The sequence below is a fragment of the Pipistrellus hanaki genome, assembly GCF_964339955.1.
Source record: "Pipistrellus hanaki genome assembly, chromosome: 17".
Lineage (NCBI taxonomy): Eukaryota > Metazoa > Chordata > Mammalia > Chiroptera > Vespertilionidae > Pipistrellus > Pipistrellus hanaki.
In genome coordinates, this window is record NC_140519.1 from 8,088,369 (window position 1) to 8,160,457 (window position 72,089).

The 72,089-nt window shown below is 42.1% G+C and overlaps 1 long non-coding RNA gene across 1 annotated transcript; it reads left to right on the forward strand.

Moving 5' to 3' along the window:
• The first annotated feature begins 29,483 nt into the window (after positions 1-29,483).
• Positions 29,484-48,485, forward strand: LOC311611846. Its single transcript, XR_014793154.1, has 3 exons — positions 29,484-29,747; positions 47,855-47,919; positions 48,212-48,485. It is a non-coding gene; the product is annotated as an uncharacterized lncRNA (long non-coding RNA).
• The last annotated feature ends 23,604 nt before the right edge of the window (positions 48,486-72,089 follow it).

Sequence of the window (72,089 nt, forward strand, 5' to 3'; positions counted from 1 at the left end):
GCCCCTCCTCACATGCCTGCCTTCATCACAGGTTTCCTTGAGTCGCACTCTCTTCCCTCCCCCCCCCCCCCCCCCCCACACACACCTCATTTATCTGCTTGCTCTCTTTCTGGATGGTCTGTTATCCTTTCTCTCACTTTTTTTTTTCTTTTCATCAGCTACTTCTTTTTCTTCCATAGACACAATACTAGTATATAAAAGTAGCATTTTTATTCTGAATTGAAGCAGATAGAAAAATTGGGGAAGTACATCAAGCCTTTTTCATTTCTATGCTCTTTTAGTACCAGTTACTCTTTATTCTGGACATTTATGCTGGGTATTGTACATAATAGCTCATCTAAGTCTGACAACACAGCTCTACAAAAGGCTATTGAGTGACTTGCCTAAAATCATATCATTTGTCAAGGTGTGGCTTTAAACCTAATGTTTTTACCTTTTTTAATATTCTGCCAAAGCCTATTTCATTGAGAGAAATTTAATATTGCATAGTTTCTCATCACCAGCACCTGTATCCCGCCTAAGAGCTGTTGGTGTTTTCTCACTACTCTCCTGTTAAAGACTTAACGCAGTTTGTCCTGGAACAGTGCACTCTATAGGGTGGAGCAAGTTGATTAATTCCTCATTGGTGCAGATGTGGATACCACTTACACATTTCTACATAATGTGGTTAGAAGTACAGTAGCCTGTGTGTGTGGAGGCTAGCTTCTTCAAGCCTGAGCATCCTGTGCCTGGAGGCCACCATCACAGAGTGACCTCATGGTGCCACGGCCTTTGTGGCAGGTGGGAAGAGACAGATGGCTAGCCTCGAGCAGTTGCTTTACTTTTTCAGGGTTTGTGATTTGTAACCAAGGCTCTTTCACAAGCTGATGTGGCATGTGCTGTGTATGTACCCTGCATAGGCCAAGAGCTTTGCTTTTTAAAAGATATGTCCAGGTATGTAAAGAACCAGCTGCTGTCTCATCACGATGAAGATCCCAGGAAAAGCTTCACTTGCTTCCTGATTTAGGTTATAATTAGCAACATAATTTAATTAACCAAGATACCTTGAGCCCTGCCCTTCCTATTTCCCCTAGATTTTGTGAGCCATATCTTTTTAATAAACTGCTATTTATGTTACTGAACAAGAGCTTGCTGCCCAATGTACACAGAAGCCAATATGATGGTACTGGTTTTTGAGGAGGAAAAGGCTTTTATTGCAAGACTGACTGGCAAGGAGAAAGGAAGCCAGGCTCCAATCTGTCTCCTCAGGGTTTAGGACAAGTTTTTAAGGGGTTTCAGCACCAGGCCTTCTTAGACAACGAAACCTTCATTTCTGAAAGGGTTCTGGTATTTGGGTTCAGTGTGGCCTAAGACAGCATCTCCCGGTCTTTTGATTCCATGGGGGATCCCAAGTGTTACTCATGAGTGCTGTTCCCAAGTGTTCCTTGTAAACTTTGGTTCAGGGTCTTGTTAGAAACAGGATAGGACTAGTTCGAGCTGGTTCTGTGGATACATTTACTTTAGGTTAGCCAAGAAGGTTTCTTTTGATTGCAGTCAAAGAGAACTCACTGAAATCACAGTGACATGACAGGTAGGTGATGGTTTAGAAAGCACCGAAATATGACTCACCACCTGGTTGTCACAAACAAATGATTCCAACCTGGCATCCCAGCTTGTGTCTATGGAAACAGCTTGCAGTACTATATCCGGAAGGATCTATTGGGCCTGTCTTACTTCCTTAACCAGGATCTGTGCCCCACTTTCCACCTGGATCTATGATATTTGCCCCATTGCCTGCTGTGAACTATCTCTGAGCCTTCAATATTGGGGTCAAGCTGTAGTTATAAAGACGAAGGGAAAAACAAAAACAGAGGTAATAGTTTTTGAATGAGGGATGGAATTTAGAGCAAAAATGTATTTGTCTCTCAAGGGTGTCTGTAGCTATTTTAATCCCCTCATTCCTCTATCGAAAGGATTGCTGTACAATAGTACAGCCAGACCTTAATCTCCAGGCTGGCCGAGGGTAGTCTGTGCACCTGTGGTGACTGTTTGTCAAGCAGAACAGCGTTTTCCCAGGCATTGGAGTTTGCAGGACCCTCAGAGATCATGCCAGACCCAATCCTCACCTAGTAAGTGGAGACCCTGACGTCCAGACAGGTGAGCCTGAGGTGAAGCAACCCCTGGAGCAGGGCTCTGACCAGCTCATCTGGTGCATTAGCCCTTATGGTGGTCACGTCCCAGAGCTGTGTCCTTGGTACAGGATTCATTAAGCCAGGTAGACACAGACACCCTGAAATAAACACAGGTGAGGAAAGACAGGATGGCCAAAAAGAAAGGTGAACATACCAATGGGTGTGTCCTCCACTTTTCTGATGACGCAGAGCTGGATTGGTCATGCACTCCTCCCAGAGGCTATGTCATCATATGCTGCCTGGGAACAAATGATTGTCAGAGGCTTTGTTCAGTTGGAACTACATCATTGCACTTATTTGAGCACAAACAGACTGAAGGAGGTTATGGATGAATAAATGCAACTTGAGCTGTATTCACCAGTGTGTGCTCGTAGTAGATCAGTAGAAGTTTCAGGATTACAGCTAGTGGAGTGTTCTGATGAATTGATTTTTCCTCCCGGTAGTTATAGGCTTTGCATTGCTGGGTATCATGTTGTACCTTCTTGTTTTCAATGAAAATTTCTTCCTATTTTATCTAAATTCCAATGCTAGCGTTGAATAATGTTGATTGTCATTAGTTAAGCTGTTGTTAACAAAGGAAAACCAAATCCAGAACCATGCCAAACAGACCTCCTTACCGTGTATGGACAATAGTGCAAAACTATGTGAAAAGAAGAAAACTCATCTGGAAATTGCCACAAAACCAGAAAATGCGTGGTGGAGGTGTCTCTTACTTTCCTAGAGCTTCCTCAGTTTACCACTCCTGACCCTGCTCCTGAGGATGAAACAAACGAGTGCTCTCTATCCTTACTCGTGCCCCCAATAACTTCTTCATGCACTGCAAGTTGTTGCACATCTTATTTCCTAGTCAACTGCTATGTAAAGGAAACTCTCAGATGGATTTTTCATGCTGCTATTTGTGTTTTTACTTGGTTTGTGAAATGATGTTGTTTAAATCATTTCCTATGTTAACTTCAAACACTGTTAGAATCACAACCATGGGAGTTATCTGATCTGGTTGTAATATATAAAGGATTAGTGCTTTCTAGCAAAGAAAAAAATCTGTTCCTAGATCATATGCTGAGTATCCCAGAGAAAGTCTTTCTCACAAAAAATATACATGGGGCTTATGCTTTCACTGGGAATTTTAAGATGCGTTGACTTTTTAAAGGATAATTGGTTTGTTTTTTGTTTTTGTGGGGGAATTTCCTTATCCTCTGCCCCCTGCTTAACTTAAGAACCACTCTGCAGAATTCTGAAGTTTATAAGGTTTTGACTCTTAAAATCTTCTAGCTTTGAACTTAAAAGTGCTAAATGGATGGAATGAAAATACTGACAATGCTGTGTGTCACAGCCAGCCATTTTATTGTTCATTTAAGGAGACAAATGTGCTGCCTATGGTCAGTGGAAGAAGATTCAACCAATCCTGGGAGGGTGCTATGAGCGAGTGGCTCCTGAACTCAGAGCACAGGGCCTTTGACTTGGGGGTCAAGCTCTCCAAGATGGAACAGAGTCTAAGGTCACATTAGAATATTACAATATTGTAAAGTTTTTCCATGAGGCTGTGTAATCTACACGCAGATAAAGCCATGTAGCTTCTTGTTATGATATATCTGTATGAAAGAAATAAAATTGCCCAGAAACCCTCATAAGGGGTGGATGGAGTGGGAGAGCCTGTAATCAGCTGGAAATGTGTACATGGACATGCATCCAGGAAGCTGGCTGTGCACATGAGCTCCTGCTGGGAATCAGAGTGTGCATCTTCTCCTGCAGGCACCACAGGCTCACAGGGGCACGAGGCCCTGGTTCAGGGTGCCCAGGCCCCACTCCTGCAGCGAATACAATAAAAACCACATGCTGAATGTGAAACACCAAACAGTTCTACTTGGATGCCTTGTGTTTCCCTGCTGTGCATGGAGGTCTTCTGTTTCCCCTGGGTGGAGGCACTGTCACTTGTTCTCTGTCATTTCTGCCCACTGCGGTTATGAGGGAATTAGGAGAATGATAGACCTGCGTTAGAGAACACAGGTTCTCAGGGTCAGCTGAAGCCTCTCTAACTTTCCATTTACTGAGCCACCTCCTCTACCCACATGCTCCACTAGTGCATTGCCACGAACCACTGCATCTCATCCTCACTACACTCTTGGAAGGCATAGGGTGCTTTCTCTACCTGATAGACAAGGCAGCTGAGGCCAGAGAGGCCATAGGACCTAACCAGAATTTAAAACTAGGGAGTGGTGAGGAAAGGATTTAAATGAAGGTCTGCTTTGGCTTAACTCTGTGCTTTTTCTCCCAAAGTGCACTATTTGCCACAGGTGGAATCAAGAGGATGTAGAAATGGGACTAAAATGGCAGAGTGTCTGCTCTGTAAGGGCTGTGTTTCCTCAACGCCCACACCATCCCTTTGTATCTGCTGTCATTTACAGTGATGATTATGCTATCACCATTGTTAGTGTGCAAAATCAGAGAAATACGAAATGACTATTGTGAGTAACGCCATTGTGGTGTCTGCATGATTCATTTGTATTCTGCCATGACACCAGGTGGTTTTGTGCAGGAACTGGAACATATTACTCAACTCTCTAAGTTGGCGCATACAGCTGGCCCCTGAAGTCTTCGGTGCAGGTGCTTCTCCATTAGTAGCTATCGAGTGGAAAGCAGCTGCGTGGCCCAGGACCTGCTGTGCACTCTGTCTGTGCTTGTGTGTGGGTGACTCTGGCTTCCCAGCTCGGTTCCAAGGCCTTTCAAGGCCTTTCACTCTCCAGCTGTTGGAGAGCCTGTTGCAGACACAGAAACCTACCTTATTGAGAAGCTCGAACCTGGGTTCCATTTTCCTCACAGATAAATCTTTCCTATGTCCTTTTCATCCAGGCCAGAGAAGCCCTCATGTCTCCTTATCGCAAAAATGATACCTTGCTCTTCTCAGTTAGGGTCCTCGCACTTTGTGCTTCCCAAAGAAATTATGTAGGAAGAAGAAAACAGTTTCTTTGAGGAAAACAGCATATTGTAATGTAGAAAAACTTGAATCCCCTTTCAAAATTGAATTTTCTACAGAAAAAGCAAGGAAAGATGAGAAAGGACAATTTTCCTCTTTCTCCTGACCCCCCTCTCTCCCTTTCACACACATATTATAAAACCTCCCCCACACATACACACAACACACACACACACACACACACACACACACACACACACACACAACTACAAGCACCAGTGGGACTGCTCCCTGTTGCAAGCAAAGCTGCTGAGAAAGCACATGGAAGCCACGGGGGTGAAGTCATGCAAATGCTATGCTCCCAAAGGCCACAGGAATTGTGGAAAGATTTGTCTAAATATCTCATGCATTCTTGTAATCTAAGGTTTATGGAAATAAAAACCACAATTGAAACACCAACACCACATTTATTACCCTTTTCCCCTTTTCTTCTTTAGAATAAATTCATAGAACATTTTATGAAGCAGCCAAGAAAATAAATGATTTCAATTTTATTACCAAAAAGACATCAACCAAATGTACAGCAAGTCCTAACCAGGTTAAACAGGATCTGCCTGAGAAGGAGACACGCACCCTCTGCTGGGTGTCCCCTGCTGTTCTGTGAGCTGGAGCTCTGAGACAGGGGGACAAGGGTCGCTCCCTCACTTCACCCATTTCCAGATGGTGTTTGCAGAGTTATGGATACAAAGTTGGTTCAAGCCTTGTCTTACTCCAGTGAACTTCAAGCTTCCTTTTCTCACCTCCCCTTTTTAGATTTTGTGTTGAGTATTAGAGTTGGCTCATAACACTCAGAGACATTTGCTGAAGCTTCCCTGGCATTACTTTTAAAGAAACCATCAAGGAGCACATGGTTTCCCACACACTTCTTGGGCCAGGGCACACCCTTCCCGGGCTCCCAGCACTACCAGCACCAGTCCTCCAAGGGTCTTCTCTGCCCTGATCATTTCATAGGCCTGAGAGTGAAGAGGGGCTTTCTCTGGAGAGGAGCCTGGGATCGTATGGGCTGGTGTTCGCACTCTTCCCTCACACCTTTCATAACAAGGCAGGGAAGGCAGTGCTAGAGAACACAATTCAACTCTAAGTTTTTTGTTTTTTAATATTTTATTGATTTTTACAGAGAGGAAGGGAGAAGGATAGAGAGTTAGAAACATTGATTAGAGGAAAACATTGATCAGCTGCCTCCTGCACAACCCCTACTGGGGATGGGTTCGAAACCAAAGTACATGCCTTTGACTGGAATCGAACCCAGGACCCTTCAGTCCGCAGGCCGACGCTCAGTTAGGGCTCAACTCTAAATTTTTAATGCATTTGTGTGTGATGCTAAAATTTTAATTTAATTTTTTGCCCCCAATTCTTTTTGTTTTATAAAATAGGGCAACGGGTTTAGTCTGTTTGAATCTGACTTCCTGTTTTCTCCTGCCCTTCTTTTTTCTGTCACTCATCTTCTAATTATGTGTCATCCATATATTGAATTAACTTGGCTTGGAAACACACAAAGCAGGAAATAACACTGTTTTTAATTAATCCAGCTGAAGCTTCCTTCATTGTCCTTGGATGAGATCTTGAGCAGAGTGCATAGCTTTCTTTTTCACTTTCGGATATTAAAAGTTCAGCTTAAGTTAAATAAAAAGTTTAATCTCTCATCAACTTTGAAGTAGGTCCCATTCCCTGCCCTAACACCATCTCGGTCGTGATCCAGGCTTGGGACCAGGTATTGGGGAAGCAGAACATTTATCTGTTCTTTTTTCTCCTCAGGAGTGATGGCCAGAAAAGGGGGAGACTTTGTGTTAGGAAGATCTCATTTGCCTAGTATAACTTTTATTTGACATTGGTTCCCTCTCCAGGTGCCCAGATGGTGGCTTTTTAAAAAAATAAATTCTCCAGTGGATTCTTTAGAAAACATTCATTTAAAAGGGGAACTTAAGACTTAAGATATTTCCTGACACACTTATCTGGTTGAGCTGACCACTTTGATTTCCTCTTGATTTCAGCTCCAACAGTACACTCCACCTAGACTCTTTCTGGAGGTTTGCCTTTCTCTCTAATTCTCTTAGGTTAGGAACTTTTCAAGAGAGCTTAAGCTCAGCTACCTCTGCACTGTAGAATCTGGCTCCTGGTGACATGGGCTGTGACTGGTGGGAATGCAACTCCTGCTGCAACTTGCTCTCCTTGCTCTGCCATTGGGACAGCTTTTGTAGACCTCATGGTTAGACTTTTCCAGTGAAAAGCAGGCACACCCATTCAGTTCCTAACCTATGACAGGCCCCGTAGATATCACTGGGCTTGTGAAACAACTTCATTTGGCTTGATGAACGTGTGTCTTGGGAAGTGGATGGAATATCATAGCACCTCCTCTCTCACTGGTGAAAAGCTCTCTTATAAAATTTTTTTCCTTTAGCAGGGCAAGTCAGCAAAATGGCACAGTAGGAAGCTATTGTCCTTTTATAGAACTGTGAGAAAATGAGCAGAACTGTCAGAACCAACTTTTTCAGAACTCTAAAAAATAGTCAAAAATTCATAGCAACCAAAAAGCTGCTGAGTTAAGGAAGATTTGATTTTGAAATGGTATTTAATCTTTGTGGCATTATTTTGTAGCCTTATCCCACCCCTTTATGGTTGAGAGTGATTTTAAAGAAGGCAGCCTAAACTCCCAGAGTGGAATCCTGGTCCCTGCAGATTATAGTGTTTGTCTCTTCTCACTTTTCTGGGGGTTACCTAGATGACTGACACTAGGTACTTGTTTCTGATTCACCTAACTCAGAAATCATCGAGGTTGGGAAAGTGGTAGGCATTTCTTGAAGACAAGTAACCTACAGCCTCCTGAGTAAAAGATTGTGTTTGAGATGTACAATAACCTACCTAAATGCTTTGAGGGAAAGCCAGAGAGAGTTTCTTTGTGAAATTAGGGCATTTAAAAGTACTGATATGTTCTAGGGAATTTATAAAGCAGCATGAAAGACCAGGGCAAGACATATGTACAGAAAATATATGTGAAAACTTCAGGCTTTCATCTCTGGATGATCTACAGGCTTAATTCAAGTACAAAATAAAGGCTAAAGCAGTATTGCAAAAGTATCTGCTAACTGTTAAAGGAATTCTCAGTAAATTGTCAACCTTAAAATATTAATAGACTTTTTGTTTTGTGTGTGTGTGTGTTTTTTTTTAACTCTTGGCAAGGAAACCTGCAAGCAAGCTATAGAAACAAAGCCTTCAGTGACCACACATGACAAGGAATATAGTCTTTGAAAAATTAGTTTGGTAAAGTCACTACACAAATGGATGACTATACTCTTCAAATCAAAAACAGCGAATCTTGAGGAAGAGAATATGATTTCCAGAGTAGCCACATTATAATATTTAAACATTCAATTTTAAACAAGAAATCACAAACATACAAAAATATAGGAAAGTGTGGCTCATTGAAAGGAACAAAATAAATGGACATTAATCTTCCTGAGAAAGCTTAGACATTCATGTTATTAGACAAAAATTTAAGTCATCTGTTTTAAATATGTTTAAAGAACTAATGGAAACCATGGTCAAATAACTTAAGAAAAACAGATAGGAATTATTAAAAAGAAACTAAGTAGAAGTAATAAAAATTCTGGAATTAAAAATAGTATAATAATTGAAATGAAAAACTCACTGGAGGATTTTAACATAAGATTTGAACAGACAGAAGAAAGATTCAGAAAAATTTAAGAAAGGACAATTAAATTATATATTCTATGAGTTAAAAGAAGAAAAGTAAATAGAGCCTAAGGGACTTTTGAAATAATATTAAACAAGCCAATGTATGCATTATGGAACTCCCAGAAAGAGAAGAGAACTAGAACAAGGGGTCAAATAAATATTTGAAAAATAATGGCTGAAAAATTTCCCAAATAGAAGTAAAGAGATGGATTTAGAAAATCAAAAGGCTCTACATACTTTAAGTAAGAAAAATTCAAAGAGATCTACCTTGAGACATTACATAATTGTTAAAAGCCAAAGACAAGGAAAGAATCTTGAAAGCAGAAGAGAGGTGACTCATCACAAACAAGCAATCCTCAATTATATTTACAACCCATCTATCATCATAAACTATGGAGGACAGAGGCAGTGGGATGGTGCATTTAAAACATGAAAGAAAACATGGTCAACCAGGAATTCCATATCTGGTAAAACTATCCTTCAAAAAATGTGGTTAAAATTAAGACATTCCCAAATAAACAATAGCTGAGGAAATTTGTTACCAGACTTGCCCTACAAAAAATAATTAAGGGAATTAAATAAAGTGAGTCTAGACAATAACTTGAAACCATATGAATAGGTGAAGATTGCCAGGAAAGTTAACTATATAGGTAAGTATAAAAGCCAATATAATTGCATTTTTGGTTTTAAACTCCACTTTTTATTTACTACATGATTTCAAAGACAAATGCACAAAAATAATAAAAAATATGTTATTGGGCACACAATGTGTACAAATGTAATTTGTGACAACAACATCACAAACAGATGGGGATAGGATTATATAGGAGCAGAGTGTTTAAAGATAAGAAGGGACCAAAATGGTTCATTCCAAAAAAAAAAATCAACTAAATATAAAGATACACAGTTGTGGAAGAAATGAGGAATAAAATGTAAAAAAAAGACAAATCTGAAAATGTCATAAAGATGTTCTTTTGTGTTAATTAGTCTTTCCTTCCCTACATTTAATTGCATTAAATGCAAATGGACTTGACTCTTCATTTCAAAAGGCTGATATTAACAAAATGAATAAAGCACACAATTCAACATTCTTTCATGATAAATATCCTTACCAAAATAGGAATGTATGGAAACTTCCTCCACGTTATAAAGAACATTTATGAAAAACCAGGAACTAGCTCCACACTCAATGGTGAAAGACTGGAAGCTTTCCCCTTAAGATTAAGAACACTACAACAATGTACATTTTTGTCACTGCTATTTAACATACTTTTGGAAATTCTAGTCAGAGCAATTAGGCAAAAATTAAAGATGACCACATTAAAGAGGAAGAAGTAAAACTATCCCTATTTGCATGTAACATGATCACACACACACACACACACACACACACACACACACACACACGCCTATGTTCTCCTTCTTTAAGTGTGGGCTGGACCAGGCTTTCATCTCTGGATGATCTGTAGGAGCCTTAAAGAGATAGAGATTTTTGACAGTTTTTCCAGCATGCACCTATCTCTTCCTTTGCAGGTGGAGAAACTGTGGCCCAGGCATATTAGAAATTTGCCTAGAATCTGTAGAGACAGAAAGTAGATTAGTGGCTGCCTAGGGCAGGAGTGGTTGGCTGAAAATGGGAATGGCTGCTAATGGGCACTAGTTTTCTTCTGGAGCCACGAAAGTATTCTAAAATAGATTGCAGTTCTGGTCACAAGACCCTATGAATATACTAAAAATTATTAAACTATGCACTTTAAATGGGTGAATTATATGGTATGTAAATTATATCTCAATATATATATACAGGAACCTCGGTTCTTGAACTTAATTTGTTCCAGAAGGCTCTTCAAAGACAGAATATTTTTTTTCTCATTAGAAATAATGTAAATTGAATTAATCCATTCCAGACCCCCAAATGATTCCCCGTTTTAACCTTTCTTATATACAGTACATGTCTAATGTACTGTTAATTTATAAATAAACACTTTAAAACAAAAAAGACATGAAATGTAAATGAAAATCTAACAAGAAGGAAATAAACTATATAAAATATACAGTAAAACACGAAAATATTCACAGCACAATTTCCTGAGATGTTAATAATGTGAGGTTTAGCAGTAAACTGACTCATACTCTTTCATTCCCTCCTTTGCCATCTGAAAGAATGTGCCTGATCATACAGGTATCAGCACGAAATGGTTGTCAGGTTGAGGAGCAAATTGTTTGAGATGGGAGACATTCCAGAACTGAAGTTTGATTACATATATGTATTTTGCTTGCACTAATATATGACTATATAATGGCATGGAAACCCTCCAACTCTCTTACCATGATAATTAGCTATCACTGTAAATCTCATAACCCTCTATCCCAATTTCTGTGGAACTGCTGTGGAAAACTGCATAAATCATTTTCTTATGTGACAGCTTCATTTATATACTTCTATAAGACAGGTCAGATGGTTCATGCTCTACTGGACTTCATATTGAACATGGCCAATATTATGGCAAGACTTTGGAATAAAGATAGATGTACATTTAAGGAACAAACTCTTCCAAGGAAGCATTGATGAGTTGTTCAGTTTCTAAGGATCTCCTGCTGCAGTGGCCCCTGTTGGGAAATCCCTTCTGGCCATCCTGTAGAAGAGGGTCAAGTAAGATAAAATAGGAGAGAATTCACCCAATGAGGAGGCTTACTCCACTTCTGAAAACACCCAGGAACAAACCACATGAAGTGGCACAAAGCTCTTCTGGCAGTTACAGTTCTAAGCCCTCTTGGTAGTTGGTAAATGCATTCAAGAAACATTCAATGAATTACTGCTAGCAAAAATGCATTTGTATAAATATTGAACTCAAAGCATATAGAAAGTGTGTGTGTGTGTGTGTGTGTGTGTGTGTGTGTGTGTGTGTGTTTTAAATACAACAACCTGGTAGCCATTGAGCTGATCTGAAAGTGAGTGGGAAATGGCTTAGGTCTTCTGAGTGAGGCTGATATATCTGAAGTTGCTCTGACTCGGGGTTTGGCCTACAGATTACAAAGTCAAATGTAAACTTGCAGAATGACTCACTCAGTGAGGCAATCTACTGAGAGAAGATAGCAGTATGCATCATTTAGAAGCACCAGCCTTCTGTCAGAGATCTGCATAAAGAAACCAGAGAGCTCTCTCTTACAGGCTTGGGAATTTTCACCATAAAGGATTTGGTCAGTCTGTTCATGAAGATGCTATCTTGTTCCAAGAAAGAAGCCATATTGGGTTTAAGACAATGTTTTTTCAAAATAGTTATTTTTTAATACATGTCTCTGCCACACTACCTTCTTTATCTGCTCTCAGTTCTGGGGAAAGGCTGTTGTGCAATCCTGACCTGAGTCCAATGGTCTATTGTTTATTTTTTCTCCCCAAACAAAACAAATTTCTCTACATTATGTCCTGTTTCCTACAAATTAGAATCTTTTGTTTTCACTTGCTGCCTTGTCAGCTTCCAGGAATTTTTTTTCTTGGGACTTGTTGAGACACACAGATTTCAGTAGTCTGCAGCCCAGCTCTGGTCCAAGGTTGAGAATTCCCTCCTTTCCTTCCCAGTATTCTCCGGCATTCTCTATGGCCACATTGGTGGGACAGTAGGGCCTGGCGTAGGTATCCTTCTGTAGTCTTTGGGCGAAGCTGAGTTGCTTATTTTCCAACTCTCTACTGAGGAGGAAACAAGAAGCTTTGAAAGAGTGGGTATTTTTTGATTCTTGGTTTCCTGCCTTTTTCAGCAAGAATAGGTTGGGGAGCATCAGAAAAGATAGCTCCCTCATGCAGTCAACTCCAGCACCCTGTAATGCCGCCTATATTGCATGTGTCATCTGCCAGATGGGGAACTTTACCTAAATTTTAAGAGGATGCTAAATAGGACACCCCTCAATATTAGCGCCTCAGAAGGATGCTGCTTAATGGAATCCTATTTATGAACATAGAGTATAGGTGGGGACATAAACTACAGTATTTTGATGTTCAACTTATATGTAAATAGGTAAGCTTCTCTTTAAACTCAAAAGTTACTTAAGAGAATTCTCTCTTTTATTTATTTTGAGTGAATTCCTTTGTTCAGATAATGAAATCGCTCTCCACTTAAGATAGTTTAAATCATTTGCTCTGAGAGAATGGAGCAACGGGGGTGATTTAGGAGCTGGAATCATTTTATGGGAAGGAAGGCCTGACACATCACTCCTCACTGTGATCCCAAATCCTTTCATCTTCAGGGCAGCAAAGTCAGGCACGCATGTATTGTGCAGAGAATTAAATGGATTTAAATATGGAGGTTGAGGGTGAAGGAGGTGTCCAGAAGGACTCCAGAAGGGTGTATCATTTCTGAGGTAGAAAACAGAAAGGGGATGAGTGAACAGTGGAAAGGCCATGAGGTCCATGTGAGGATGTTGAGTTGAGGAGCATTTCATTTATCTAAAGAGACAAAAATGGGTCTGGAACTCAGAAGAGAAACCTAGTAGAAACCACAAATTTCTATAGTAGTTGGCCAAATCTAGCCAGCCACCTGCTTCTGCAAATAAAGATTTATTGGAACACTGTCATGCTTGTGAGCTTAAAAACCTTGTATAGCTGCTTTTGTGCTACATTGGCAGAATTCAGCAGTTGCAACATAACCCTATAGTCTACAACGCTTACAATATTAGCTATCTGGCTTTTAAAGCTTTTTTGACCTCTGGTGCATAAAGTGAGAGAAAAAGTGGGCCTGGGGCCAATCCTTCAAGAAATCCCACATTTTGAAGCGTGAGCTTCAAAGAGTCAAGTGCAGAATTGGCAGAGAGTGATGAGGCACACAAGCCAAGAGAAAATAGCATTTGGAGAGGAAAGTGTGGAAGCTTTGGAAGGTCAAAGGGAGACGAGGGAGAGGACTACCACCCATTGAATTCAGTGCTGGGCAGCACTGGGGAGCTTGATGGGACTTGTTTCACCAGAAGGATGAGAGAAGGTACATGGTGTTGAGGGTTGAAGGAGAACAGAGAATAGAGAATTGGGGGTTCACTGAAGGAGAAACTGAGCCACATGGCCCAGGGTCAGAAGGAACATAACAAACACATACAACTAAAGTAACTTTTAAAGTTTTGCATTGATTCTCCATGAGGCCACATCCATAGCTCTAAATTCCTCAATAAACCCTTATGCCACTGCTGTGATTATGTACATGCGTAAAGCAAGGAAAGACTTTGCTGATGTAACATGTGTAGAAAAAAATTCAGAGAAGGTAGGAAATAGGAGGCAGAGATAAATCTGAGAAGTAAGTTCCTGAAAATTGGTTTGCAAAAAAAAATTGAGCAATCACTGGATTTTCTCCATAGGGCTCAGAAAAGAGGTAGATAATAATATTGTCTAGATCTTAAGGAGTTGGGAATCCTCAGCTAACATCTGGGTTACCATAGCTAGAGTTATTTATTATTATTATTATTATTATTATTATTTAAAAAATATATTTTATTGATTTTTCTTACAGAGAGGAAAGGAGAGAGATAGAGAGCCAGAAACGTCGATGAGAGAGAAACATCAACCAGATGCCTCTTGCACACCCCCTACCGGGGATGTGCCCGCAACCAATGTACATACCCCTGACCGGAATTGTACCTGGGACCCCTCAGTCCGCAGACCGACGCTCTACCGCTGAGCCAAACTGGTTTTGGCTGGAGTTATTTTTTTTAAATATATTTATAAAATTTTTATTGTCACCATCACTTCCCAGTAGGGTATAAGCTTCCTGATAATAGAAATCAGGTCTGACTTGCTCATTGCTGAATCTCCTTATACTTAGAGCAATGCCTGGAACAAAAATAAGTGAGTCCTTTGAACAAAGAGAAGTAGAGTTTGTTATTGTTACCATTTTATGGAAAAATCAAACCAGGGTTTAGAGAGCTAAGTGTGTAAGTAAGAGATCTAGAGTTTTAATTTCTAGTTTATATATAATTTATGTATCCTTAATCCTTATGCTATGTGACTCAGGAGAGTGCCACTGTCTTGGGTGTCTTCTTGTACTGCTATGTTCCTCTGCCTTGCAAAGTTCCCTTCTATGGTCCTAGCTGGTTTGGTTCAGTGGACAGAGCATCAGCCTGCGAGCTAAAGGGTCCAGGGTTTGATTCCAGTCAAGGGCACATGCCTGGATTGTGGGCTCGACCCCCAGTAGGGGGCGTGGAGGAGGCAACCATTAATGATTCTCTTTCATCATTGGTATTTCTATATCTCTCTCCCTCTCCCTTCCTCTCTAAAATCAATAAAAAATATATTTTTTAAAAAGTTCCCTTTTATGATGTTGATAGTAGGTTTAGAGGGAGCCCCAGGAGGGATGCCTTCTGACCTCCTGTTTTATAGTGGCTCCTATTACAGCATCTACTTAGAAGACTTCACCTCTGTCTAGAACTTAACTCCACTCTTCATCTTCGATTAATTTCCCCATTCAATATACAGTTTTAAGTGTATACTCGATTATGAGAGTACAGGTTACAACAACATAAGACTGAATGTCACACCAGTGTGGTGAAATCACCTAATCCTTGCCTCAACTATACTTTCTTATTAGAATTTAAATTTGACATGTATTTTTTTTTCTTTAAATGAATCTTTATTGTTCATGTTATTATAAATGTTCCTCATTCCCCCCCTTCCCACCCTCCATTGCTCTCCTCCACCAGGTTCCCACCCCACCCTCTGCCCTTTCCCCACCCCCATTGTCCTCATCCATAGGTGCACAGTTTATGTTCAGTCTCTTCCCACGCCCCCCTATCCCCCTGTTCCCTGAGAATCGTTAGTCCACTCCCCTACCATACCTCTGATTCTATTATATTCACCAGATTTTTTTTTTAATTCCCTTGGTTTTTAGATTCACTTGTTGATAGTTACGTATTTGTTGTTCATAGTTTTTATCTTTATTTACTTTCTCTTCCGAAAGAACCCCCTTCAGCAATTCATATAATTCTGGTTTGGTGGTGATGAACTCCTTTAGCTTTTTTTTTTTTTTATTAGTGAAGCTCTTTATCTGGCCTTCGATTCTGAGTGATAGCTTTGCTGGGTAGATTATTTTTGGCTGTAGGTTCTTGTTATTCATCACCTTGAATATTTCTTGCCATTCCCGTCTGGCCTGCATGGTTTCTGTTGAGAAATCAGCTGACAATTGTATGGGTGCTCCATTATAGGTAACTACCTGCTTTGCTCTTGCTGCTTTTAATATTCTCTCTTTGTCTTTTGCTCTTGAAATTTTAATTATGATGTGTCTTGGTGTGGTCTTCTTTGGATTCCTTTTTGTTTGGAGTTCTGTGTGCTTCCTGGACTTGTAAGTCTAATTCCTTCACCAGGTGGGGGAAGTTTTCTGTCACTATTTCTTTCAGTATGTTTTCAATATCTTGCTCTCTCTCATCTTCTGGGACCCCCATAATTCTGATGTTGGTTCGCTTGAAGTTGTCCCAGAGGTTTCTTACATTATCTTCAACTTTCTGGATTCTCTTGTCTTCTTGCTTCTGCGGAGGAGTGTCTTCTGGCTCTTTATGTTCCAAATCTTTGACTTGATTCTTGCGATCTTCCATTCTGTTTTTAGGATTCTGTATAATATTTTTTATTTCAGACAATATATTCTTTATTTCTTGTTGATCCCTTATTAGTTCTTGTTGATCCCTTATGAGTTCTTGTTGATCCCTTTTCATCTCCTCATAGGTCTTGTCGACCTTTTCTAGGAAATTCTTGAAAAACCTTATAATCGTGGTTTTGATCTCTATATCCTGTCTCTTCTTCTCCTCCATTTCTTTTGTTTGTGCTCTATTTCCTTGTCTTGGCATTTTCACAGCTTCCCTTAGTTGGTAGGGTGGCTTTGTGTGCTAAGGTGTCCTATATGTTTCAGTGAGTCAGCCTCCCAGTTACCTGAGGTGGACAGTCTTGGTGTAGCCCTTTGTGGGCTGTGTGTGCAGTCTTGTTGTTAAGTCTTGCTTGTTGTTGGTATCACTGGGAAGCGTTGATCTCCAAGCCAATTGGCTATGAGGATCAGAGGTGCCTCAGCTAGGAGGGTTTCTGTATTCCACTTGGATGGGTGGAGTCTCGGGGTGGCACAGACAAGCTTTGTTGAATCCCGCACAATTGGTTGCAGGTGCACACACCTCTTTGGTATAGGCGCAGACAAGCTTTAGATTCCTGTCTGCCCCTCCCTAGGAGAGTCCTATTGGCAGCGAACAAGAAAGCTAGCCACTGGAAGGGCTTCTGTGCTCCGCTTGGATGGGGCGTAGTCTCGGGTGGTGCAGACAAGCTTTATTCAGCCCCTCCCTACGAGGGTCTGGTTTCTGAGTCCCACAGTAATGGCCGCTGGCTTCACACACCTCTGAGAGATCTCTGCCCACTGCCCGACAGTCTGGCCTCTCCCTATCTGGGGCCGTCTATCAGCGCAATAGGGTGGTTTTGGTTTCCTCCTGAACAAGAAAGCAGCCGCGCATTAGCTGTCCACCCTCTCCGCGCACAGGGAGTAAGCCGGTAGCGAACTCGGCCCGCCCTCTCCGCAAGCCAGCCGGCAGCGAACTCTGCGGCCGCCTTTTCGAGCGCACAGTTCTCCGCACCTTCACAGTTCCTGAGGTTCAGCGCGCCTTCTCTCTCCTTCCCAGATGGTAGAGCCTCTCCTCAGCCAGCGGTCCGGCACCTCAGGGTGATGTTTCCCCTGTTTTTCAGTTCTAAATTCAAACTTGTTGTGGTAGGCTGCATTCGGGTGTCTGCCCTATGCCGCCATCTTGTTGAGTCCTTGACATGTATTTTTTAAAGTTTCATAAGCTTCAAAGTGTGAGGCGAGGGTGTGGGGAGTATGGGACAGAGAACTTCATCTCTGAAGTTTGACCTTCTTGGTTAATTCTAATTTTCAATAGATTTTTGGATAAGAAGAAAGGTATCGCCTAAGTATTATTTGGAAAATGAAAGTTAGGATCATTTTCCTTCTTTAAGAATGTTGTTAAAATCCTTCAATGACTCCACTATTCAGAAACTGAAGTCTAAATTTGAATCTGTTTTGCAAGCTCAGATTTTCCTCCAATGTGATTTCTTACCACAGCTCCCTCCTCGTGGGAACCCTCACCCACTGATAGTGGGTGTGCAAGCTGGACAGCCATTCTGGACAGAACCTGGGCCCCTTGAACCAGATCTAGTATGGGATGGTCTGTCACCAGCTATGGGCTCCTTGGAAATCCCCAGGTCATTGAAGGGGCAGTCTGAAGATGTTCATTGCAGCTTGGTATGTGTGGGTAGGGAGCTAGAAAACCTGGGGGTAGATGGGATGTGGTGCAGGTTAGAAGCAATGGACTTGATGTATGTGTAGTGACATGGACTGTCTGAAAAACAGTACTTGGTTAAAAGGACAGGAAATGTAATAAGATAAATTATAACATCCATTTACATAAAGTAGAATACATGTGCATAAGACTACAAAACACCTTGAATAAGAAGAAATACATTTGAAGACATTGCCTTTGAAAGGAAAGCCAATACGGTATTGGAGTCAATAAAATGTAATGATTTTAGGGGCTAATGCTGAGAATGGAGAATATGGTTAACTCAACTCTCTGCATTGGAAATTTAAAAAGTATTTCAAAGACTTTCTCTTGATAAGTCTAATTCTTATAACAGGTGCTGGCAGATGTGAGGCAATTGGAATACTTGTGCACTGTTGGCAAGAATGTAAAATGATGCACCTGCAATGGAAAATAGTATGTCTGTTTCTAAAAAAGTTAAAAACGAATTACCATGTGATCCAGGTATCATACTTCTTCATATACTAGTATAATATATCTCAGAAAATGAAAGCACAGTTTAGAAGAGATATTTGTGCACCCATATTCATATCAGCAGATCCACAATATCTAAAAAGGTGAAGCAACTCATGTCATGAACAGATAAATCAGAGGTTCCCAAACTTGTTTGTGCCGTAGACCCCTTGCCATGTTTTTCGGTTTTGGGTAGACCCCCTACTTACCTGATATTGATTTTTTTGTAAATTTCTAACTGTAGTGAAGGTTAGTGTTAAAATTTAATAAAAAATAATGTACCTACTTTTCTCCGGCATTCTCAAACAAAATAACACTGATTCACTATAATTTGTATGATAAACTACCAGTTTATATATTTTTAAATATTTTCTCAGCACTTTCCTATTCAAGATTCAGGAAATGAATGAACGTATTTTTCTCACATTCATATTTATAGAGTGACGAATTGAACAAGTCGGTGCAAGTTCGCGAAGCTTTGAGACAAAAATTGGCAAGAATGTTTACTGCGCGTATGCTTGTAACAAGATGATACTGGTATATCATTATGTGCAGGTTTTTATCCTACAACTTACACAATTTTATAAACATATATAATAAATTTTTTACTTCATAGGTACTTTTATAAATAATTTATATGTTTTTATATTATAAGATAATATGATGTAAGTAAATAGGTACTATCAGTGTATGTTGAGATTCACTATCGTGGACCCCCATTTTCATTTCATGGACCCCCAAATTTTTTTTTCGCTGACGTAGACCCCTTGCAGGTTGTCATAGACCCCTGGGGGTCGATATAGACCACTTTGGGAATCACTGAGATAAATGAACAAACAAATTGTGATGTACACTGGCACATACAATGACATAATTATTCAGATTTAAAAAGAAAAGGTATCCTGACATATGCCACAATATGGTTGAACCTTGGAGATGTAATGTTAAGTGAAGCAAATACTGTATGTTATGACTCCAATTATACGAAGTACTTAATGTAGTCAAGTCACAAAGACAGAAAGTTGACTAGTGCTTGGCCACGGTTGGGTGGGGTGTGGGGGGGGTATGGGGAGTTGTTGTTTAATGGGCATAGAGGTTCCGTTTTGCAGGATAAAGAGAGTTCTGGAAATAAATGTTGGTAATAGTTGCACAACAATATGAATGTACTTGACACCTAGAAACTGTACACTTAAGTGTTTAAAATAATAAATGTTATATTATGTGTACTGTATCACAATGAAAACATTAAAAAAGAAGTCTCCTTAACATGGCTTACTAGTTTGGTTAGCACCTTGTCACTGCGCGCTTCTGCAAACTAAACTCCCTCCACAGCATTCTCCTCTCGCACCTCCCACCCTCTCTCGGTACCAGGCCCTGGGGAATGACTGGCAGATCCCTTTGCCTAAATACTGTCCAGCCCTGGCCAGGTAGCTCAGTTGTTTAGAGCTTCCCCAGACATACTAAGATTGTGGGTTTGATCCCTGCTCAGGGCACAAACAAGAATCAACCAATGAATGCATAGATAAGTGGAACACCAAATTGACGGTTCTCTCTCTTCCTCTCTGTCTCTCTAAAATCAATATATTAAAAATAATTGTAATTTAAAAAGTAATTGTAACCATTGGGGTCTGTCCACAGTGGAGGGGGCGGAGGTAATTCATTGGGTAATTCATTTCAGATCTCAGTCTAGAGTCTGCTTCCACTGTGAGCCTACCTCATTCTCTAAACTTAAGCAAATTTCTCTCCTCAGCTCTTCGAACCCCCTGACCCAGGAGAGTGTGCACGCAGACCTCCGCCCCCTCCACTGTGGACAGACCCCAAAGCAGGACTCAGCAGGAGCCGGTCGGTGTCCTTTATCAAAAGAACATTTTGTTTCCTGAGTCAACCCAAACTTCCAGCCTGCTAAGGATAATAATCATCTTGTTTTCTGATAAATTATCTGGGGGGAGAAATAATGTGGTCTATTTCTTTCTAACTTGGAACTTGAAAACTCGCCTCTTCAGCTGGCCTTGCTGCTCTGTTTGCTCACACACCTCTCTGTGGATGAGAACCATGTTCTATCTGTCACGCTCTGGGCTGTTTTCTCCTGGGACGGCTGATTTATGGGCAGCCCCCAGCCCTCTGGAGCTCTCCTCCTCGGGAGTCTCCGTGGGAGCAAGGCCTGGTCTCCCAGCAAACCACAAGCACAGCAACCGTCAGCTGGTTCCCGTCACCCCAGCCCCTCACTTCAGATCTGGAGCGAGCCCTAAATAAGGACTGTCTTTGAAAGAAAAACAAAGAGAGTTAAAAGGAAACCAAGATCTGAATTAAGCAAATGCCCCATCTGGCATCCCTTATCTCTGGTCGCTGCCTTGGGCCCTGCATGTATGACGGACTGAGGGGTGGGACTGAGTGGGGAGAAAGGAGGACAGAAACTAGGGACCAGAGGCCCGGGCCTCGCCTGTGCTTGGAAGGGCTCCTGGCTTTGGTGACTCTGCTCTGACGTTCATGTGTTCAGGCTGGGCATTAACCAAGCTTCTCTGGGTGCCTTTGCTCCCAAGTCCTTATCTCTGGGTGAATTTCCAGACATGACTGCTTTTCTGCAGTCGGACTGGTGGGGGCGCCACTGGGTAAACTTTGATGTCACTGTCCCTTGCTTTCTGGTGACATGTCGGGCTGCATCCAGCTGTTGCCTGTGCTCTCCTTCCCTGCCACCTTGTGCCATGTCTGAGAAGTGAGAACTTTGGAGGCCACCTGGTGGCCCCGGGAATCCGTAATCCAGACCTCAGGCTCTGGACTAGAACTTGGATTTGCCTCCCGGGTGAGGGCAGGCAGGGTCTGGACAGGTACCCTCCTCTCCTCCACGGCATTTCTGTAGCCAAACGGAGCTGTGGAAGGCCCTGTCCACCCTGGGAAGGTCTTCAGCCTCAACTTGGGCTCATTTGTGTCCTTCTCTGAGCACACATCACCAGGTCTGGCAGCTTTTGAAAGGGGACTTTCTTTCCATCTTGGCAATTTGTCTCTTGAAAGGACACTGCATTCTTTTTATTGGATGGGAAATCATTTCGCAAACAACACATTTACTTTAGTAATCAGACCCCACCTCGCTGTCCTACCATCTCCCTCTCAATGGACTTCTTCTCTTATCTGTTTTTTTCTCCTTGGCCTCATGTGTTAATTGTCACAAGGTCAAAGTATAAGCTCTCCGGGGGACCCCAGCGTTGTACGGATTTGAGGGAAGATCAGAAACAAATTGCAGCGAAGCAAAAACATCGGGGCCACAGCGCCAAGAGCTGAGAACTCCCCTAACGGCTGCCATCTGGGCCGGGCTGGGCCTCTGTTGGCGCCTGAGTCAGCTTGGCTTGGTAGTCTGTGCTTCAAGGTCTGTTTTCCTTGGGGGCGGGGGAGGGTGGGAGGAAGGTAGAGGGTGAATCAGGGGAGGCGGGAGGAGAGCGCGGAGGGAGTTAAGCTGCCCTTTTGCCTCATGATTTATATTTGGTGAGAGTGGCCCTGCTCCGTGTTCTTCTGGCTGGAATGTGTCTTGGACATGTTGTTTCAATATGAGGCCGTCAGCTGGGCCCTTTGTGGAATGTCCCTGGAGACTGGAAACGACTTCCCAGTAGGGTCATTTGTTCAGCAGAATTCTAAGTCCACTTCTCCAACATCTGCATTTTATTAATACCTTCAGAGTAGCTCCTTCAGATCTGTGAAATCAGAAGATGCGCTGCGAGATGGTCGGCACCAAATTCTGAGGCGTTTTTAATTCTCCGTCCCTGTGATCGTTTTGTGTTTTCTGGGAACGGCCTTTACCCGCCCCTTTCCATTTACCGCCACGCAGGTGGATGCTCACATTGAGCCAGTAAAACCCCAGGGTGGGTTGGAGTTCGTTGGGCAGACTGCCTCGGTCCAGGCGGGCCCACAATAGAAGGTAAACTTACACACACAGGAAGAGAGGGATGCAGGCAGAGCAAGAACTGACATGCTGACTGCAGCTGCTGGAAGCAGGAGAAGAAAGGCCACCCTGTAAGAGGCTCTGGTGCAACGGCACAGAAATAACTCCCAAGTTCACATGGGGCCTCACCCGGCATGGCCTGCCCCGTCCTGTCCCTGAGGAGCACTAGGGTGTGGCACGAAGGAAGGAAGGAAGAAAGGAAGCGAGGAAGGAAGGAAGGAACATTTTGAAGAAAGGGGTGCCATGAAGTCGTGGAAGTAAGGGAGCATTTCTTTAAAGAAAAACTAGTTGTAACATCTAGATCAAACGGAAATGAAACTTTCATGAGCACAAAGCACGCTCCATGAGTGTGAAGTCTCTGAGCTGAGGCTTGAATTTGAGACACAGCTGCTGCCTCCAACACTTGGCCTCCTAAGGAACTGCATACACAGGAGACTCAGGGGGAAGGTCGTGAGGTGGAGGGTTTCTTGGTTGGAAAGAGGAGGGAGAAGAGAGAGAACTTGCAAATCTTCTTAGGTAAATTCCATTCTTTCAATGGAGCATGTGATGAACATTCCCTCAGTGTAAGCCGAGTGTCTATGTTGTAAAGCAGGCTTGAGGAAAGGGGAAATGAGGCTCTCTCCCCCCTCGGGGAAGGGCAGAGTGTGGGCTCCGGGCGGAGGGCCCGGCCATGCACCTGCTGAGGGCAGAGACGCACCTGTCTGGTGTACAGCTCATCACCGACACCTTCATCATGCCAGCTGCCAAAATGGTCTCCAAAAGTCCATTTGATAACTACCTTAAAAGGATTCAGAAAGAAGTTTCTGCCTCTAAAAAGTACTGAAAACATTTTACCCAAGATACACTTTATTGTTTAAAATTCTAACTTGCAGGGTTAGATGCATTAATTCTAAATCTTGGTGAAAAACAAAACAAAACAAAACACACACACACACACACACACACACACACACACACACACATAAAAAACAACCAGCAATGATGGAGTTTTCTTGGAAATTCAGAGAAACGCCAGACTCTGATAAGGCCTCTGATAACGATAAATTGCTTCCTGGCTCGATGACTCTGGGAGAATCCTCTTCCCTGGCCCTGAGGAGGCTGATGCAATAGAAAACACACCCTGGGCCTGAGGGACCGTCCTCGGGCCAGCTCCCCACTGTGCCTGCTGACCGGAGTCCTCTGCCAGCAGGAAGGGCCATCCGGCCCCACTGCCGCTGCCTGCGCTCTGCTGGCCCCACGGCCAGTCCTGAGCTCCAGACTGGGACCCCTTTGCCCAGCGTCCCATAAGAGCTCTGCGAGGGAAAGCTTCAGAACACCATCCTATGCTTTCTGGGTTTATGCCTTTTTTCTCTTTGCTAAAATTAAGCAGGATCACTGCGGGGGAAAATAAACCGATCGAGCAAGTAACGAGTCAGAGTTTGGCTCGGGATGGCCTCCAGCTCACGTGTCTGCTGGGAAGAGGTTCCCACAGCCTGGCCGTTATTTTTTTATCTATCCCCACAGGATGTACTCCTACACTCGCTCTTCCAGGGTCCTTCGCTTCCTGCCCACATTCCCACAGCTGCCGAGGGTGCCGGCTTCGGTTTGCACTGGGAGGCGTGTGAGTGTGGGCTCCTCGCTGTCGGCCCGAGCTGGTGGGTCCGCACAAGAGTGTGACAGATGTTCGGCATCAGAATCAAAACCGAGCTTTTACACCACGCGACACATTCTTCCCCCCAGTCCCACTCATTTCCTCTCGGCGGGATATGGAACAATTTCCCTCATCTGTTGCTCACTCAGTGGGTTTGGGATTTTACAATAACACTTAGATTCCTCCCAAACCCCTTCCAAGAAGCGAAAAAAAAAGAGAAGCGTTCATCCAACCACAGGCTCTTTCTCGTTGAGGTTTTGTGTGATGTGCAGGTGAAATCCAGGCGGAGATGAAGGAAACCGAGCGTGTTGTGGGGTTTCTTGAGACCTGGCATTCGGCGAATGCCCTTTGACGAACTCGGGAGTCCTTTCAATGAGGGAAAAGCACAAGGCATCTATGTTCATTTGGAAACTGGACAAATTCTAAGCAGAATTACTCCAATGCTGTGTTGGCATCGAAGACAGTCTGGGGGGAAGAGAAAGTGGGGCAGTTTCTCACAGTATACCCAATATGTGACCAGTGTCCAGTGACACTATTTGGAAAATATGCCCGCTGCAACGGTTTCCTTCTGGATTCCCAGGCTCTGCAAGTTCCCTTGGCTTACACTCTGTTTTTCTCTTGCATTAGCAACTGGGAAGGCAAACTAACATTTGCAGTAACTCACTGGGGACCAACCATTTTGGATGCTGTCCCATTGGATTCTCACAACACTGTGAAAGGAGGAGTGTTGTGCCTATTTTATGGATGAGCAAACTGAGGCTCACAAAGATGATGTCATTTTCTCAAAGGCCAACCTGGAAGCAGGTATTCAAAATAAGATCTAAGATTACTAAGCTGTGTTCTTCACTACACTGAATCAGTTTGATTGTATATCTGCAGTTTTCCAACAACGCATTGGCTAAGAAAGAAAATCACACACTAGGAATTCAGATTTTTATTTTTGCCTTTTGCCACTGGAGAGAAATGGGTATTTTTTCAAGCACTCTCATTTCTGCTGCCTGATTTTCTCTTTGTCCCACTAGGACCTTGGGTTTCACAGATGCTGTCCCATATGAGCATGGTTCATCCACTGTGTTGACCTGCTAGGTGCCAGTAAACGTGGTTGAAGGGAACTGAAGCATTCAATCACATTATTTGTTCAAAGGCAGAATTGGACCAGAAAGCTTCTAACTCAGCATCTTTGTGCCTTGGCCAGGAGTTGAGCCTGGAGAGTTTGGTTCAGATACCCTCATAGGGAGTGGTTACTAATTGCTAATTTAGGTGAACCATTTTACTAGCTCTAAGGATCTAGGGTGTGTATGTCCTGCTGGCCCTTTAAAAATCACTATCTCGGCCAAAACCAGTATGGCTCAGTGGATAGAGCATCGGCCTGTGGACTGAAAGGTCCCGGGTTCGATTCCGGTCAAGGGCATGTAAGTTGGTTGTGGGCACATCCCCAGTAGGGAGTGTGCAGAAGGCAGCTGGTCGATGTTTCTCTCTCATCGATGTTTCTGGCTCTCTGTCTCTCTTCCTTCCTCTAAAGAAATCAATAAAATATATTAAAAAAATCACTATCTCGGATAAACTGTAGTGTATTCTTTTATCTTGGCTTCTCCCATAAGCTTTCAGTTTCCGGTTTACTTCAAATAGCCACAGACCAGCTCATCGCTGTTTGGACATAGATAAGGATCGAAACAGGATTGCTGACCTTTTTTTTTTTTTTTTTTTCATTATTAAGGCAAGTCAATGAAATGATTTTCTTTCCATGCTCTGCTCAGAAGCTCCGGAGTTCTGTTTCTCGCCTCCTGTGAATGCTGCTGGGCGAGGCTCAGTGCCTCGCAGCCTATTTCGGTATGGCAGCATTCCTGCGGGAGCCTATTAATAGCCTCCGTTTCCAGTATGTGCCCTGTAAAGCCAGGCTTCATTTTTAGTAGCGTTCTGTTACTCACAATTCTAGGAAAAGTTCCCTTTGAATGTCTTCCTGCCAGAGGGACTGTTCAACTCCCTTTGCAGGCTCAGGGAGCAGAGAAAAGGAGCCCAGGGATACATAGGGGGTGGCACATTCCTTACCCAAACCCCTCCTACAGACAGCACAGTCTTTGTCTAGGGAGGTACCTTGATAAACCTCCTGGGGGAGGGGAGTGAGATGCTGAGTGGGCGAGGCTGTGGCTGCCCAAAGCTGAAGTCATGCTTGACTCATCTCTTCCTCTCATGCCACACGTCCAGTTTCATCACACATTCTGCTGGCTTCACCTTCAAGATGCATTAAAAAACCAGCCCTTTCTCCCTGTTACTCACGCTGCCTGATTGCTCAGGCCGCCCTCACTTTTCACCAGGCTCTCTGCAAAGCCACCTGCCTGGTTTCCTCCTCCACCATAGCTCCCACAGTCTATCATCCACCTATTTTGAAAGTATGGACTCTTAAACAATAAATCAGACTGATTAAGTCACATTCAGCTCAACAGCTTCTAGCAGCTTGCTGTCTCATACAGAGCAGAAGTTGGAGTCTTCAAGTGACCTATAAGACTTGCATGACCCAGACTCTGTCCTCATCTATCACACTCTTCTTCCCTTCTGTACCCAACAGCACTGTCTCTTCTTATTGCTGCTGTTCTTGCCTCAGTGTTTTGCACATGCTTTTTCCTTCCACTGGAATGTTCTGTTCTTACTCCAGATAATTGTATTCTTCCTGGTCTCTAATCAAATGCTCCCTTCTCAGAGCAGCACTCCTGGGCCACCTTAAACGAGATAATCACCCTCAGCCCTGGCAATCCTCTTGTTTGATTTCCCTGCCTTGCCTCTTTCTTTTTTTTTTTCCTTTTTAAAAATATATTTTATTGATTTTACACAGAGAGGAATTGAGAGGGATAGAGAGTTAGAAACATTGATGAGAGAGAAACATCAAAGGCTGCCTCTTGCACACCCCCTACTGGGGATGTGCCCGCAACCAAGGTACGTGCCCTTGACCGGAATCGAACCCGGGACCTTTCAGTCCGCAGGCCGACACTCTATCCACTGAGCCAAACTGGTTTCGGTTGGTCTGTTTTCTTGCTGCTGGTCTCTCACTCCTGGAAGATAAGCCCCATGAAGGCAAATATATGATTCCAACTGTACCTCCGAAACCCAGAACAGTGCCCTCCTCGAAGAAGTGTTCAGTAAATATTTGATGAAAGAATAGTTGTGGAGCAAAGGTGACATGACATAGCCAAACTGCTTTGCACACCTGGCCATGCACAGGAATGTGCTACTGAAGGAGACAGAGGAGCCAATGCCTGTGGAGGGGTCATGACAAAGGGGTAGTCATGGGGCTGGCCTTGAGAAACAGGACTCTCCAAAGCAGAGTTTTCCAATGTTGACTCTCAGGGATGTGGCATCTGCCACTCCTCATCTGGATGTCTTTGGTTTTTGTCTTGATGGTCACTAATTAACGGAAAGGACTAGGTCTCACAGTAAGCTAATCTATAATAATAATAATAATAATAATAATAATAACAATAACAATAATAGTGTAATATGCTAATTAGATGGGACAGCCAAACGACCTTCTGGATGTCCTTTTGGTCGACCTCAGGATGAAGCCAGGGCTGCAAGGGCCAAGGCCCTTGCACAAAATTTCATGCCTGGGACCTCTAGTTATAAATAGTTCACATAATTTGGAGCCAGAGGGCAGGAGAATATAGCAACCAGTCTCAGGGGAATCTCTGAAATCCTACTGAAGGCATCAGTTATTCACAAAACATAGTTAGAGGCAGATCATTCTTAGTAAATGTTAGGGGCTGGTGACCCTGGTGCACATCTAAATATTTTTTTGGTGCATAGGTAACTTTTTGCTAGAAATGCCACAGCTGACTATCAGGATGACAGAGGACAGGAGGAAATGTGGAGGCAATAACTTGATGCTATTGTAGGAATAGCAGATAATGAGGCAGCCATGTTTCTGATCAGCATCATTAATTGCCAAACCATAAGATTTAAAATGAAAGGAAACCTAAACATTATTTTGCTACCTCCTTCTCTAGCCTGAGCTCCAGGAGGCCAGAATCATGACTACCTCGCTGGATTTGTCTGGTCCTTCTGCACATTTATGGAACCTCCATATTCTTGTCTGGATAAAAAGTGAGGGATTCCAATGGAATTAGTGAATTAATCTTCTCTATAACAAAGTATATTGGTTTCTTGTTGAACATTTCTAAAGAAGATAAGTGATTTTGTAACTGAGCAAACAGTGGGTCCATGCGGCCTGTCACTACCTGAGCCAGTTAAGCAGAGACAGGGTTGAATCATATATGAGCGTTTATTCCAACACTGCCGGCAGTATGGGAGAGCAGCAGGTCATCCACAAAAATCTGCTCTGCCCCCACCATAAGCTGGATGCTTATATTGGGTAGAAGGACAAAGATTAGTACATGGGGAAGTTACTAAAGGGTATGCCAAATGGGCAGTTAACAGGTAAGTTGGTTGGAGATTTGCAGAGGCCTGCAGGTATGAAAAGGGCTGGGTCTTCAAAGGGCTGGCGTTCTGGTTTCTGCAGCAAAGTTGTGCATCTTCCCATGATAATAGGCAGCTCCAGGGGGAGGACGGGCTGATTTCCAGGTGAGCTCCCAAGTCCCACAGCAACTCCCAGCCAGGAGTGCCTTCTTCAATCAGAATAAAACAATCACAGGACGGGCTGATTTCCAGGTGAGCTCCCAGGTCCCACAGCAACTCCCAGCCAGGCTAGAATGTGCCTTCTTCAATCAGAATAAAACAATCACAGCTAACAGAGCATCACTGATACTTCTTACAATTGTAACTGTTCCCCAACATTCCATTTCCGCCCCTATCAATTTCTCTACCAATACACCAGTTTCTCCTTTCAGGCAACTGAAAAAATATCAACATTAGAAATTCTTTAAAAGATACTGAATCAAAATCTTAGTACTTCTACTCACTATTCCTGTTTTTTTTTTGGGGGGGCTGTTGAAGAACATGCTTCCTCTCTCTTTTACTAATATTCTGTTGAAAATGTATTGGGCCAGCTCAAAGTTATTTTTGTCAGTAGGGCACTTTACTATTACTATATTATAAGAATAAATATCAAGAAATCGATGGTGAGAGCAAGCATGACATTCACCACTTTCAAGACTGGGCCCTTCTACCGTTGGCTCCCCTTCCGCAGGAGAAGGCTCTGAGGTTGCCCAATGTGGTTTGCCCGACTTAGAAAGGCTCCAGTCTGGGGGAAATAGCTGAGCGCTGTCCAAGCACAAGCACAGCCCCAAACATGGAAGGAGGACGCCTGGCCTGCCAAGGGCAGGGTGGGGTGATGGAATGGCATGGAACCAGACGTCTGGGAGGCTGGCATTCTTGTCTCCACTGCCATCTTATCTGCCTGAAGCCACCTGACGATGCAAAGCCACCTCGGCTTCTATGTGAGAGAATCACTGCGAGGGGCCCTGGCCCAGAGTCCAGGAGAGGCCTCTGTCTCCCAGGCGGTGCTATGTCATCCTTGGCCTCTTCTGCATTGCCCAAAGTGGGCTGAGACACCAGAGTTTGGCACCAATTCTGATTCACCTCTGCCTTTATCTCCATATGACCCCAGCAGTGTGGATCATGCCCTCAAAGGTAAGCCTCATCAATGTTCGTAGCTCGGCAGTCTCTGCGTGTGCCTTGGGGACAGACGTGCCTGGAGCCCTGGGGGATTGTGGCCTCTTTCCCAGATCCCAGGGACTCTCTGGCTGGATCATCATTAGTGTAGCAGTGAAATAATGAGTTTCACATGGCGAAGAACAATAGAAAAAAGGCCATTCAATGCCCCTCTTTCAACTCCTTCTCCCCCTTTTTTTCCTCCCTCCTTTCCAGAAACAAACAAAAACTAGGAATAGATGAAAGCCCAAATTGAAATTCCTGTAGGAATGGCTCCTTAGGCTGAAACTGCATCTTCACAGGGGAGTTCCAGAGAGCCGTGGAGTCCTGTATGCAGAGGTTTGATGAAAAGAGCCTGTGTTCCTGGCAGTGCTCCTGACTTGTGCGTTTCCCCCTTCTCAGGAGCACACCGCTTCTGTGGACACATCTGCAATGGTGCCTAGAGCTCCAGAAACCTGCCACTGAGATCTCTGAGAGGCCCCTGGCCTGGACCTGAGGCTTCTCTCCCCCCAATGGCTCTCACCACAAGCTGCGATTGAGCATTCATCATTGATGTGGTGACTTCTGTCTACCAGTTGCGTTGCCACAGAGACTCCTTACATGGAAATTCATGATCTGAATTCTGCCTGGTGAAACTTCCAAGTTCTGTCAAGACATTCAAGAGCTCTTTCCCTGCCTTAACAGGAGACCGGAAGTGAAGTTAACCAGATTATGGCTTCTTGCTTCTTGCTTACCCCTGCTATCAATTTTCTGATTTTAGGATGAAAGGAGAAGAGGTGTCTCCTGAAAAATGCTGTTCTTTACTGAAGGTATAACCGGACAATCAATGGGTCCATGCCAGTTATGCAGAGACAGGATTGAAGTATACAGGAGTGTTTATTGCAACACTGCCAGCAGTATGGGAGAGCAGCAGGTCATCCACAAAAATCTGCTCTGCCCCCCACCATAAGCCAGCTGCTTATATTGGGTAGAAGGACGAAGATTACGTGGGGAAGTAGGCAAAAGGGTATGCCAAATGGGCAGTAGACAGGTAATGTGGGCTGAGATTTGCAAAGGGCTGCTGCTATGCAAAGGGCTGGGGGATCTTCAAAGGGCTGGTGACTGGTTTCTGCAACAAGGTTGTCAATCCTTCCATGATAATAGGCAGCTCCCTCATGAGGAGGAGGGGCTGCATTTCCAGGTGAGCTCCCAGGTCCCATGTGCAACTCCCAGCCAGGTTAGAAAGTGCTTTCCTTTAAGCAGCACAAAACAAGCACAGTTAACAGAGCATGATTAATATTTCTTACAATTATCGTTGGTCCTCAATATTCTATTTCTGCCCCTGTCAATAGAATCCAAAGCAGTTGCTAGAAGCAGGCTCAGGTTACAATGGCCACTGTTAACACTGCTTTAAATGGATGTCTAACTACCAGCTGAGAAAAAAATTGCTTAGGATTTAGTCCTGCCTTTCTCATCAGAGACAATTCTCAGCCCAGCGTTTTGCTTTCCTCTCTTTTGCACTTTCTCCTAGCAGTTGAATACTTGGCTTTCGAGCCCAATGAGCATGGCTTTGGTTCTTGACATTGAGTCACTTAATTAACCTCTCCAAGTCTCAGTTTCCTCATTAATCACTTGGGAGCAATACCAGTCCTCCCTCTGCCCCCAGGGTGTGGTTCTGAGGACTGTGCGCTAATTCCTGTAAAATGGTTAGCACAGTCCAGGCACCTGGTGAACATTCAGTTAATGTTGGCTTTAGCCTATTTTTGGAACCTGAATCTAAAAATCCACTTTGAAAAGTCTTAGAAACGATAAAGAAGTTTCTGGGTACAAAGAAAAAATATAGTTAGAGTTTATCAGTCTTTCCTCATTGTAGAAGAAATAAAGAAGTTGCCAAATAAAATGCCAGATAAAATCGCAATGAACAAACCCTTTTAGAAAAGTGATCTTTTTAGATGGTGGAAATTTGAGTCCTTTATTATTTAAATTTGAACAGTTTTGGTGTGACACTTATTTTGAAATATACTACCCAATTTCCTGCTTTCTCACACAAAGTTTCCAGGACATAATTTATCAGTTTTCTTCTGCTCTGGATTGTCATCATCAACATCAATTTTATGGTGCTGCGTTTCAGATGGTGATGGTGTGGAAAGCAGGGTTTGCTGTGAGCTTGACTCGCCTCCCTGCTATCCCGCGGAGTGTAGGCCTCCCATCCTGCCTGAAGCGGGTGGCTTGTGCCTGTGCCTTCACTCCCCTCTCGCTCTTTTGAAAGAGGCAGATGTGCCCCCAGCCTGCTCCCTACGTCTGTGACACACACGAAGACGGGAAACCCATTTAGATGTCTTGGAGTCTTGTTTTTTTTTTTTGGGGGGGGGCCTGGGAATATTGCAGAAAGTGAGAGATCTGAGACACAGGTCTCTTGTCACTGAGGTTTGTACTTCCTTTGCTTGCTTTGTTGTTAAATTTGTATTTCCCAATTTCATTTTATTTTTTATCTTTCTCCACACATGCTTTGGTGGGACTAAATGTTCTCTGTTCTGAGAGGATTTTGGTGTCTTTGTTGATGATGAGTATTGTTTGCCCTTAAGAAGGGCACAGGGCAAGAGGAGAAATAAGGTCACAATTTAATGTTTCTCTGTAGCCAATGTTCCAATTGTCCATGACAGTAGCCTTCGAAGTAGGAAGAGCAATTATTTGGTCTCATCTGCCCTACCATTTGACCAGAGGGCAACAGCCCCAAGAATATCAGATTCTCCTCCAAATGCACCCAGAGAGAAAGCCAGTATGGACCTGAGGTGGCCCTTTCCTTGTCAAGGGGTCATTCTACTCTCCACATTTTTCAAACTCGAGGTTGTTCCAAAAAAAATAAATCATAAGAATAATATCAGCAGCTGAAACCGGTTTGGCTCAGTGGATAGAGCATCAGTCTGCAGACTGAAAGGTTGCAGGTTCGGTTCCGGTCAAGGGCATGTACATTGGTTGCAGGCAAACCCCCAGTGGGGGTTGTGCAGGAGGCAGCTGGTCGATGATTCTCTCTCATCGATGTTTCTAACTCTCTATCCCTCTTCCTTCCTCTCTGTAAAAAAATCAATAAAAAATTAAAAAAAATAATATCAGCTTTGTACATAAAATGAGATCACCCACATAATTATTGCAGAGTTTCTATTTGATTTTCTCTCCTTCAAATTGTCTAAATACTAAGTTTTAATTAAATATTAAATTCTAAATATTTGAAACATGCATACACTCCTCTGGTACAAATACAAAGGAGAAACTCTCTTTCTCCCTCACTTTCTCTCTCCTCTCTCTCTCTCTGCCCCCTAAATATCCCTATTCTATTGCAGTTAGAATAATATATAATATAAGCCGCAAGCTGGCCTGTTGGATGCCAGCAGCAGTCCACAACGGGAAGAGTAGCATTCAGGACATACATATACACACAATAACAAAAAATCATTCTATTTCCATTTCTCTTTATAAAACACAACACACAAGCTTCTTTTCCGAAATGTGACTGGAGAAATGCAAATGCCACGTTTCCCATCAGAGACATCTGGAATGATTGTCTGGAGTGACTTAGAAGAAAACATGTCACACATTAAGGGCTTGATATCTCTTTCGAGACAACTTAGAATTTCTTTATAAAGTCTGCACTCAGCCATAACTTGCTTCATTGTGATATCTAACAATACAAAGCACCATATCATAGAGGAGAATGGAAAGACCTTGTTTCATTCTCTATAAACAGATTAATAATATCAACCTCCTCAGGCTGTGAGGATAAACTGTACTCATTAACACATGTAAAGCACTTAGTCCTGTCAGTTACACAGTTAAACCCAATAAATGTTCCTTCTTCCCCGCCCCCCCCCCCCAGTTTCAGCACTATATTGATAGACACCAGAATTTAAATATTTGTGATTTTCACTTACTATGAAATTTTATCATTCTATTGGATCATTAACAATTTATTATTTTTAAAATTTATCTTTATTGTTGAAAGTATTACAGATGTCCCCTTTGTGGTTCCCCCCCCCATTGGCCCCTCCATTCTGTACCTGCCCCTCTACGCCTTCATCACTCTTTTGTCTGTGTCCATGGGTTATGCATATCTATAATAATAATATGCTAATTAGACAGGACATCCTTCCAGATGCCATTCTGGACATCCTTTCTGATGAAGCTGGGGCTGGAAAGAAGCCAGTCTGGGTCCTTGGTGCCAGAGGGAAGCAGTTGCTTGCAGCTGGGGTCAGGAAGGCCCACTCTTGCTAGAATTTTCGTGCATTAGGCCTCTACTATGCATATAAGTCCCCTGGTCAATCACTTCCATCCCACTCAGCCCCCACCTTGTGTTCCCTCTGAAAATTGTCAGTCTGTTCCATGCTTCTATGTCTCTGGATCTATTTTATTCATCCGTTTATTTTGTCCATTAGATTCCACATATCAGTGAGATAATGAGATACTTATCTTTCTTGGACTGGCTTATTTCGCTTAATATAATACTCTCCAGGTCCATCCATGCTGTTACAAATGGTAAGACTTCTTTATTATTTACAGATGAGTAGTAGCCCATTGTGCACAATTTATTTTTATTTTATTTTATTTTTTTAGGTCTGTAATACTATGAACTTCCCTCTAGGGTCTGCTTTCTCTGTATCCCATAGATTTTGGGATATTGTGTGTTCATTTTCATTTGTTTCTCAGATGTTCTTTATTTCTTCTTTGATCTCTTTGGTAAACCCACTTATTGTTTAATAGCATGTCATTTAGTCTCCATGTGTTTGAATGTTTTTGAGTGTTTTTATTGTAGCTGATTTCTAATTTCATGCCCTTGTGATGTGAGAAGATGCTTGATATGATTTCAATCTTCTTGAATTTGCAGAGACTTAGCATGTGGTCTGTCTTTGAAAATGTCCCATGTGCACTTCAGAAGAATGTATATTCTATAGCTTTGGGATGAAATGTTTTGAAAATGTCATCTGATCTAGTATGCGTATAGGATCACTGTTTTGTTATTGATTTTTTCTCTAGAAGATCTATCCAGTGATGCCAATGGGGTCTTAAAGTCTCCTACTATGATTGTATTGATGTTGATCTCTCCCCTCTCCCTAAAATCCTCCAGAAGGTTTTGTTTTTTTAAAAAAATATATCTGGATGCTCCTGTATTGGGTGCATATATGTTTACCAGAGTTATATACTTGTTTTATTTGTTCCCTTCAGTATTTTGAAGTGGTCTTCCTTATCTCTTGTTATGACCTTCACTTTGAAGTCATTTTTCAGATATGAGTATTGCTACCCTAGCTTTTTTTTCATTTCCATTTGCCTGGAAAATTTTTTTCCATCCCTTTACTTTCAGTCTGTATGAGTCCTTTGTTCTGAGGTGGCTCTCTTGTAGGCAGCATACATGTTTATAGGTCATGTTTTCTTATCCATTCAGCTACCCTATGTCTTTTGATTAGAGAATTTAAACCATTTAAATTTAAGGTTAATATTGACAGGTACTTATTTATTACCATTTTTATTCTTTATGCCTGTGGTCTCTTTCTCTCTATTTCTTCTTCTCACAACAGTCCCTTCAGCATTTTTTGCAATGCTTTTTTGGCAGCAATAATCTATTTTTTTTTTGTATGTGAAGCTTTTTATTTCACCTTCAGTTTTACTAATAGCCTTTCTGGAGAGAGCAGTCTTGGGTTCAGTCCTTTGGTTTTCATTTCTTTGTATACTTCAGGCCATTCCCTCGGACATGAAGTGTTTCTATTGAGAAGTCAGCCAAAATTCTAATGGGATCTCCCTTGTAGGTAACGTTCTGTCTCTTTCTTATAGCCTTTAAAATTCTTTATTTGTCTTTAATGTTTGCAATTTTAATTAATATGTTCCTAAGTGTGGGTCTTTTAGGGTTCATCTTGATTGGGACTCTCTGTGTTCCCTGAACTTGAGTGACTTTTTCCTTCTCTAGGTTAGTGAAATTTTCTGCCATTATTTCCTCACACAGGTTCTCTATTTCTTTACCAGATTCTGTTTCTATTATGTGAATGTTGTTACATTTCATGTTGTCTCAAAGTGCTGTTAGTCTCTCCTTTAAAAATGTTTTTCCATTTGCTGCTCTGAAAAAAAATATTTTTTTAAATACCTTGTCTTCTAATTTGCCAGTTCGTCTCAGCTTCTTCTAATCTACTGTTGAATCCTTCCAGGATGTTCTTTATTTCAACTATGTCATCCCTCATTTTCAATTGATTCTTAATTATTGTTTTAAGCTCTCTTTTCATGTTGGTGTAGCTCATTAAGAACCTTATAATCCACATTAAGTTGTTTGTGTTCTCAGTGAATTGTTTGAGCACCATTATTACCATTACTGTGAATTCTTTATCTGACAAATTGTTTACCCCCATTTCATTTAGTTCCTTTTCTGGGGAAACCTTATTTTCTTTAACTTGAAGTTTGTTTCTTTATCTCCCCATTTTTTCTGTCCCTTTATTTTCTATGTATTATATCAAACTGCTATGCCACCCAGATTTTGAGGGGTGGTCTTATGTAAGAGGTGTTTTGTGGGAGCCAATGGTGCAGTCTCATAAATCTCCTAAGCGGGGTATTCTAAGATAGCCCTTTACTTATTTGAATTCTCCTGTTGTAGTTGGGTCTTGATTGTTATTATCCCACTCATGGATGGAGTCTCCTCTATGGTTGGCTATGTGGCTCACCCCTGACCACATCCTGCAAGCTATTGTGGAGGTGCTGACTGAACAGAACAAAATACAGCACAACAAAACATGAAACAAAAGAAACTAAACAAAAACATTCATAATACCCCCTACAATACCAACAAAAGTAATCAGCCAAGAAGAGAGGATTAGAAAAGAGAAGAGAGCAAGAATGATAGGAAAAGAAAGAAAAAAAATTTAGGAAAAAACAAAACAAACAAACAAAAAAGCACAACCAAAAAAAAAAAAAAAGGGGGGGGGGGGCGGGGAGTGGAGGTTGGGGGGAAGAAATACATAGATTCAGAGCTGAAATAAAGAAAATAAGAATTAAGAATTAGGGAAATAGATGAAGGAAAACAGTTTAAAATAAAGGAGGAAGAAAAAAATTGAAAAGGAAAATAGAAGAGAAAGCAGATAGACCTAAAATAAGAAAACAAAAAAAGATGAGAAAGCAGGAGTAAAAGAAAGCAGAGAAAAATAATTGAGTAGTGAAAAAAAAGAGAAAAAAAATTGAGCAGAAAAAGGGAAGAGGAAAATTAGATCCATGAATGAAACAGTGGAGACTAGTATAATAACAAATCAGTAGACCAGATTGATAAAGAATATAAATTTAAAAAGGAAAAAAACAAAGACAAAATAAAAAAATAAAGAAAAAAGGGAATAGATAAGAGAAAAGACACATACACACACAAAAAAAATGAAGTGATGTTTAGTGCCCCGAGGGGGCTCCCTTTGGATCCCACTCATCTGTCTGCCAATTCCAGGCTTCCTGTGAGGTACTCAGGTGCTAACCACTGCCAGGAACTGTCCTCCTCTGGTTTCAAGTAACCTGCTTGAAGCTCCGAGCAATCCACTCATCCACAATTTGTGTTTGTCTCCGAAGACCTTGGCTGTCCAGTCTGCTCCCTAAAGTAGGTTTGTTAGCAGCATTGGGCCCCAGGCTGGATCAGCGATCTTCCCCTGTTCCCGATCTTCCCCTGTTCCCGAGGCTCTGCCTCTGCCCACTTTTGCCTGCTAGCCAGCTGTCAACTTAATTACTCAAAAGTCTGTTTCTGAAAGGGCTTTATGCAGGGGAGGTGCTGTTTAGCTTTCAGGGAATGTGGAGGGTGTGTGAAAAATGCCACTGGAGTTTGGAGAGGGATTGCATTGAATCTATAAATCTCTTTGGGTAGTATGAATACTTTAACAACATTAATTCTTTCTATTTATGAACATGGAATATCTTTCCATTTCTTTGTTTTTTTTTTAAAAAATTATTTCATTAATATCTTACAGTTTTTAGTCTTTCATTTCCTCCATTAAATATATGCCTAACTTCTGCCTAGTTTATTCTTTTTAGTATTATTATGGATGGAATTGTTTTCTTAATTTCTCTTCCTGATAGTTGATGGTATTTAGAAATGCAGCTAATTTTTGTATGTTGAGTTTGTATCCTGCAGCTTTACTGCATTTATTTATTTAGGTTTAACAGTTGTTGGTTTTTTTTATTTTTATTTATTTATTTATTTATTTATTTATTTTTTTTTGTGTGTGTGTGTGTGTGTGTGTGCAGTCTTTAATGTTTTCTATGTATATCATGTCATTACAAACAGAGACAATTTTACTTCTTCATTTCTATTTTGAATTTAATATTTAATATTTATTTATTATGTAAAATTATTTATTTTTTATTGTCTAAGGTTTTAAATATGTTTCATTTTTTCCCATCCCCCGCAGCCATTCCTATCCTGGGGAAGCCCCACTGCCCCAAAGTCTGTGTCTATTGGTTATGCTAATATGCATGCATAAAAATCCTTTGGTTGCTCTTTCACACTCCCCTCCCCTACCATTTGTCTCTAGATCAGTCTATTCTTGTTCATCAAATTATGTTGATCATTATATCCCACATATGAGTGAGACCATGTGATATTTATCTTTCTCCTACTGGCTTATTTTGCTTAGCATAATGCTCTCCAGTTCCATCCATGTTGTTGCAAGTGGTAAAAGTTCCGTCTTTTTATTTTTTATTTTTTATTTTTTATAGCAGCATAGTATTCCATTGTGTAGATGTGCCATGGTCTTTTAATCCACTCATTTGCTGATGCACTTAGGCTGTTTCCAAATCTTAGCTATTACAAATTGTGCTGCTATGAACGTAGGGGTGCATATATCCTTTCTGATTGGTGTTTCTCGTTTCTTGGGATATACAGCCTAGAATTGGGATTACTGGGTCAAATGGGAGTTCCATTTTTAACTTTTTGTATCTATGTAATTTCCTTTTTTTTCTTAGTGTCTTTGTTTGGTTTTGCTGTCAGGGTGACGGTAGCCTTGTAAAATGAGTTTGGAAATATTTTCTCCTCTTCTATATTTTGGATGAATTTGGGAAGCCTCATTGGCTTTTAGAGCTAGGTGTTTTGGGGAACATCTCTTGGGTGAGTATCTTAAAAGCTTGAGTCCTAAATGTGAAGTTTGAACCTCTCATTCTTTAAAGAAAAGCTTAGGGGAGTAGGGAGTTCTCTACTATTATGGGGTGGGGTTTACAGAGAGAGTGTATCTCAACCTTTCCTCCCCATTTTGATTTGGATATTTTCTCATTTGGCTGATGTGTAGGAGTCACTCAGCTAGAGTCTGTATTTCTTTCATTGGAAATTAATCTGTAAGTAACTTTACATTCAGGATTTAAGTTCAGGACTCCCCTATGTAGTTATCTTGGTCAACCCTCTTAAAATATTAATAATAAAGGTTACTTCTTCCTCCCAGAAGATCACCTCTAAAGCTATTGCATAAGAATTACATTTTAAGCTTTGAGAACATCTGAATGAGGTGAATGAATCCAATGATTCCAGCTGGGACCTATGGCCAGGTTGCCTGGGGATAAATTCTGGTTCTGCCACCTGCATTTTGTGAGACCTTGAGAAAATTGGTCTGTGTTTTTGTGCTCCCACCTGTAAAATGGGGATAAAGACAATAATCATCTATATATATAAAAGCCTAAGTGACCATTATGACTGGATGACTGGCCGGTAGCTATGATGCTCACTGACCTCCAGGGGGCAGATGCTCAATGCAGGAGCTGCCCCCTGGTGGTCAGTGTGCTTCCACAGCCAACCTCCCATGACTGGCCAACCTCCTGGGGTCCCTTCCCCGAGCCAGCCAGCCTGATTGGTCATGATTGAACCTCTCTCAACCCTTCCCCCCAGCTGGTCAACCTCTCATAAACCTTCCCCCTGGCCGGCCCCAATTGGAACTGTGTGAGATGGCCCCAATTGGACCAGAGGGACCCCACCCATGCACAAATTCATGAACTGGGTCTCTAGTAATGTATATATTTAAAAGCAGAATAAAATCTGGCACATAGTAACTGCTATACAAGCGTTTAATGTATATATATCTTACACACACACACACACACACACACACACACAGAGAGAGAGAGAGAGAGAGAGAGAGAGAGAGAGAGAGAGAGAGAGAGAGACAGGAGAGATTAATATAATCTAGAGGACACAAGAAAGTTGCCTTAGAAAAGTTTACAACTGAGATGAGCATTAAGCAGATTTGGATGGTGAGTGGGAATGATATAGAGAGAAGCTAGATGAGTCCCCCTGGAGTCTGAAGCCTGCACACAGTGGGTTGTTGGTACTCATCAGAGTAGATTCTGGGGGTTGGGGTCCTGTGATACCATCAGCATGGTCACAGAGAGGTTGTGAAGAGACCATGGAGACCTTGGTCAGGAGGAAGACGAACTTGTGCTTATGAGAAAGAATCCCCCATGGGTTGTTGAACTATGAAATGGTCTAACCAAAGTATGTTTAGGAAGACTGCTAACATTATTCTACAAGTTATTTTTGCCAAACCCTGCAAAGTAGGATTTGTCACTGGATTTTTCAGATGACTAAAATCTCAAGATGAAGTCTCAGGATGAAGGTTACACAGAAGTGAGGTGGTTAATATTGGATTCAATCCAGATCCCGAGCCCATGTGTTTCCTGCCATCCTGGGCTGCCTTCTAGGCATTAAGAGATGAGGCACTGGACCATCCAATCAGCTATGAAGATGGAAAGAACTGGCAAATTTCAGACATAATTTGAAGAAACAAATAACTTCAGTTGGATAGAAAGAATGTATTGAAAATAAAAAGTGAAGGAAAGACTTGACGCACTGGCAAGATATTTTCTAGAAAGTGTCGTTGGCTGATGTTGTTAGAGAAAGCTGGTGAATATGGTTTAGGCCAGGCGAGGGTGGAGATCAAAGTTACATATTTCCCTATAGGAATGGGATTGTATGGCGGGACGCAATATAAGGCAGGAGTTGCAGATGTGAATGGCATCTGTCCTGGATGGGGTGGCATTACAGGGTGCTGCTAGGAATTGGGGCCATCACCGCTGAGCACAAAGAGCCTGGCCTATAAGTCCCCAAAGCCTGGTGCTCTATGTCCCAAGTTCCCCAACTTGGCCTTATTGTCGGAAACCTGGAAAGCCCTATTGAAAATGTCTCCACTTCCTGTCTGAGGATCACTCTGTCTTTGCTATCTAGGGCTGCCTCTTTACCCTTTCCTGGTGATTGAAAATGTCTCCACTTCCTGTCTGAGGATCACTCTGTTTTGCTATCTCAGTCCTGTCTCTAGGGCTGCCTATTTACCCTTTCCTGGTGATTGAAAATGTCTCCACTTCCTGTCTGAGGGTCACTCTGTCTTTGCTATCTAGGGCTGCCTATTTACCCTTTCCTGGTGCTCTTAAGTCTGATTCAGCACGTTATAGTGAATTAATAAATGAGTGATTCTTGGACCAAGTTAATGTCACCACAGTCTCCCATGAACAGGAGCTACCTGAACGCTACGCTGCCTGCCTGACTCCCACCAGGGCCGCCAGCTCCGTGGGCTGGATGACTAAGGCATATATGTGGGATGATTTCCTGTGTGTTTTACGGAGGGACTCTTTCCCTCTGCCTTGGAGTCGTTTTAAAGAAACTTAAGCCTTATGGGCACTTTATATTTCAATAATACAAGCAGCTGAGAAAGAAAAACTGCTGCAGCTGAGAAGCAAGCAGATCAAAACTTATAAACACAAAGTAGAATAAATGGCCAAGAGCTTTTTTTTTAATTTTTTTTATTTTTTTTAAATTTCCCAAGTTAAGTAATGAATGGAAGATAAACAAATAGTGGTACAAACAGTGAAAACCGAATTAGACTTGAGGCTTCTTCCCCCTCTGATTCAATAATAAGTAATCCAAACAGTTATCATTCGGGGGAGCAAGGAAGTGATACCGTAAAAATAAATGCCTTTCTTCGGCCCGTGTCCTCTGTCCCTGCGTGTTATTGCAGTGAGGGAAGGGCTCCCACGGCAGGCTTGGCATGCGCTGTGCACCGGCTCCCTGAGAAGCAAGGAGAGCATTAGTGACGTGAGAAAGGAGAGTTTCAGGCCCAGCGTCCCCTGTGAGGGAGAAAAACGGAAAGCGAACGTAACACTGTGTTCCTAGAAGCTGAGTATCTGCGTCCAAAACCACCCCACGCCTTTCATTTATTTATTTATTTTAGCTCTTTTGAAAGTGAAAAATCAATTTATTTTTACTTTTTTCACTTATTTTTTTTTTTTTTTTAAATTTTTTGCTCATGAAAATGACTTTTGGAGATGAAGATTCTGTGTTAGAGTAGTTATGAGTCAAATTCCATGGCATGGCATGTCATTAGGAAGCCCACAGGAGAGAGCTAATGTGGCTCAGGCAGCTTCAAGAGGGGAAAAGATTTTGGATTCAGGTTTTGTTTTCAGCTCTGTGTCCTGCTCCTCAGCTCAGCGTCCAGGCCAGGAAATAGCGTCCATGGCTCCTCAGCCTGTCGTGCCAGACAGCAGCCCCGGGGATTCAGCCGAGACTTCCAGAACAACTGGCCCTGCATGGAGGCCCGGGGGTGTTCGTCCAGTGCAGCTTGGCCCGTCTGCAGCAACAGAAGAAAAAGTGAATGGGACTCGTTCCCCAATGCTTTCTCCAGAGCGGTCCTGGGAAAATGAAACGCTGGCCGTTCTCAGCTTGAGGAATAATTGCCTCCGCTTCTCAACAATAGCACATAACCCCCACAACTGTATGGTTAGAATTGTGGTTAAGTCAATAGTCTGCATCTAAACCCCTTAAAACCTGTTTCTTCTTTATATGGCTTTTCCCCTGTGGCGTGGCACTGTGCTATGGCTTTGATTTTTCTCAATAAGGACGATTGACTAAACCAATTAAACCAATTTGATTAAGGATAGCAGACATAATTTTCCAATGAGATGAACAAGTACTATTTATTTATTTTTCTTGTTTTTATCTTTTTAAAAATCTTTTATTTTATTTTATTATTATTACTAGAGGTTTGGTGCATGGATTCATGCACTGGTGGGGTCCCTCAGCCTGGCCTGCACCCTGTCACAATCCAGGACCCCTTGGGGGATGTTGGACTGCCGGTTTTGAAGGATGTAGTACTGTATGAAGCGGCAGGTGGCTGGGGAGGAGCCACTCCCACTCACCCTGCCCCTGCTGCGCCTGCCTCCACTGCTCTATAAGCTGGCTGAGAGGTGCTCCCACTGTGGGAGTACACCGACCATCAGGGGGCAGCTCCTGCATTGAGCATCTGCCCCCTGGTGGTCAGTGTGCATCATAATGACCAGTCAAACGGTTGACTGGTCAAACAGTTGACTTGTTGCTTAGGGTTTTATATATATAGACTAGAGACCCAATGCAAGAAATTTGTGCAAGAATAGGCCTTCCTGCCATAACTGGTTTGGCTCAGTGGATAGAGTGTCGGCCTGTGGACTGAAGTGTCTCAGGTTTGATTCCAGTTAAGGGAATGTACCTTGGTTGCAGGCACATCACCAGTGGGGTGTGTGTGCAGGACGCAGCTGATCAATGTTTCTCTCTCATTGATGTTTCCTTTTTTTTTTTTTTTTTAAGTATTTTTATTGATTTTTTTACAGAGAGGAAGGTAGAGAGACAGAGAGTTAGAGACATCGATGAGAGAGAGAGACATTGATCAGCTGCCTCTCACACACTCCCTAATGGGGATGTGCCTGCAACCTTTGCCCTTGACCGGAATCGAACCTGGAACCTTTCAGTCTGCAGGCCGATGCTCTATTCACTGAGCCAAACTGGCTCTCTCATCGATGTTTCTAACTCTCTATCCCTCTCATTTCCTCTCTGTAAAAAATAAATAAATAAATTAAAAAAAAATAATATATATATCTTAAAAAAAAAAAAAAGAATAGGCCTTCCTTTTTCTGGCTGCCAACACCTGCTTCCCTCTGGCACCTGGGACCCGAGCTTCCCTCCAGCCGCTGGCACCTGGGACCTGGACTACCCTCACAGAGGGAGGCCTGCCCACCTGCCACAGCCTGCGGGTCGGTGGCCTGGGCCTCCCTCTGTGAGGCGATCATGGGGTGATGGCCAGGCCCTTGGCCAATTGCAGCGCACCCATTTTGGCTGGCCTGCTGCCAGTGGGGGTCAAAGTGAGGTCATCCGGAAGGTGGTCCGGTCTAAGTAGCATATTATACTTTTATTATTATAGATGATTTGTGCATGGTGCAGCGAGGGGGGTTTCTTCAGCCTAGCCTGTGTCTTCTCACATACTTCTCATGCAGGTAAAAGGCATCTTGCTGTTGTGTGGGCAGCTACATTATTTTGCCCTGATTATAAAAAGTAGTACATAACATGATCCTTCTGGGGCAGTAGTACCATCTTCCCCATCTTATGGGTGAAAAAAACTGAAGCAGAGAGAAGTTAAGTAATTGGCTTTGTCACACAGGTGTAAGTGTCAGACCCCACAGGTGTAAGTGGCTGACCCCAAAGTGTGCAAGCCAGAGCCCATGCATGTCATTGCTGCATCATCCTATTTTTTCAGTGTTAGAGTAGCCTTGCCAGGTTTTAATTGTTTAATCTAAGAGGCAGTTCCCAATGTATAGGGTAGGGTCCCTAGGCCTGGCTGGAAATTAGCAGGTGGGGCGATCAGAGGGCCCCTGCTGGCACCCGTCTTAGCTGGTGGCCTGGCACTGCCTGCTGCCCGGCCCCACCCCTAACCACCGCCACTGGTTGCCTCCTGCTGGGGGCCAGACACTCCTGCACTGAGCATCTGCCCCTAGTGGTCAGTGTGTGTCATAGTGACCAATCATTTAGCTGGTTCAGCTGATATGCATATTAGGGTCTTATTATATAGAATAATTATTTTTTTAAACAAATACTATTTAAATTGGCTAAACCCTTACATACAAAATCTCTATCTTTATTTGTTATCCACAGTTTACATACAGAAACTGAGATTCAGACAGAGCTACCAAATTAGGAAGCAGCAGGTTCAAATCCCAACTCTGCTCCTACTGAAGCCTATTGTTATTCACTCTGCTATGTTGCACCCCTTTACTTAGCAATCATTTTAGAGACAGTCACAGAGAAATGTTGTTTTTCGTTCTTACCATGTGTCTCTGCTTTGTAATATTTGTAACATTCAATGGGTCTTTGAATCCCAATGATACAGTTCCTGTTGGATATTTCTATTTATTTATTAAAATTTGTTCCTTTATTGATTAAGGTATTACACGTGTCCTTATTATCCCATTGCCCCCCAACCCTCCACTCATGCCCTCATCCCCTAGTGTCTGTGTCCTTTGGTTAAGCTTATATGCATGCATACAATCCTTTGGTTGATCTCTCCCTCTTACCCCCACCCTCCCCTACCTTCCCTCTGAGGTTTGACAGTCTGATCCATGTTTCTCTGTCTCTGGATCTGTTTTTGTTCATCAGTTTATGTTTTTTATATTTACTTTCCAGGTTGCTCTTAAAGCTCTGAAGAATTTTATGTTAACTCTTGACTTAACCATTTCCTCTGATCTTCCATAACTGAGAGGTTATGATTTGCCACATAGCTGACTGAAATGAACACATAATCATGAAGTTTGGAGTTTTGAGTAGATAAGTAGGCTACATTTTCATTTGAATAGATTCATTTGAAGTTCAGATAGAGTTGTGGGTTCCTCAGACTCCTACTTTGGGCCTCTGAGTTGGTACTGGATGCAGGCCTAATTGTGTGTGAATGTTTATGTTGACTTGAATGAGCTGTCCAAATTCTCTTCTTTGCTTAATGGAATTCCAGTCTTATTGAGAGTGGCAATGAGCTCAGCTAAACAAAGCGACATCTCCAGGCAGGACTTCCTGAAGGGTGGCGCAGGACTGTTCTGCCCATCAGAAGTCAGCTGGCTGGGTTTGGAAAAGCCCCTTCCAAGCAGACAGATGGCTGGAACAGGCTTTGCCCCTTCTCTCTCCCTTCCTCACTGAAATGTGGGGTCACAGCTTCTTAAGACGGGTGGTCGGATGGAAGCCTGCTTGCTCCTGTGGAGAAGAGAATGATCTCCTAGGCTGACTGAGCAGAAGACTGAAAATACCTAAGACACGTTGATGCTGCAAGCTGCTGTCCTGGCCCTGGTGCTCTGTAACTGAAGTCTGATCATTGTATGGAAAGACACGCTCTTTGGGTTAAGTGGTCTTACTTACGTCACCTCGTGTGCAGCTGAAAGTCACCTCTAATGGATATCCTGTGCCTTCTAAATATTATTTAGGTGGTAATTTTTAGGTGGCCACATTAAACTTTCGGTGGAAGCTCCTGTTGACACAGTGAGTTCTAAGGAGGGGTCGTGGGCCTTCTCCCAGAGAGGAGCACACTCCACTCTCCACCCGCGCAGCCTTACTGTGCAGGCCTTTCAGGAATGCCAGAGTTCCCAGCACCAGCTCGCCTAGGACAGCCCCACATCAGTAGATGTAGACTGTGCCATTTCTCAAGCTCAGAAAATGCTCCTAACAGCCATAGAAGCAAAGGCAAAGCACTGGAGTAGAGAAGATTATGGGCATATTTTGTGGAGTAAGCACATGCATCCCGGGCTCACATTTGGTACATGAGTTTGTGAGGAAGGGCAGGGGGGCAGCTCCTCTTGTTCTACAGCTGACATCTGTGGTGATGTGTCTGACACCTGGGAATGTATGAAATATAGAGAGAGCAAGTCAGGACCCAGAGACTTTCCTAGCACCTCTCCAGTCATGTTTACAGACATACCTAGTCCTGCTTTCTTCCGTGTCAGAAGCCTTCTGGGTCAGAAGATATATTGATATATCCAAGACACATTTTTATTTTATTTTAAAAATTTATTTATTTATTAATTTTTATTGTTGTTGCTATTACACATGTCCCTCTCCCCCACTTAGCCCATTTCCACCCAGCAGCCCTCCCCCCCTGACTCCCCTGGCCTTCACCACACTGTTGTCTGTGCCCATGGACTATGCATATGTGCTCTTTGACTATTCTCTTCACTTTCCTTTCTTCAGTCTGAGATCTGCTCCTCATATGGCTTTCCCCAAGATGTTGCTTCTTTGAGATGAAAATTTAAATATCAGCCACAATAATGAGGAGCAAGAGTGATCACAAGTCGGAAAATAGAGTTGTGGAATTCAATTTGTTTCAATTTCCTTTTGGATTTTGTGGACTATAAAATATGCATTTGTAGCACTTTAGAGAGGATTTCTAAGTTATGCCCTATGCCGGTATTCTTCTAAGTGAGCTACGTGTAATGCATAGAGGCTGACAGAGTGATTTTTACCCACCCTGTGCTTCTCTCTGCCCAGGGTCAGCTGTGAACAGTGCAGCTAAAACCCAACCCTCTCCAAGATAAAACCACAAATTGGCTAAAAAGTATAATGACAATGAAGAGGATGCCTTCACTCCTTTCCTAACTCATAAAATATCTTTAGCCTCCTTTTGTAAAATATTTACTCAGATCTAACAGGATATTGACCTAAAACAGTGAACTAAAATTCAGCATATTTTGCTTCTTTTTCAGCATCTTTCTATCACTCATGCAGGTGTTTATTTAATAAATGCTTATTGCATACGGAATACATGCCGGGCACTGTGCTATGCATCAGGGACAAGAGGTGCACAAAGCCATGTAGTGGTTGGGTAGAAAGGCCTGGTGAGAGGCGGTAGGGTGTATGCAGAGCTGCAAACAAGGGCTGGGTCAGACCTCACCGGAGGGGGAGAAGGGAGTGAACATAGGAGGACTGCACGTACTAGTAACTACCCTGAGGCTGCAGGGTTGACAGTCGGGGTGGTGTGTCAGAGTGGGTGACAGGAGACACCTGGGAGTCCACTGCAGGGGCGGAGGCAGGGAAGCCTGGGCTGGTGTGGGCTTTCATTGGAGGCCCATCCATGAAGATTTGGGGACAGATCGGATATGGGAGGTGAGGGTCAGGAGACATGGAGGGCTCCTAACCTCCGCTCCTGACGTCAGGAAATCCTGGAGAGAGCTGCCAGGGAATTCTCTGGAAGGGCAGATAAGGAAGGGGCTGTGGCAAGTCTGAGGTGAGTGTGGGACAGCTAAGTGTCCAATAAACAGCTCTGTATGTGCTGGTCTTGAATCTCTGTGTTCAGGTTCAAGTTACGGTCTTACGTTTGGGAGTTCTCAATCTGTGGATGGCCAACAAAATCATGAGCAGGTAAGAAAAGGAATTTTTTTTTTTCTAATGAAAATCTTCATTCATGCCTTTACAGTGGTGGCATGTGCAGATGCTGACTGTCTCTGTGCTGTGTGATCAGGCTGCCCACCTGTGCTGTGCTTGGGCGGCTACCAATGCATTAGGTCCTTTTACTAAGATCTCTGCTGGAGAGAGCATGAGCAGTCATATTTTCTGTCTCGGGCTCGAACTTTAACATCACATGAACTCTGCCCATTTCAAGTCCTTAGACTCCCGTTCAAGAACAATGATAACCTTGTGTGTGTTTTCTCAGCCCCATACAGCACAGGGAACCTGTGCACAGCTAGAGAGGAAGCAGACCCCCCACGCCTGCCGTGTCTGACCTGTGGCATTTGAGTCTAAACCCGAGCAACAGTGAAAGACAAAACCACGCCTGACAGCAAATGTTCACCTGGACTTCAACAAAGAAGGAAACCGAGAGAAAAGGCCATCTGCCAAGTTTGGCCTCCGCAGCACACCCTCCATGGGGCAGGTTTGTCCTGGGCCAGACAAGCCCCTTCTCTGAGCCTGGTTCTTTGGGAGCTCCTTTCCCCGGCTCGGTCCCCTGTGGCAGGAGCATGCAGTGACCGCTTGGCAGAAGTGGGATCCAGGGAACCTTTCTGGCTGCGGAGAACATCGGGCGGGGTGGTCTCATCAGACAGCTTTCCTGCTCACCTGCCTTTGCCATGCCATACACTGCCTCTTGTTCAGCTGCAGGGGTGTGAGTGTTTTCAGGTGCCTTAGGAGAGATTCATTTTTGGTTTTCTTGCGAATTCCTGTCCATGTCACAGGGTGTGCTCAGTCTGTTCGTGTCACAGGGTGTGCTCAGTTGCACAGAGGAGGGCTCTGAGGAACAAGTCCCAGTTACAGCCATGAAAATGAGCTAAACTTGGGTCAAGATAAGTAAATAAATACCCAGGACCATGAGCTAGACCCACCCCTGAAATGACTGACTTACACATAAAGACTTCATTGAAGCCTTTCAGAAGGAGATTGCAAAACCTTGCTGTTTGCCGAGTAGCTAAGGGAGCCTGGTAAACAAATACGAGGCACACCGGGGCCCTGCTTCAACTGGCTCCCCGATCACTGCTCTCCACTTGTTCACCATCAGCACTGATATCCAGGACTCAGCACGAAGTGTTTTGGAGAAGAATAAAAACTACTGATTATAATAATACTGGAGGCCCCTTGCAGGAAGATTCCCGCAATAGGGCTTCCTGCTGCAATTGCTGCTGCACCTGCTTCCCTCCCTTGTCCCCCAGCCCACCTGCTTTCCTCCCTTCTCTCTACCCCACTTGCTTGCTTCTCCTTAGGTTCGATCTCTTCTGCAGTGCTTGGCTTCTTTCTATGCTGTCTTCAGTCTTCACCCTGGCCCAGGTATGCAAATTAACCGCCGTAGTTGTTGGGTTAATTTGCATACTCGCCCTGATTGGCTGGTGGACGGGGCTTGTGAGCATAGTGAAGGCGTGGTTAATTTGCATGTTTCTCTTTTATTAGGTAGGATTGGGATCACAAATCCCGTTTTCAAGAGGAAGCTGAAGTGCTGTCCTGATCCCTATTGTGGTCAGATATCTGTGTAGGAATTACTCAGAGGGAAATGCTGCCCACTTGGCCTGGCCTGAGGCCAATTGTCCAGCGGTTCACTGGTCCACAGTCATCGGAGGCCCCAGGTTGGGAATCCGGCATTCATGTCCATCGCTGACCAGCTGTGGTCTTTGGTTTACAATTCCCTCTAAGATATCACCCAGTGGAGATGCTTGGCTGGAGAGATTCCTTCTTTACAAACCACCCGCTCTGATCACCTTAACTGTTTTATTCACCAGACAACAAGCCTCTGACAGATTCCTACAGACTTTGTGTAAACACAGAAATAAGGAGCAGAAATTCAAGGATTTAGGTAGCAAGAAAAGAGTAAAAATGAAGATTTGCAAAGGATCGTTATAAAATAGTGAGGCTTAGTATTTTGGGTCACATTCTTGACTCCTTTTGTTCCTTCAAGTTAATCATATGAATAATTAAAATGATTTGTTTGTTTACCAAAATGTTCTGAGGTGTTGGTCAGGATATAATGTCCCAGAAATAATTTATTTAAGAGGTTGACGGGTGAGGGAAGAAATGGCTCTGGAAAAAAAAAAAAAAAAAAAAAAGGCCTGTAAATGATTCTGGAACAGGACATAAAATATATATGTGATTCATCTAGGAATGTACAGGGAACTCTACCAGGTTCTGACCCACTTCTGTGGCCTCCTTGTAAAATGTGGGTCCCAAGATCACCCACAAAACCGTCCCTGTGCCGCCCCAAGAGCCAAAAGGACACCAGGACACCTAGTGGCTGGGACTGCATCTCCTCCTTCATGCGGGTGACCTGAAAGCATTTCAGAGACCAGATCAGCTGCCTGGGGGAACAGAAGGGAGTCAGAGAGCTGGCAACATCAACAGCTGAGGATTAGTAAGGGAACTAAGGATTTTCCGATACATTTTTTTAAATTGAAGATTATTTTTTTAATCTTTTTTAATTAAAGATTAAATTAAACCTTACCATTGTTTATTGGGAGTTACTTTTCTTGAAGGTTGCAACCCAGATTTTGGAGTGCTGTAGTGGATATAGAAACTAAGTTGATGTAAAGTATGGAAGAGTTTGTATTTGTGTCCAAAGATTTTTTGAGGTTCTTAGAAGTTATACCTAAAAGTTGTTGTACATGTGTTTCTGATGTCATGTACATATTTATGTAACTGAAATTTAAGACATTATCCATCTATTGATTTATTGATCTGTCATCTATCTGTCTATCCCATGTGTACGTTCAAACACATCTGTGAGTTATAATTTTTATCTGTTTAAAGTTTGAAAATGTCATCAAAGGCAAAAATGAGAAGAAACAAAATATTTTTAAAATAAACTTTTGAATTTATAAAAAAAAAATCTGAAATTACAGAAATAGTGCAAGAATAGTACCAAAACTCTATTCAAATTTCTTCAATTGTCATAATAATAAACTTGACAGGAAAAGGATTTAATCCTGATTCACACATCAGTCTCTCTTTAGCCTTCTTTGACCTTGAATAGTTTCTCTGTGTTTCTTAAACTTTCATGACTTTGATATTTAAAAACATTTATTGATGAATAATTTTGTAGAATATCCTTCCATTTGGGATGATCCAAAATTTCCTCATGAGTAGACCTTATTTGTACATATTTTGACCAGAATATCATAGAAATGATATTGTGCTATTCTCGTGGCATCTTTATTTTTCAATTATTTTCCAGTTTACATTCAATATTATTTTGTATTAGTTTCAGGTGAACAGCATAATGTTAGACAATCAGATACTTTACAAATTTCCCTCCCAATATTTCATTTCATATTAGCAGTTGGCAAATTGATGTTGATTTTTTTCATTACTTGGGACTTTAAATTTGATCTCATGATTAAGATACTGTATGCTGTCAAGTGACCTTTTATTCTCTTTGTAATCAATAAGTATTTGGTGTGGAGATAACTTTGGAACTATTTAAATCTTATTTCCTCCCAATTGATGTTTCCTGCCAGAAGAATAGATTACTGCCAAAAAGTGATTTTTAATGCTTTCTGTATTTATTAGTTCGCATTCTACTATAAGGAAAAACTTTCTCTTTCATGTATGTATGCATACATTTTTTATAATTAAAAAAAGATTTCATAGAATTCTGTTTTAGTCAATGAATTATAATTCATTGCTATTAATATTTGTTTTGATGTTCAGATTGTCCTACATTTGGCTACTGAGAGTCCTTACAATGTAGTTTCTGTAGCCTTTTGACATGTCCCCATTATTTCTCGAGCACATTTTTACTTCCTGCACTGTAAAATGTTTCAGGCTCATCTTGTACTTTCCCTGCCTTTGCCCTGAATCTGCCCTTTACCAAAATATTCCTGGTCTGAAGTGGGGGGAAATAGGGGAAGGAAGAGATTAACCAAAGAACTTATATGCCTATATGCATAACGCATGAACACGGACAATAGCGCAGTGAAGGCCTGGGGGTGAGGTGAAGTTGCAGGAACAGCGTGGAGGAAGCCAAAGGGGTGAAAAGGGAATATCTGTAATACTTTCAACAATAAAGATAAAAATATATATTACATTTTGAAGGCAAGATCTAGGAGTTGGATGTATTACTTTTTGTGGACAGCATTAGGAGATATATGTTACATATTATGCGTCTACACTATATATATAATACATATATACACATTTACATCTATACTTTTTATATTTATAAATTTATATTGAAAACCATGAAAATCACTGATATGTTACATTTCAGGCTTATACCATGAAATTATTCAATCTTCCCCCTTTCTGTATTTGTTAGTAGTTGCTGAACAGTGGAAAACCTGGCTTGCTTATCTTCAATATACATGCATATATATTATTTACCTCTCTGTAGCTAAACTCCCCACCCTGCTTGTTAGTCATCTTCTGGCCTAGGTCTCTGCAGGGATGGCTCACATTTGTTCTCTAATTTCTTTTGTCCTTTTTTTCTTTAAAGTGAAAACTATGTACTATAAGAAATAGGAAATTTTTCAACAGGAAAAAAATATTTTCAGCATCATAAAACCTCAAAAAGACAGAATGAGAATGTCAGGAATAGAATATTAAATAAGAAGGAAGATAAATCTGAAAAATAAGTATTTGTATTTCTCTATGAAAAATGCATCACACACATAAACCCTATAGAATTCAGTAGTTAATTGTGCCACATAGAGGGATTCTCAGGTCCCCCTTTATGCTCTGTGTTGTAGTTTAAAGAATGATATTTAGGTTTTGTACAAATAGTTCCACTAGCAAACTCAGATTAATGCTAGTTCTGACCTAAATCTTATGAATTCTTTGTTTAATTGGTGGTTGTCGAACCCACTAGGATCTGGTAGCAATTAAAATAGTATTTATTTGTTGAGTTAAATAAAATTAATATATTGTGTTTATTTAATTCATTGTTTTCCTTATTTACTACCTTGTAAAACACAATTCCACTGTGTATCAAAGACAGTCACAGGGGTCTAAGTTGGGGTTGCTGTGTTCTTGGGGATCTAAGGTCCTTGTCTTGGAAGCCTCCCCTGGTCTGGGCTCTGGTGGAAACTGGTGCTTGAATGTCTGCCTCAGAAGACAACACAGGACACTCTAAGGGAAGCCTGGAGTAATGTCTAACATCTATTGTCCCTCAGAGGAAGAAAGGAAAACAGGTGAATGGCAGCAGGGCATCTGAAGTCTGCCCTTCATGCACTCCTCCTGAAGAGCTCACGGGTTAGAGTTCCTCTAAGTTGCCTCAGCACAGCCTCTCCTGTCTCCATGTTGCAGGGAAGGCTGGCCGAGCCAGCTGCAGTCTTTCACATCGGAATGTGGCCAGGCTTAAACACTGGCAGCAGAGCTCCCACTGAGAGTCAGAGGAGTGTCTTGCAGCTTTACCATTCAGAGGCCTTTCAAAGCAGGCCTGCCATGGAGCATGGCATGCAGAGCTGGTGGCTTTGGGGCTAGTTTGAGCTGTCTGGCCTTTGGTAGCCATAGCTAGAGGCCTTCCAAACCCAGCTCCTGCGGCGCTGGCACCAGCTTTCTGTAGGCCTGGTGAGCTTCTGGGAGCACATATGTTTCCAGAAGCATCAGGGGACATGTGTCCTTGTCACAGCTCTGACACTTGGCTGACATCTCCATCAGCAGGTAGAAGCCAATAGATTACCTGGGTGGGAAATTCTTGCCTCCGTCCAGCATTTGAAGTTGCTCTCAGGACACTGCCTGTGGGTTTTGGCTCTGGGGAATCTCACGTGACAAGAGGCGAGAAAACAGATGCCTTTGGGTTTTTTGACCCATTGAAGCAAGGCTGCTTTAAAGTTCACTTTGGATTTGTTGGCGCTCATTTAAAGAGAACTAAGACTCACAATGATGTTCAATAGAAATATAAAGCAAACCACAGATATAATTTTAAATTTTCTGATAGTTATGTAAAAATGGCAGGTGAAACTAATTTTAAAGGTATGCTTAAATTTATATTATAAATATATTTAGATTATTAGCTATCAGTATATTTTGATTATTTCTATCAATATATAATCAATATAAAATTATTAAGAGACATTCTACATTTTTTTTCTCGTATAATGTTTTTGAAATCTAGTGTGTTGTGCATCTATAGCACGTCCTGGCTTACACCAGCCACATTCCATGGGCTTGAGAACCATGTGGCCAGTATACAGGTCCCCGGGGTCAGCTGGACTCTGCATTTTGGAATCAGACTAAAAAGCGAGAGATGGCCTTGGGGGCCTATATATGTCCGAAACAGGGGACCAAACCCTGGACATACTAAAAGAACCTGGGAAACCGGCCATCAGAAAATATTGTTTGGAAAAAAAAAATATTGTTTGCCACTCAATGAAACAATTAAACCACAATACTAGAGCACCTTCCTGTGTGACACTCTGCTAGACCATGTGTGTGTGTGTGTGTGTGTGTGTGTGTGTGTGTGTGTGTATGTGTGTAGGGCGTGCAATAATAAAATTTGATAAAAGATCTTAGATTGAACTAGAATGTGTTGACTATCTGTGACTAGGTTTACAAACTGTGTTTACATTCATAGACTGTTCCAATAAAAATACTGCACCATGTGATGAAAAACTTCTCAATCAGTGAAGCAACCCTGTCATGGGACGAGAAAGTTACAGAGGGAGAATTTCATAGCATTACTTTTCTCATGTTTTTAATATTATGTAAATTAAAAAACCCTTGATATTGTTGTGACAAGCAAAATGCATTGGACAATTGTGGGGGTGACTGCAGTAGGGAGAAGGTTCATTTGCGAGAGACATCTTAGAAAAAGAAGAGAGCCCAAATTTTGTAGAAACCGGTCGACTAATGAATAGGGTCAGAATCTGGTAGCATACAGGATGCTGTAGTTTTATATTGGAATACAAAATTTTGCTCTATAATCACCCTCTTTTGATTAAAGAGAATATCAAAGAAAGATCATTCTTAGTTACAAAATAAGGCTGATTTCATTATACTTGAGGTTGCCTACTTACTTACATAGATGCTGCAAGAATGTTAATTTATACATGGGCCTTCTGAAGTTCGGTGTATTGGAGTTTTTCATTAGGAATCTCAGATTGAATTTTTAAAAGCCTCTTGAGGATAGGAAGCCAAGAATTCACTACCATATTTCAACTGCAATAACTACACATTTGGATGAATCCATGTCTTCTCAAGGTCTCCAAAAATACCTTAAAATTTATTGATTCTTCCTTACTCACCTATAAGGCTGATCATCTGTAAGCTAAGTACTACTCAGGTTTCCAGGAGAGTTTTATAAACACTCACTCCATAAAGTCAATCTTAGTTCTTAAAAGTATGTGGTTATTTATTATCTGACTAAATAACCATCATTCTCAAATCTGACATTTCAGATAAAGCCTGGTTATATAACGAATTTCTGATTATGCCCATTACATAAAGGACAAAATCTTACAGAACCTAGACAAATGATTAGATTGCCATGAAAAGTAAGACTACTCAATAAGAGTTTCTGAATTCTGGAGGGCTCAGGCAGAAAGAATAAGATGTCACTTACAAAAGTTTTATTTCAGCTTACAGAGAGACCACAGAATTGTCATGATTTACAGACAGCTTAAGAGGGAAGCAAAAAAACTTCCCTTATCTATAATTATAAAAGTGTAATATGCTAATTAGACCAGGTGACCTTCCGGATGCAGCGGGGGCTGGGAGGGAAGTCCTAGTCCCAAGTGCCTGCCTGTGGCCGGAGGGAAGCCTGGGTGTTCCGGGTGCCAGAGGGAAGCCGGGCCGGCAGCCGGAGAAGGAAGGCCCACTCTTGCACTAATTTTGTGCATCGGGCCTCTAGTATATCCAGAAAACAGAACATTGAAATATCAACAATGTTCTAAACAAAACCCTAAAGGTAAGTTCATTCAGTTCTATGTAATTGAGTCTCATTTGGCTAGATCTTGAGTTTGCAGCTTCATTAACCCATCTGCTTCTTGACTAGTTTTTTGGAAATCTCACTCACTTCATAGGTGTGGTTGAGGCAGCACCATTGGAGACCTGTGCCCCAAGGTGCCTGGCAGCCCCCTGCCAGGGTTCTCGGACAATCCTTTGTCAAAGATGCAGCATTCTAGTACATAGCTCACTACAGAGCTTTCTGAGAGAAGTATCAGAGTAAAACAAGCAATTATCTGTATCTGACAAAAAGCCTTAACATAACTGTAGTTAACTCATTACTGATAATTTTCAAAAGCGAGAGGTCTGATGAGAGTTCATAATTAAGAATAGTGCAACTGACACGATTAACCCTATTTTCAAGAAAGAATGGTTATTAGATATAATTTATTAGGCTGGATGAACATGACCTGTATAAAAAAATTCTCAGATATAACAAAAATTCTGACATAAGATAAAATGAATATATAGCTAAAATACATCAAGGAAATATCAAACATATGATTCTATTAATTAATACTAATAAAAATAGAATCTAAAAATTAAATAAAACTGAAACTAATGTGTATCTCTTTGACTCTGAAAGCCACAAACCACAAATGAAAAATACAGACACTGAGTGAATAGATGAAGACTGCACAGGCCTGATGTGGCAGGGGCCAGACATGGCGGGAATCTCCCTATTCCGCGTCCTGCACAGAGAGATGAACAAACCGGTTCTAAGTGGAGGCAGCCAGGGATTGAGAAATAATAGAAATGTCGATGATTCTCTCTCATCGATGTTTCTAACTCTCTATCCCTCTCTCTTTCTCTCTGTAAAAAATCAATAAAATATATTTTTTTAAAAAAGAAATAAATAAAGAAGAAGCAGAAATAGATTTTAAGCTGGGAGCTGGGTGGGACGCCATCCTTCCTCCCCAATGGAGGCTGCAACACTACGTGACCCCTCCCAGCGCATTTATTTTAGACCCTCAATACCAGGAAGTTATCACCACCTTATTTGCATTCTTTAATAGGCCCTAGCATGCCTGGATTTACATATCTAGTCCCACCCCTGCCGACACCTGGACTGATACGAAGGCCAAGCTGATAACATGTCTGCCATTTTGGGGAAACATGTTCCCAGGACGTGGCTCTGGCTACACCCTGAGTTCAGCTGACAATAATTAAAGAAAGTTGCCCATGTGCCTTCCCGGGCAGCCCTCTACAGAAGGCACAGCAAGCAAGGAGAGTGATGAAGGTTGGAGTGAGTCCTAGACATCTGTACATTAATAAAACCTCACAGGTAAGTAATGTGAATGTCCATTTGAAAACCACTGGGGGAGAAGATCACGGTTCACATTAAAGAAGTAAAGTTGTGATCAAATTGACATCTAAAAAATACCTGAAATTATGGCTGATAATTTTACTAGCCTATTGTTGAATGACATCAGCAAAGTAGCCTCAGGACTCTACTTTGGTAGAAAACATGAGCAGCAAGGATATGGGCAAATGTCTTGGGCCTTCCTGTGAAGTTTTTAAAAAAATATATTTTATTGATTTTTTTACAGAGAGGAAGAGAGAGGGATAGAGAGTTAGAAACATCGATGAGAGAGAATCATCGATCAGCTGCCTCCTGCACACCCACTACTGGGGATGTGCCCGCAACCAAGGTACATGCCCTTGATCAGAATCGAACCTGGGAACCTTGAGTCCGCAGACCGACGCTCTATCCACTGAGCCAAACCAGTTTCGGCTCCTGTGAAATTTTTATGCTGACACCCGAGGCACATGCAAATGTAACCTAGGGAAGGTGCAGCATCTTTTCCAATGTGATAACCCTTTCTATACAACTCAATAGTTACATATCAAATAAACCTAGTTCTAGAAACTTGTATCTATAAGGTGAAAAAACACATTTTTTTTTTTGTGTGTGTGTGATTTTTCCAAGGGCTTTCTGAGAGATCTCAAAGACAGTTTTCGGTGAAAAACATGTAATTTAAGATTTGATTTGGTATGCCAAACTATCAAAAGTTGTAAGATTTGAATCCTTGAGATACAATTATAGATTACTGAAAAACTGTGCTTTGCAATTGCTTAACCAAAATGACAATAAAAGGGTTTAAAAAAAAACTGGGGGTAATGTGATTGTAAAGATCCTTAGCTCTTTCAAAAGTGAAAACACTTGGTATATTAATAAATAATCAAGGACACGATAAAGTAAACGTAAAGCAAAATAAATTCTGGAAAGACAGGAACCTTTGCCTTCTAAACAGATTACTCAGAAAGTAACGGACAACCTTTCCACAAACTTTTAGTGAGAGTAATGCAAACAAAGCTCCTTTTGGAAATCTTATAAGTAAACCCATTAAAACTTTGCCAGCTTTGACCACTGCAAATAAAACTCCCTCTCTGAGAACCTTCTGTAACTTTCTATATCTATTCAGATTTTTCTCTTCACTTTCCTCTTCCTGATTCTGAAATGACCAGTCATTTTAGTTCAGGACAAACCTACCATCGTTGTCTCTTTAAAAAAAAAAAAAAAAAAAAAAAAAAAAAAAAAAAAATATATATATATATATATATATATATATATATATATATATATATATATCCCGCATACCTTGCATACAAAGTTGTTCCTCTCTGCCTTATTGCTTCTGGTAAATTCTCATTCATGTATGCTGATTATAACTTTTAAGCAAAGTCACCTCTTTTTGTTTATTTAAAATTTTTGTTGTTTAAAGTGTTAAGCAAAGTAACTTCTACTTCACAGAGAAAGCTAGGAAATAGTTCATTGTGAAGTGTCTGCCACCCCTTGATTTTGCAACAGACTAGCAGAGCTCATGAATATACATCTAACAACTTCGTATGACCCTACATATTTCTTACAGTGTAACTTCCCCAAATGGCAAAAATGACCATATTTATTTACATATCCAAATAGATATAGCCTCTCTGTATATAAACTTAAGAGGCAAAAATTATATAATCTTAAAATTATGCTTAGTAAGTAATGTTTCAGCATTCTCTTACCTAGAAATGAAGCAGGTATCTAGAAAACTCATTGGTTAATTTAGGATCAGTTTGAAGTTACCTCAAGATTTTGGAAACTATCTTCAAGCTGACATGCTACAAAATATATAAAAACAATTACTGTTAAAATAAAATTTGTCAAACTAATGATTCAAGAATAGTAAACACAAATGACATTTTTTCCTTTTTATTGAATTTATTTGGGTAACACTAGTTAACAAAGTTAAATAAGTATCAGGTGCACAATTCTACAACACATCATCTGTACACTTTATTGTGTGTTCACCACCCCAAGTCAAGGGTCCATTCATCACCATTTATCCCTCCTGTAAACATAAGAAACATCAAACCTGTAGAGAATTTTTGTGAGTTTATTGGAGCCAAACTGTGAACAATTGCTGGGAAGCAGAATTTCAACGGATTGAGATAATGCTCGGGAGAATGGCAGTCTTTCATCTTGTTTTATACATTACAATCAAAAGAGCCATAAGTGGATTACATGAAATCTATTAGTGATAGATTAGGGAGGTGGGAGAAAGAAAATGGGGTGGGGTGGAGGGTGGTGAAAACCCCTGGGATTGGATAAAAAGTAAAATGATAGACACATGATTAAAATTCTTTTATGGTTTAAAACATTCCATTTTACTTGCATAACACACCTTCTTTATCCATTCATCTTTTATTATTATTATTTTTATTTATAATTATTATTTTTTTATTGTCTAAAGTCAATATGTCTCATTCCCCCCCCCCCCCAGAAGACCTTCCCCCAGCCATTCTCACCCTGAGCAAGCCCCTGCCACCCAGTGTCTGTGTCCATTGGTTATGCTAATATGTATCCATTCATCTTTTGATTGAATTATTTAGTCTATTTACATTTAATGTAATTATTGCTCATGTAGTTATTGCTACTTTATGTGGCAATTGTAGTTATTGCTACTTTATTGTTTTCTGGTGGGTTTTATTAGTCTCTGCTCTTTTTCTCTTGCTCTCTTGTATGTTGGTGATTTTCTGTAGTGTTGTGATTAGATTTCATTCTCTTATTTGTTTCTTGTATATCTCTTTTAGATTTTTTGGTTTTGTGTGTATGATGTATTTCATATGTACCAAGCAATATTTATAGCAGTCTATTTTCAGTTGATGGCTGCTTAAGTTTGAACACATTGTAGAATCACATCCTTTTTACTTACCCCCTCCACACCTCCACTTTTATGTCTTTGTCGTTTTTTATTTTTTTGTGTTTGTATATATTGCTTAATTTACTGTTGTGATTACACATGATATTCCTATCTTAGCCTTTAACCTTTGTATAGCTTTAATGTTAGTTGATGCACTGTCTTAATGCATTTGCTTTTCTCATAAAAATATATTTCTTTGTGATATTTTCATACACAGACACACACACACACACACACACACACACACATATTTTTTTTTTTCTTTTAAAAAGTTCCTTTAACATTTCTTGTAATTATTGGTTTGGTGGTAATAAATACCTTTTGCTTTTTCTTGTCTGTGAAGCTATTTATCTGTCCTTTGATTAAAATTTATAGTCTTGCTCAGTAAAGTAATCTTGGTTGCAGGTCCTTGCTTTTAATCACTTTACATATTTTGTGCCAACCCCTTCTGGCCTGTAAAGTTTCTGTCAAGAAATTGCAATTTTATGAAAACTCACACATAAAGAACTAACTGCTTTTCTCTTGATGCTTTTAAGAGTCTCCCTTTGTCTTAAAAATTTGGCATTTTTACTATGCTATGTCTTAGTGTGGGCCTCTCTGGGTTCATCTTATTTGGGACTCTCTGTGCTCTCTGGGTGCTCTAGGAGTGCCCCTTGTATGTGTTGTGTGTGGTATCCTGTTGTAGTTGAACCTTGATTGCTGTTGGCACCTCAGTGGGTGGGATTGACCCTCAGTTTTATTGGCTGGCTGACTATGAGTACTGACTGTGACAAGCAGTTGTGAAAGGGCTGACCTTTCTGAGTGGAATTCATTTTAGTGTGGCTCTGGTGACTTCTAAGTCCACTCTTTGAGTGTGTCTAGCTGGTTGAGTGGTATGAAACTTGTCACCTGGTGTTGTGGTTTTGGGACCTCCTGGGAGGGGCTCTAGTGCAGGCCAAGGTCAGCTGCTGCCTGTGTGCACCCAGGGCCACTTGGTAGAAACTACAAGGTGACCTGCAGTTGGGAGAAGCCTGTGCTGGGCTGGGAGGCACCTGGTAGTGATTATCCTGTGAACCAAGCCCAGCGGCCACTAGTGCTGGGCATGAAGCTGCTGAGGAAGCACAGGGCACCCGGAGGGCATCATCTGCTTGGTTGGGGTTTGTAGACATTTGAAAGGTTTTTAGGAAACTCAGCAGCATTGGCAGAGGTCAGCTCTTGTGAGGAACAGCTACTAAAGGAGTTTCGGCCAGTCCGCGAGTTGGGTGGGGTAAATTCTCAAAGAATAACCAGGGTAGGGTGAGAAAAATATTAGCCAGATTTAATGGAGACTTAAATTGGGTGCCTGCCTGTGCTTACAGGCTATGTGTGAGAGGACTCAACCAAGGACCCAGGGTGCTTGCTGGCACTTTTAGTCTCAGGGAGTGCAGTCCCTCCAGCCCTCTTCCTGAAGACACCAATTTAGTTTTCCCCATATGTCCCTGGCACTTTTTGAGCTGTTGTACCTTTGCTGGATCTTAGCATGAATGTTTTTTTTTTGAACATGAGTCTGTTGTCAGGCCCTTTAAGAGAATGTGTGGGTTTCCAGCAGCCATCCTGCTCACCAGGACTGAGCGTTAGACCAGACTGCTTTGTGTGTTCACTTCTCCTACCAGTCTCAACACGGCTTCCTCTTTGTGTCCTTAGTTATTAGAGTTCTGCTCAGCAAGTGTTCAGTTTATCAAGAGTGGTTGTTCCATAATTTAGCTGTAATTTTGATGAGGGGAGCACAGCATTTATCTACTCTACCATCTTTACCAAAAAACTGAGAATACTTTTTTTTTTTTTTTTTTTTTTTTTTTTTTTTTTTTTTTTTTTTTACAAAATACATTGAAAGTATTAGAAGCCCAATTTTCTTAATTTCTGAAAATTTTAGAGCTATCCAAATGTATGTAAGAACTTATTTATCTCCAAGCCAACCAGAATAGAGTTTCTATAATAAGGGATTTTATAAACAAATTTGCCAGTACCATATGCAGGCATTAAATATATTCTCATACAATGAGAGGTAAAGGCCTTTCTTAATTATAGACATAAAAACATACAACGTACAGAGAGAAAGAGAGCTTATAGTTCTAATTAAAAATTAAGTTTTGGATCAAGGGTAAACATAAAATAAAAAAGACAACCGGCAAATATTAAAAAGCTGTTCTCTGCCCAGTGGGTGTGAATCCTTACGGTGCTACCTTGAGCATGGATTGGGAGCTAAACCAACTTTGGACTCATTGGACCACTAGTCAGGAATGGAGCCCAAAGCACCTGGAGAGCCTCGTTACCTGGAGGGAGTAAAGGGGGTTTCAAGGCAAAGTCGGGTCATGTCCAAGTGACAGCACCAAAACTGGGAAAGCAGAAATGCACCGGAGAATCCAGAGTCTGATTTTTTTTAGGCTGGTGCGACAGGGGGGAGGTTCACTAATGAGAGACATCTCAAAGAAAGTCAGGGCGGCCCTGGCAAGGCAGGTAGACAAGGCGGTCATTCAGTCTTTGGGAGTCCTGAGGAAGGGGCACCTGGGACACATTTGAGTCAACGAGAAAGAATGGAGGAAAATCTTAGCTCCAGATATCAAAGAGTCGGACAGCCTTTGTGGTTATTTATTTCTTGAAACACAAAAGAGGCCTGGCCAAAACCGGTTTAGCTCAGTGGATAGAGCATTGGCCTGCAGATTGAAGGGTCTCAGGTTCAATTCAGGTCAAGGGCATGCACCTTGGTTGCAGGCACATCCCCAGTGGGGGTTGTGCAGGAGGCAGCTGATCGATGTTTCTAACTCTCTATCTCTCTCTCTTCCTCTCTGTAAAAAAATCAATAAAATATATATATTTAAAAAAAAAAAAAGTGGCCTAAGGGGGTGATGGCCAAGATCCTCAAATATCATGAAAGGTCAACTGCAATGGACACTTCCTAGTTTTCCTTTTAAAATAAATAAATAAATTTTTATTGTTCATATTATTACAAATGTTCCTCTTTTCACCCCCTCCTTTGCTCCCCTCCACCAGGTTCCCACCCCACCCTCTTCCCTTTCCCCACTCCCCATTGTCCTCATCCATAGGTGCACAGTTTATGTTCAGTCTCTTCCTACACCCCCCTCTGCCCTTTTCCCTGAGAATCGTCAGTTCAATCCCCTTCCATACCTCTGATTCTATTATATTCAACAGTTAATATTGTTCATCAGATTTTTTTTTTTTAGTTTCCTTGGTTTTTAGATTCACTTGTTGATAGTTATGTATTTGTTGTTCATAGTTTTTATCTTTATTTACTTTCTCTTCTGAAAGAACCCCCTTCAGCAATTCATATAATTCTGGTTTGGCAGTGATGAACTCATTAGCTTTTTTTTTTTATTAGTGAAGCTCTTTATCTGGCCTTTGATTCTGAGTGATAGCTTTGCTGGATAGATTATCTTTGGCTGTAGGTTCTTACTATTCATCACCTTGAATATTTCTTGCCATTCCCGTCTGGCCTGCATGGTTTCTGTTGAGAAATCAGCTGACAATCGTATAGGTGCTCCTTTATAGGTAACTACCTGCTTTTCTCTTGCTGTTTTTAATATTCTCTCTTTGTCTTTTGCTCTTGGAATTTTAATTATGATTTGTCTTGGTGTGGTCTTCTTTGGATTCCTTTTGTTTGGAGTTCTGTGTGCTTCCTGGACTTGTAATTCTAATTCTTTCATCAGGTGGGGGAAGTTTTCTGTCACTATTTCTTTCAGTATGTTTTCGATATCTTGCTCTTTCTCATCTTCTGGGACCCCCATAATTCTGATGTTGATTCGCTTGAAGTTGTCCCAGAGGTTTCTTACATTATCTTCAACTTTCTGGATTCTCTTGTCTTCTTGCTTCTGCAGAGGAGTGCCTTCTGGTTCTTTATGTTTCAACTCTTTGACTTGATTCTTGCAATCTTCCATTCTGTTTTTAGGACTCTGTATAATATTTTTTTATTTCAGACAATGTATTCTTTATTTCTGTTGATCCCTTATTATTTCTAGTTGATCCCTTTTCATATCCTCATAGGTCTTATCGACCTTTTCTAGGAAATTCTTGAAAAACCTTATAAGCATGGTTTTGAACTCTATATCCAGTTGCTTTTTGTCCTCTGTTTCTTTTGTTTGTGATCTATTTCCTTGTTTCAGCATTTTCACAGCTTCCCTGAGTTGGTAGCCTTAAAAGTCTCTGCGTTCAGCTTGGATAGGGCGGAGTTTCAGGGTGGAGCCTACAGCCTTGGCTTCCGTCAGCCATGCCCTATGAGGCTCCTGAGTCTGTGATCCTAAGGGTCCTTTGGTACTCCCTAAAAGCATCTCTGAGAGTGAGGTGCCCTCGATTTCCGCCTGCTACCAAACAGTCTAGGCTCTCCCCCAATGAGCCCAGAACTGGGGTTCAGTTCAGTTGGAAGTGGGATTGGAAGTGGGGTTCAGAGCAGTCTGGAGCTTTTGTCTCCTTCCTGCAAGTGCCTGCAGGACCTCCTTTCGCTGCTCCCCTGGGGTTCCACCTTACAGCCCAGCTCCCTATGGATGAACCTGGGTCCCCGGGGTCTGGCCTAGAACTAGGGTTCAGTGCTGTCAGAACTGGGGCTCAGCACAGTCCAGAGCTTTTGTCTCCTTCTGCTAGGGCAATCCAGCAGCAGAATCAACAGTCCGTCCTCTGGGTGCAATGTGCGTGCCTCAGGGGGCACTGCCTTTCACCACTCCCCTGATATTCCACCTCACAGCCCGGGCTTGCTCTGTATGAGCCTGGGTCCCCAGGGTCTGGCCTAGAACTGGGGTTCAGTGCTGTCGGGTCTGGGGTTTGGCTCAATCTGGAGCTTTTATCTCCTTCCCTCTCCTTGAATGTCATCCAGGCACTCAGCTGCCCCCTCCTCTCCAGCTCTGTCCTCTCCGTACCTTAGGCTTTTACAGCTCCTCTGATTTTCCTTCTGGTTTTCTCTTTCCATCTCGTTGTAGAATTTCCAGTCAGTCGACTTTCCTGTAGTTCTGGGTAATGTCCATTTTGTATTTTAGTTGTATTTTATTGAAATTGTTGTGTGTGGCTGCGGTTAGGTGTTTACCTGTGTAGCCATCTTGGATCCTTTCTAGTTTTCCTTTTCATATATCTTTCGTAATGTTACTTTCCATTTAGATTCTTCATTTTTAAAAGAAATTTCTCTTATCTTTCTAACTTTTAACAATGTATTCTTCTTTTGCCTGATGCTCTTTACAGAGCAAGGCAGGAAGGCAGCAAGCTCTTATCGCCAAACCTTGAATTCTGGAGAATTTCACGTTCTTCCTTTCCTAAGAATTTCTTGGAAGAACAACAGCAAAGCTAATGATTCTTAAGAAACAAGGGACACGTCGGTTTTGGAAAAGGCTGTGGTAGTGTTCTGTTTGGTGGAACTGCAGGCAGAAGGGCTGCAGAGGAGAATGTTTTGTTAGTAACTGAGAGTCAGGGTTAAAGAGCCGAACTGATCTTAAGGAAATCCGACTTTATTTTCTCTGTTTCTCTCCACCCCCCACGAAGAGTTTGTTCATTATAGAACTTCTTTGTAAAGTGATCTTTGTGTTCTTTTGAGTTTGAAATTATACGCAAATGTTCTGGAATGTTTTCATTTTCCTTTAAAATAATAAATTTATTGACTCTGGAGCAAAATTAAGTTAAGCAACAAGGCCAGGAAGGAGGGAGAGAAGCTGGACATCACTGCTGCTCTCGGACTATTGCTCACTGTAACCACTCATGCTCTGGCCAGGGCGGCCTTGGATAAGCTGCCGTTTGCTTTTCAGAGGCACGCCAATGCCGTTCCTTGCCAGCTGAGATCTCAGGCAAGTACCTTTACCTCTTGAAGCATTAGTGTTTTTTAATCAGTGAAATGGGGATAATAATAATGTCTAATAGAGTTTTCAGGAAGGTTAGATGGGAAAACATACCATAAACGCCTGGGATACGATGAGTGCTCAAAAATCTTGGCCATTATTATTGCAATGGAGAGGCCATGTGCTCAGTTCATGTGGAAGGAAAACCTGTCCGCTGGGAAACATTCCATTCCATTAATATGCTATTTCCAGAAGGCCCAACTCGAGGTCAGATGAGGTCTTAGGTTAGGGGAAGGTAGAAGGCAGCCAGGGGCCTGGGGACTTGGCTTGTGAGCGAAGGGAGAGACTGCTTTCAAAATACCGGGTCACTGATAGGGTCGCTCTCGCTCTCGACAGCCAGGCTGGCCAGAGAGAATTCACACATCCCACTGGGTAAACCCAGGTACCCTAACCCACTCCACTCCTGCAGCCTGCGGTTGGAGTTCAGCAGCAGGGCTGAGTGTGTCCATGCCCGAGTTACTGTGGCCAGGGCAGACCACGGTGCTTTTGTCTGTGGATGATGTGTTGAGAGTCCCTGACAAGGTACGTTGGGTGAACTGGAAACTGCAGTTTGCTGTGTCACTTCCTGAGTTGTCCATAGCTTAGAGGGTAAGGGATGAATCGATTTTAATTCACCCTTTAGTGTGTATAAGGAAGAATGAATAGTGCACAGGACACACGCACACTTTTCAGCTAAAATAGGTTTTTAATACTTAGAATATTTGTCATGAAAATGAGGATTTGGGAATATTAAGGAAGTCAATGTTAAAAACCTTTATCAGCTTCTGTGGACCTTTGCAAATAAAGTATTGTGACAAGTTAATAGCCTTTACAGCTGCTCCTATGTGCTACTCATGACCTCTGGGTAATATCTCTGTACTTTATAAATGTATCATTTTCCTTGGAACGAGGCGTTCTTTGGATGGCCTATTCACTCACTGGACTAGCTCTTGGGTCACGGTGATGTAATTTTAGGTCTCCATCCTCAGGACCTTACAGCCCAATTGCGATGAAAAGTAAGTAAGCCTAAGTGACAAAGGAGTATATTAAGTGGCCTGCCGTAGGCAGCTTATCATTTCTCCCGGGTTGGGGACATGATGAAAATCACAAAGAGGAAATCACCAGGGAGTGTGTGTGTGTGCGCGGCGGGGGCGGGGGGGGGGGGGGGGGGGGGCGCGCGCGGCGGGCATGAGCTGGTGGGAGGTGTGTGAGTGGAGAAGATAGCAGATGAAGGAGCTGGAGGTGTTTGCTCAGCTTTCTGTTTACATCTCCGACGTCTTTCTGCTTCACTTACAGGAAACACTGCTCCATCCCTGTTAGCACACATGCCCAGGACATGGGTAGGGGCCCCGCCAGTGGCATCATCCCTTCCCCACTGCCTTGTTATTCGTGACTGTGCTGCACAGGCTCTGACACTGACTGGCCGTCTTGTCAAGGGCAGAAGCCCAGTCCTACCGCCACTCCCTGGGCTGCAAGGGAAAGCCGTGCGTGTATTGGTTTCCTCTTCTAGGAAATGGATGCAACGTTTCCTCTATAGAGGATTAAATGGCATCACATCTGTTCAGTTTTCAAGACTCTATAGCCATCACATATCATCAATATAGTTAACTACGTAAGTGATCGCATTCCTGACTGCAGCGATCACAGTCTTGTCTCATCAACCATGTTACATTAGTGGATAGAAGTTTATATTCCCCCAGAGTTCCAGAGAAATTGGCAGATGTTAGCTAGTCCTAATCTAATTTTTCAAAGAGTTATTTCCCAGAATAAGTCACTGTGACTTCACCAAGGACCTTATTTGGTGGGAAAGAAAGCCCTGATTTCATTCTTAAAGCTGCTAGCCTTTGCTGGCTCATTGCAAATTGAGCAACACCAATGAATCCACAGGTCAAACACAGCCCAACATCAACGCCCGAGATTTTTTTTCCTGTGAGAATCTCTTGCTTGTCTGTTGATGATAAAAGGATGCTCCAACCACTGCAGAGGCAAACCCTTGTTCCTGGTACTTTCTTGACCTCAGGGTTTCAGAATCTTTTGGAGCACAGCCAGAGCAGGAAGTGCGGCTGCTCTTGGCCTGCTGGGGGCTGAAAAGAGAGTGGTGCGGGCTTGGCCAAAGGCTGGTGGGAGCAAAAGCTCAGCACTAGGAAAAGTCAGCCCTGGGGCAGAACTGGTCAAGCAAGGGGGCTGCTTTTTGCTTCATGCTTTCCTGAGTAGTGAGAAATTTACTGAGCAAAATGCATGGATTGTGATGACAGGTATAAAGTTATGGAAAGAGGAGTCCGCTGAATTGGAAGACATATTTTGTCTTTCAGGTGTTAACATTTCATACAGTCTTCCTTTACTTCAGTCCCCAGAGTTCTCCTTACACAGAGTGCTGTGTAAGAGGGAGAAAGAGAAGGTGGAGAGAGAAGAATTCTGCAGGGATGGGCCCTGGAGGACATTAGCAAAGGCTCCAGGCTAGAGCTGGAGACGCAGTGTGTCCGGGATGAGGACTCGGCAAGGCTTCCTCACTAAACGTAGTAGAAAAAACACAAGAATGCAAGGTGTTAGGTGCACAGGTAAGAAGCTTCAGTGCTTCTCTGGGCACCTCTGGTTTTCCAAAGCCACCATCTGAGACAAACTAGTGACCCGAGGCTGGAAGGAAGAGCAGGTGTGTGTGGGCCCCCGGGGTCAGGGTGGGCTCACAGAGGGCCTTCAGGCATGTGACAGTGACCTAGAGACTAAATTACTCTTTCTCTGGAGGAAATGGATAACGTAGGAGTAACACACACTTATTTCTACCTTCCTACCCTGCTGAAAACCACGTCAGTGTCCAGCGCTCATTCTCAGAAGCCCTGAGCCAGGACCACCAGCATGAGAGTTGCCGGGTTTGACAAATACAAATATGAACACTAGTCCCATTGGGATTTCAGATAAATAACAAGTGATATGTTTAATATAACTATGTCCCAAATATCACATTCTTATATTCAAAAATTAATAACATAAACGTTATTCTAAAATTCTAATTTAACTGTGCCTCCTGTGTTTTCTCTCACCACCCTATCCATGATGACTACTTACGCTAATTACTTCATTGGCTGTTGTGTTTTGCTCAGTATATCTTTTTCTAGTTTTTGGAGAAGTTTTCTTTCTGGTACTTGAATATACATTTTCCCTTCAGCAATGCATACAGGCATATCAAAGGTAAAGTTTGGTAAACAGTAAAAGAATCATCAGGTTAGGAAATTGCCTTGAGCCACCACTATCTCAACACAAACCATTGGTGCTTAGCATTAGCCCTGCTAACACTCTAGTTTTTATGGTCAATCTTCCTTTGTGATTATAATTTATATTATAATCATGTCTCTCATGTAAATTGCATGGTGCCTGATGTAAGAATCTTTCTCTTTTTTTAAAAGGAAAACTGAAATAAATATCACTTATGTATATGAATTATATGATACTACCAACTTATTTTACATGTTCCATCTATTGTAATATGCTTCATCTATTCTTTTTATCTTTCCTAATGGATACATTGTTTCCTTTATATCTTTTCTCTTTTCTATGGGAAACAAGTTACATAATTTTGCTTATTGTTTTTAATGCTACAAGAGTAACATATACACTGAGTGGCCAGATTATTATGATCTCTGAATGTATAATAATCTAGCCACTCAGTGTATATCCTCTATAATAAAATGCTAATATGCAAATTGTCCCCTTCACTAGGAGTTCAACCATAAGGCAGGCCGGCCAACTGCCCATGTCACCTCCCCCTGGCCAGGCTGGCTGGACCTCACCCATGCACAAATTCATGCACCGGGCCTCTAATATACCATATATATATATATATATATATATATATATATATATATACACACACATACATACATACATATACACACACACACACACACACACACACACACACACACAGTATATTAGATAAATATATATATATTTACTGAGTGGCCAGGTTATTATGCATTTAGAGATCATAATAATCTAGCCACTCAGTGTATATTTTAATTAACAAAGATTATAAAGTTAATGACTCTAGCATTCTCCCTACTAACAGAATATTGAACAAATTTAATGCTCACAATCTCTTTTTATCTTCCATATTATGTTATTATTTTATTTCCACCAAATTGTTTTACCTTGTTATTATTCTTAGTAGAGGTCTGGGTGCATGAAAATTTGTGCAGGGGTGGGGGGGGGGTGTGTGTCCCTCAGCCCAGCCTGCACCCTCTCCAATCTGGGACATCCCTCTCATAATCCATGACGGCTGGCTCCCAATTGTTCACCTTCCTGCCAGCCTGATCATCCCCTAACCACTTCCCTACCAGCATGATCGATGCCTAACTGCTCCCCTGCTGGCCTGATTGCCCCTAACTGTCATCCCCTGCAGGCCTGGCTGCCCCTAACTGTCCTCCCCTACAGGCCTGGTTTCCCCCAACTTGCCTTCCCCTGCTGGCCCAGTCACCCCTTACTTCACTCCCCTGCAGGCCTGATTGCCTCCAACTGTCCTCTCTTGTGGGCTGGTCCCTCCCAACTGCCCTCCCCTGCTGGCCTGACCACCCCCAACTGCCCTTCCCTGCTGGCCATCTTGTGGCAGCTATCTTGTATCCACATGGGGGTGGCCATCTTGTGTGTTAGAGTGATGGTCAATTTTCCTATTACCTCTTTATTTTATAGGATGTTTATATTAGAGTCAATACTTATTGCTATTTACCAAGATGTTTAGCAAAAGTCTTTGCTCATTATTGCTCCCTTCTATCCTTGGAGTCAATTGTCTGCTAACTAAAGTGAATTATTTAATAGTTTTGGTAGGCAAAAGGATGACCCCAATGTTGTGCAAATCTTAATCTCCAGAACCTGGAAATGTTACATGTCAGAGGGGAATTAGAATGCAGATTAAGAAAGTAGAATTAAAGTTACAGCCAACTGACCTTTAGATGGGGACATTAACCTGGTTTGTAACCTCAGGGGTCCTGTACAGTGGAAATGGCAGGCAGAAGTTGATGTTGGAATCAGAGTGAGATTTGCAGATGCTGCTCTGCTGGCTTTGAGGATGGGGACGGGGACATGAGCTGAGGAATATGGCGCCTTTAGAAAGTGAAGAAGGACAGCATGGCTAAAACCTCGAGTTTAGCCCAGTGAGGCCCATTTCGAATGTCTGACCTTCCACATGTTTAGGGTATAAATATGTCTTATTTTAAGCCACAAAGTTTGTGGTGATTTCTTGCATGAGAAATTGAAAATTAACGTGGAAGTCCTTGGCATCGAAAATCAGAGAGGTAACTTTTCAGTGTCTATTTTTTTTTTTACCCTCACTTTGTGAATTTGGGAAACCATTTACTCTCTCTGAATTCCCTGCCTCCTCATCAGCAAAATAGGCCTCTTAGTCATCACAGCTCATCTCCTGGCTACTCAGCAGAACTGAGGGAGGCAAGAAGATAAGGTTTATCTGAGCTCTGACGATGATCAATCACATACACCCTTAGTGATTGTCCCCACTTTGGTACTTCAGGGAACCTTACCAGTCCCTAACCATCTCCCAGGCTTTGTGCTTAAGTTTCACTTACATTCCCAAAGCCCTGGAAGGGACACGGTTTTAAGGATTATGATCTCCATTTGCAGGGGAGGCACAGGGAGCCTGCAGCCATGGGCCTTGCAGGGGAAGGCCACTCTGCTATGAACAGCAGAGCAGGACTTCAGCACATGCAGCTTTCATCCCAAGCCCCTGCCTTCACCGCAAGAGCCTTTTATTCAAAGTCCACTCATCTAAATGCTAATCAAATCTAAAAAAAATTCACAACAATATTTAGACTGATATTTGACCAAACAGCTGACACCATAGCCTACCCACGTTAATACATAAAAGGAAAAATCATTATGTATGTTCCCAACAAAGTATTAGAATATACTGCGCATTTGGCTTCTGATTCATTTCCTAGGGTTACTATAACAAATGGCCACAGACTTGGTGGCTTACGACAATAGGAATTTATCCTTCCACACTTCAGAAGACCCGAAGTCCAAAAGAAGGTGTTGGCAGGATCATGCTCCCATTGGGGGCTCCAGGGAAGAGCCTTTCCTTGTCTCTTTCTCCCAGTAACCCGTGGCATTTGTTGGCTTGTAGCTGTATCCATCTAATTCTGTCTGCCTC